This window comes from Palaemon carinicauda, chromosome 21 (genome assembly GCF_036898095.1).
Source record: "Palaemon carinicauda isolate YSFRI2023 chromosome 21, ASM3689809v2, whole genome shotgun sequence".
NCBI lineage: Eukaryota > Metazoa > Arthropoda > Malacostraca > Decapoda > Palaemonidae > Palaemon > Palaemon carinicauda.
Genome location: NC_090745.1, coordinates 100117923 through 100190011, shown reverse-complemented (window position 1 = coordinate 100190011; position 72089 = coordinate 100117923). Strand labels below are relative to the sequence as shown.

The following is a 72089-nucleotide window of genomic DNA, read 5'->3' as shown; positions in this document are numbered from 1 at the left end:
CCAGAGCGATTGCTAGATCAAGGAGAACATCCACCCTTAGAGTCTACCAATCGAAGTGGGAAATCTTCCGAAACTGGTGCAAGTCAGTATCTGTATCCTCGACCAGTACCTCTGTAACTCAAATAGCTGACTTCCTCTTATATCTGAGGAAAGAACGATCTCTTTCAGCTCCCACTATCAAGGGTTACAGAAGCATGTTGGCATCAGTCTGCCGTCACAGAGGCTTAGATCTTTCCAACAATAAAGATCTACAGGACCTCCTTAAGTCTTTTGAGACCACGAAGGAGCGTCGTTTGGTTACACCTGGTTGGAATTTAGACGTGGTACTAAGATTCCTTATGTCAGACAGGTTCGAGCCGCTACAATCAGCCTCCCTGAAAGATCTCACCTTAAAGACACTTTTCCTGGTATGCTTAGCCACAGCTAAAAGAGTCAGTGAGATTCATGCCTTCAGCAAGAACATCGGATTCTCATCTGAAACGGCTACATGTTCTCTAAAACTTGGTTTTCTAGCCAAAAACGAGCTGCCTTCTCGACCTTGGCCAAAATCGTTCGATATTCCAAGCTTATCGAATATGGTTGGAAATGAACTAGAAAGAGTCTTATGCCCTGTAAGAGCTCTTAAGTTCTATTTAAAACGAACTAAACCTTTACGAGGCCCGTCTGAAGCTTTATGGTGTTCAGTTAAGAAACCATCTTTGCCTATGTCAAAGAATGCTTTATCCTATTTTATCAGACTGTTAATACGAGAAGCTCATTCCCATCTGAGTGAGGAAGACCAAGCTTTGCTGAAGGTAAGGACACACAAAGTTAGAGCTGTCGCAACTTCCGTGGCCTTTAAACAAAATAGATCTCTGCGAAGTATAATGGACGCAACCTATTGGAGAAGCAAGTCAGTGTTCGCGTCTTTTTATCTTAAGGATGTCCAGTCTCTTTACGAGGACTGCTACACTCTGGGACCATTCGTAGCAGCGAGTGCAGTAGTGGGTGAGGGCTCAACCACTACAATTCCCTAATTCCATAACCTTTTTAATCTTTCTCTTGAAATGTTTTTATTGTTGTTTTTGGGTTGTCCGGAAGGCTAAGAAGCCTTTCGCATCCTGGTTGATTTGGCGGGTGGTCAGAGTCATTTCTTGAGAAGCGCCTAGATTAGAGGTTTTGATGAGGTCCTGTTGTATGGGTTGCAACCCTTGATACTTCAGATCCTAGGGGTCGATCAGCATCCTGAGAGGATCGCGAGGCTCCGTAAGGAAGACGTACTTAAAAAGGCAGAGTAATTGTTCAAGTCGACTTCCTTACCAGGTACCTATTTATTTTGTTTTTGTTATTTTGATAACTTCTAAAATGAAATAAAAATTCTTAGCTCATAATAATGTAAACATATAGTGCTGGTCTCTACCCACCCCCCTGGGTGTGAATCAGCTATTATAATCACCGGCTAAGTTAAATATTGAAAAATGTTATTTTGATAATAAAATAAATTTTTTAATATACTTACCCGGTGATTATAAATTAAAGGACCCTCCCTTCCTCCCCAATAGAGACGCAGTGGAGCGAGGAGAAAATTGAGTTCTTTGTTTACATTGAGTACTGGGTATCTGGACGACAGATGGCGCTGTTAGGCACACCCGCAACCTGTGTAGCGATCGCTGGCGAATTTTACCTTTGAGTTTTCTGTCGAGCAACAGAGTTGCAGCTATTATAATCACCGGGTAAGTATATTCAAAAATTTATTTTATTATCAAAATAACATTTTCTAGAACAAAGATTGTTTATGATGTTAGGGTGAGAAAACTGTCCTAGGTTTTAGATTAATTTTTCTAATAAGGAACCAGGTTGATTTAAAATTATTTCCATAGAAATCTTGATAAAACTGTAATAAGTTAAAGGCTATGGGAAATGCTAGCTATAATTATTTTATACAGAAGTAACATACCATTAAGACAAGTTTCAAAATTTTTTGGGTAGTTTACAAAGGCAAATTGCTTTTAGGAGTCAGTGTGTGTTTTTGTAATTAGCATAATGTTGGCTTTTGGAGGAGAATTTGTCCCTTAAGAATTGGTATTACTCAGGATTTTGTGCTTTTATGAGCAATTTTGTTGTTTGATGTGCAAAATTTCTCCTCCTCTTAGTTAAGATGTAGAAATCGTGTTGCTTTTTCACTATACAAAGTTGTCTTGGTGTGCATTATTGTGACAGCAATGAAGTGATTATAGATTTAATAGGTGGTGCTGTATATCTGATCTATACTGACGTGTTTTAAGGCAGTGGTAATGAATGTTATTGGTTTTGGTAATGGATGTTATTGGTTTAGTTGAGTAACTTTCCTTTTATGGAAAATTTGAAAGTTTCAATAGAATTTTATAAAGTTTTTTTTTTGGTGTTTTCTGAATTTTTTTTTCAGAAAGATTGATACACCATGTTGACTTCCTGCTTAAGTTATATGGTTTATGATTCTTGGCGCTTTCTGGATGGTGTATTAACCCTATGCTAAGGACTTTCACTTATTCTTTTCTATATTAGTAGATAGTAAAACATAGATTTGTCATTTATAAGACATTGTAAGTGGTAGTTTATTTCTTTTTGAAATATTGGTGAGATTGTAGTTGAAGCATTGTGGTTATTTTACTATGTCTTGATAATGTCTTAAGTTTTGGGTTCTAAAAGTGTAGGTTAAGATGTTTTTTTTTACTTGTACTGTATGGTGTTCATTCTAGTTTTCAGACTCGTTTTCATTCTAGTTTTCAGACTCGCTTTGTGTTTGTTCTCAGTGGTATTGTTTTTGCACTCAGTTTGTGATGGTACATAGAATTAAAAGTTAGTCTGTTGTATTGGTGTTTGACATCCAAAAAGTGCTAATGATAGTTTAGTAATCATATATTTGTTAATATGTTTACTTTGGTATTCAAATATCAATTTAGTGGTGATGGACTTCAGTTTTCACAAACTAAATTCAGACAATTTAGTAAGGCATATGTTTTTTAAAACCAATGTCTTTGAATAGGAGTATAGTTTGTTTGGTTTGGTTTGGAAAAAAAAATTTTTTTAAAGAACTGGGATTTTGATATTGAAAAGTAATAGTTTGTTACATAGTTCCAGATTCAATCTGAACAACTATTCTGGGCTGTTATGTTCAGTTGCTGATTATGTACCGTGTGAGGGCCTTGTTAATACAAAGCCTATCTTTTGGTAGTGGTTTTAGGTTGGTATAGTCTTTTAGTCAATGAAATACCTGAAAATCTTTTTATGGTTGGTTAGGATGTTGCTCGGTAAAACTTGCCTTAAAATTTTGTTGGTTTGTGATTGTTTTTAGGTTGTCTGTTAGCTTCCGGCATACCATTTTCGCCTTACGGTGTGTTTTGTCGGGAATTTTGTTCTGTTAGTTTGCAGCGTTTATGCCCTAAGGTGGTCTGTCTATTAATGATGGTCTTTGTTTTGTAGACTTGTTAGTCTGAAAACGTAAAGCCTTTTATTTTTTAGTTTTCCCTTGTTCTTGGTCGTTTAGTCTGATATTTGGAAGAGTATGCGAGGGAAAGTAGTTGCGAGTTTATGAGTAAGAGTAAGGTTATGAGATGCACAAAAAGGGAAGGTGGTTGTAGATTGAATACCATGTTGAATAGAGAGTTACTTACTTGAGGAAGTAGACAAGCTGAAGTACTTGGGTTATGTTGTTGCAAATGGTGGAGTGGAAGCAGATGTATGTGAGAGAGTGAATAAAGGTTGTAAAGTGTTGAAGCAGTGAAGGGAATAGTAAAGAATAGAAGGTTATGAATTAATGTAGAGAGTTCTGTATGAGAAAGTGATTGTACCAGCTGTGATGTATGGATCGGAGTTGTGGGGAATGAAAGTGACGGTGAGACAAATTTAATGTATTCGTGATGAAATGTCTGTGGAGTATGGCTGGTTTATCTTGATTGGACAGAGTTAGGAATGAAATAGCAACTAGTGTGGATATGAATGGGTTCAGGTTGTTTGTGCTTGTATGGAGGATGGTGAAATGGTTGTCTGCTGAAGGTGGTGATGAATGCAGGAGTTGATGGGAAAATTGCAAGAGGAAAGCCAAGGTTTAGGTGGATGGATGGAGTAAGGAAAGCTCTAGGTGACAGGAAGATAGATGTGAGAGGCAAAAGTGTGTGCTAGGAATAGAAATGAATGGCAAGCGATTATGATATAGTTCAGATAGGTCCTGCTGCTACTAGGTGACTGCTGAGGTAGCGGCAGTAGGGGAGTCGGCATACGAAGCTTCATTTGTGGTGGAAGACGGGAGGGTTGAGTGTGGCACCCTAGCAGTACCAACCAAATTCTGCCGAGTCCATTGTCAAGTAAAGAGGAACTGTGAAGAAGAAATCATCTTGTTTCTTTTTGGATGTCGGGGGAAGTGCCATGGTATATAGATAGATTGATTTTTGAAAGTCTGTTCTGTGATCTGATTGCCATGATAAAGTTTGTTTGTTGCTTTTTCAAAGGATTTGTTCCTATATTTTTACCTTGAGAAGGTTTAGCTGGTTTGGTTGTGGACATGTTCCTCTGCAATATATGCTTTAAGATGGTTGGTTATTTGTGTTTTTATTTTTAAAGCTTATAGAATTTCAGGTTTTTTCTTTAGAAGGTTTATAAGTGTTTTTTTAAAGTTTTCTTCATCCTTTTCTCAGTCTATTTTCTTGTGTTAGTAATATTGCTTTCAGAAAGTTCTTTTAACCTTTAAAGATTTTGCACATAGGAAGTGGTTTTTGTTTGCAACAAGGTTATGTACACAAATTACAAAGTCTTGGTCCATTTGTTAAGCTAAGCTTTTGTTTACAAGGTTTATTTAGAATTTTGTTATTCACCAATGTGTTTTGCCTTGATTTTTTCAATTCACAAGAATATAGCTTATCGTGGGTTGTTTGTGTTAGTCTAGTGATGAGGTCCGAGTGTTTTAAGTTTATGACATTACTACCCTTTAAATGGTTGTAACCTGTTTAGTTAATTCTGCTGGGAGTGTCTGTCTTCAAAGGTTATGTTTGTTTTTTTTTAGAATTCAATTGTTTTAAAGAATTCCTTATTTAGAAAGTGCATTTTCAAAAACTAGTAATTTAGGCTCAGCATTTGAGGGGCAATTAAATGAAAGTGGGGGTAATGTAAAAGTGCCAATTACATTAGGGTCGTAATTAAAGAAATCATCATTCTAAGAGGTGTTACAATGCTTGGTAACTTACAGTGATCCGTTCATTCATTCATTCATTCATCACCATTCACGAGCTTGGTAACTGCAGAGGTTCTTAATTACTGGTTGTTACTCAGACTGGAGTAGCATTTGTCTTTTGATGAACGTAACACAAAACCAATTTAAATGTTACCCCCTTTAATTATGTCAAAATTTCTATAAAGAAATTGAGGATCATACTATTTTAATTACTTGAAGCTTATCTTCAGTTTATATTAACTCCTTGTAGGATTATGAAAAAAAGTAAAATAAAAAATTAAAGATGCAAAAACAAGCAAAGGTTGCTCCCTGGCAGCACTAAATGCCTATCCCCTTGAAATAATTCAACATTTCATTGATGGGCTGCTAATGAGAAAGAACTTGTCTGGCTGTCCTTGCTAGACAACAAATAGCATCTTTTTATAATAATTTTAAGGTCAAGTCGATATGCACAATATGGATATTGTATATACTGTAGGAAACAAACTAATTTTTAACTTTCCTCCCGGACCAGTACTCGCATTATGAAGGTAGAAGTGGTATCCCTGTTCTAATGATCATTATGATTATATAGGTATGTTTAGTGCTGTAGCCCTGTTTAGCTAATAAAATCAATAGTTTGTCTTGCTTTTTCCAGCAGATATTAAAGAGATATTGATGAGCTATATAAAATAGCAATCTTTATAGACTATATCTTTGATTATAGGAAAATACAAAATCCACTTTTGGTAAGTGTTAACTGTAGATTAGGGGGAAATGGCTTGACTTATTTAGAATACCTGAAGTAATGTCTGAAATAGGCATTGGACATCTCTCTTAATTACCTGGCAATGTAATAAATTTTGTAAGACTTAGTCTCACAGAAACTAAAGTGGCCTGGTGGTTCACGTGCAAAGTGAAGGCTGACGTTAGTCCGACCTGCTACCCTGCTGGGGGAGGAAGAATGGGGTAGTAGGATAGTAGCTTTGCCCGTTTCCAACCATTTACCCGTCTCAATCATTTACATGAGATGGTGTTGGGCCTTAAGGAGATTTAGGTGTTTGGGTCACTTGTCTGCTTTTGGGGGAACTGTGTGTGTTGTAATGTAAATTAATTGTTGTAAGAGACTGGAGGATGGTTTGCAAGTTTAATTAAATACAATAAAGTTCATTGAAATATCTGAAGGTTATTGTGGAATTCCTGTAATTCTGGTTTTCAAAAGGCATCTGATGATTTAAATTTATATTCAATGTTTGTCATTTAAATATTTTTATTGAAACTTAGTTGATTTATAAAAATAGTACACATTTTTTTTTATCTGAATAGGCTAAGCCTGTGAGTGATACTTTAGTTATTAAGCTTAAGAAGTTGTGTAATTATCTAGTTGTTTGTTGTAGAATATGCCCAAAATCGGCTTTGTCATGATTGCACAAGTTCAAGTAACAAGTTTTTAATCAAATTTGGTATCGGTGTAATACCGGTGAAAAGTAAAATTTAGTCAAATGTGCGGAAACAAGAATGCACCATATCAAATAATAAAGATGAATATAGAATTGTCGAAAATTGGTCATGATAAAGAAATTAAAACTAATTTTAAGGGGAAGCTATTACTCTCGATTGAACTAAGTTTATAGTTAAAAAAAAAAAAATTGGCCATTGCTCTTCATTCAATAAAGTAGCTCTGCTGGTGAGTCATACTGATATTAGTATTAACCAGTTATTTTAGACTGCTCTTATAGGTATTATAGTAAATTTTGTGTAAGAATATTAAGTGGAAAAAATAGATTAATTTTATGTAGGCCAGAAGAATGTTACTGTGAAGCTGTAAGTCTTGAATTTGGTTATAAATGAAGCCTGTAAAAATCACTATGGCTAATTTGTTTCGGATAACAAATAGAAAAAACCTGTTGTGAGGGTACACTAGCCATTTTCATTTTGAGAAAAATCAAATAACCATATTACTTATGTATGAACCCAGTAGATTTGTGGAATTTAGTTTTCCCCTTTTTTTTTTTTCCTAACATGGTCTGACAATGGCACAAATTTTTGGTGGTAAAATTATGTTTCATGCCATATGCACAAAATTTCGAAGAAAAATTGCCTAAGAACTATTAGTTGCAACCTTGAGAGAATGTAAGCTAATCACCTGGTAACCCCCTCCTTACCCAATACCGAGTTACTTTGTATTTGGCTCGTTTTCTATGAATGTACTTAGTCTTTACATGTATCAGAGAAAACGGTAATGAATGGTAAACTATGAGGTATGTAATGACACTCCCGTACTATGAATTCAGCTAAGAAAACCAAAGTTGGTTTGAAATAATGCACCTTACTGGGTACTTTCTACCAAGAACAAGCCTCTCCAAATGCTGCAATGCCCGGGGACAAAATATTAGGTAGGGAGTTTTGAATAAAAATAAATGGATACTTAAATTTTATTTTTCCCAAAATAGTTACATTTTCTTTAGTTTTGTAATGAGCAATACCAAAGGCTTTCAGCTGTATGTGTGAAACATTGTATTTCTTTTTCTCTGCATATTTCTATATGCAGATGAGATACGACAAAAAGGTTACTTGCATAAGAACCATTTGCTATATAACTTCCTGCATGCACGATATTAAGATTTAAATGGTACTATCACAAAAAACCTATGCAATTTAATAACAATAATGACTTGGAAGGAAATAAAATATTGTATTGCTTTTGAGTGAATGGTAAAGGTATCCAATTAAAACGAGACTTTTTCTCGGTACAATAGCGTATGGTCAAGTTGACAATTATATATAAAAAGTTTTTATTGGTATTTATATTAAGTAGACTAAATACAATTAGACCAATTTAACTTAATATAATAGCCTACTTCTACATAAGCTATTGTACTAAGAAACTATCTCATTTAACTGGATACTTTACCCTTTGAAATTTTATTTCAGATGGTTTATTATGCAACATACATTCAAATAATTCATCTTACAAACAGAAATATGCAGGGATAGATAGTTCAGCTGTTGAAACAGAGGGGGTCAATAATGGTGAAATATCATGGGAATGAGTCTTAGTGCAATGGTGGGACAAAGAGGAAAGGGGTGGGTTAGTTGTGGTGAGAAAGAGCGCATTGGGGTGGGTTAGTTGTGGTGAGAAAGAGCGCAGAGGGGTGGGTTAGTTGTGGTGAGAAAGAGCGCAGAGGGGTGGGTTAGTTGTGGTGAGAGAGAGAGCAGAGGGGTGGGTTAGTTGTGGTGAGAGAGAGAGCAGAGGGGTGGGTTAGTTGTGGTGAGAGAGAGAGCAGAGGGGTGGGTTAGTTGTGGTGAGAGAGAGAGCAGAGGGGTGGGTTAGTTGTGGTGAGAGAGAGCAGAGGGGTGGGTTAGTTGTGGTGAGAGAGCGCAGAGGGGTGGGTTAGTTGTGGCGAGAGAAAGAGCAGAGGGGTGGGTTAGTTGTGGCGAGAGAAAGAGCAGAGGGGTGGGTTACTTGTGGCGAGAGAAAGAGCAGAGGTAGGTCACTTGTGGTGAGGAAGAGAGCAGAGGTAGGTCACTTGTGGTGAGGAAGAGAGCAGAGGTAGGTCACTTGTGGTGAGGAAGAGAGCAGAGGTAGGTCACTTGTGGTGAGGAAGAGAGCAGAGGTAGGTCACTTGTGGTGAGGAAGAGAGCAGAGGTAGGTCACTTGTGGTGAGGAAGAGAGCAGAGGTAGGTCACTTGTGGTGAGGAAGAGAGCAGAGGTAGGTCACTTGTGGTGAGAGAGAGAGCAGAGGTAGGTCACTTGTGGCGAGAGAAAGAGAGCAGAGGTAGGTCACTTGTGGCGAGAGAAAGAGAGCAGAGGTAGGTCACTTGTGGCGAGAGAAAGAGAGCAGAGGTAGGTCACTTGTGGCGAGAGAAAGAGAGCAGAGGTAGGTCACTTGTGGCGAGAGAAAGAGAGCAGAGGTAGGTCACTTGTGGCGAGAGAAAGAGAGCAGAGGGTTGGGTTAGTTGTGATGAGGAGGAGAGCAGAGGGGTGGGTTAGTTGTGATGAGGAGGAGAGCAGAGGGGTGGGTTAGTTGTGATGAGGAGGAGAGCAGAGGGGTGGGTTAGTTGTGATGAGGAGGAGAGCAGAGGGGTGGGTTAGTTGTGATGAGGAGGAGAGCAGAGGGGTGGGTTAGTTGTGATGAGGAGGAGAGCAGAGGGGTGGGTTAGTTGTGATGAGGAGGAGAGCAGAGGGGTGGGTTAGTTGTGATGAGGAGAGCAGAGGGGTGGGTTAGTTGTGATGAGGAGGAGAGCAGAGGGGTGGGTTAGTTGTGATGAGGAGGAGAGCAGAGGGGTGGGTTAGTTGTGATGAGGAGGAGAGCAGAGGGGTGGGTTAGTTGTGATGAGGAGGAGAGCAGAGGGGTGGGTTAGTTGTGATGAGGAGGAGAGCAGAGGGGTGGGTTAGTTGTGATGAGGAGGAGAGCAGAGGGGTGGGTTAGTTGTGATGAGGAGGAGAGCAGAGGGGTGGGTTACTTGTGGTGAGAGAAAGAGCAGAGGGGTGGGTTACTTGTGGTGAGAGAAAGAGCAGAGGGGTGGGTTACTTGTGGTGAGAGAAAGAGCAGAGGGGTGGGTTACTTGTGGTGAGAGAAAGAGCAGAGGGTGAGTCACTTGTGGTGAGAGAAAGAGCAGAGGGTGGGTTACTTGTGGTGAGAGAAAGAGCAGAGGGTGGGTTACTTGTGGTGAGAGAAAGAGCAGAGGGTGGGTTACTTGTGGTGAGAGAAAGAGCAGAGGGTGGGTTACTTGTGGTGAGAGAAAGAGCAGAGGGTGGGTTACTTGTGGTGAGAGAAAGAGCAGAGGGTGGGTTACTTGTGGTGAGAGAAAGAGCAGAGGGTGGGTTACTTGTGGTGAGAGAAAGAGCAGAGGGTGGGTTACTTGTGGTGAGAGAAAGAGCAGAGGGTGGGTTACTTGTGGTGAGAGAAAGAGCAGAGGGTGGGTTACTTGTGGTGAGAGAAAGAGCAGAGGTAGGTCACTTGTGGTGAGAGAAAGAGCAGAGGCAGAGAGGTGGGTCAGCTGTGGCGAGAGAAAGAGCAGAGGGGTGGGTCAGCTGTGGCGAGAGAAAGAGCAGAGGGGTGGGTCAGCTGTGGCGAGAGAAAGAGCAGAGGGGTGGGTCAGCTGTGGCGAGAGAAAGAGCAGAGGGGTGGGTCAGCTGTGGCGAGAGAAAGAGCAGAGGGGTGGGTCAGCTGTGGCGAGAGAAAGAGCAGAGGGGTGGGTCAGCTGTGGCGAGAGAAAGAGCAGAGGGGTGGGTCAGCTGTGGCGAGAGAAAGAGCAGAGGGGTGGGTCAGCTGTGGCGAGAGAAAGAGCAGAGGGGTGGGTCAGCTGTGGCGAGAGAAAGAGCAGAGGGGTGGGTCAGCTGTGGCGAGAGAAAGAGCAGAGGGGTGGGTCAGCTGTGGCGAGAGAAAGAGCAGAGGGGTGGGTCAGCTGTGGCGAGAGAAAGAGCAGAGGGGTGGGTCAGCTGTGGCGAGAGAAAGAGCAGAGGGGTGGGTCAGCTGTGGCGAGAGAAAGAGCAGAGGGGTGGGTCAGCTGTGGCGAGAGAAAGAGCAGAGGGGTGGGTCAGCTGTGGCGAGAGAAAGAGCAGAGGGGTGGGTCAGCTGTGGCGAGAGAAAGAGCAGAGGGGTGGGTCAGCTGTGGCGAGAGAAAGAGCAGAGGGGTGGGTCAGCTGTGGCGAGAGAAAGAGCAGAGGGGTGGGTCAGTTGTGGCGAGAGAAAGAGCAGAGGGGTGGTTCAGTTGTGGCGAGAGAAAGAGCAGAGGGGTGGTTCAGTTGTGGCGAGAGAAAGAGCAGAAGGGTGGTTCAGTTGTGGCGAGAGAAAGAGCAGAAGGGTGGTTCAGTTGTGGTGAGAGAAAGAGCAGAAGGGTGGTTCAGTTGTGGTGAGAGAAAGAGCAGAAGGGTGGTTCAGTTGTGGTGAGAGAAAGAGCAGAGAGGTTGGTTCAGTTGTGGTGAGAGAAAGAGCAGAGAGGTTGGTTCAGTTGTGGTGCGACAAAGAGTAGAGAGGTGGGTCAGTTGTGGTGCGAGAAAGAGTAGAGAGGTGGGTCAGTTGTGGTGAGAGAAAGAGTAGAGAGGTGGGTCAGTTGTGGTGAGAGAAAGAGTAGAGAGGTGGGTCAGTTGTGGTGAGAGAAAGAGTAGAGAGGTGGGTCAGTTGTGGTGAGAGAAAGAGTAGAGAGGTGGGTCAGTTGTGGTGAGAGAAAGTAGAGAGGTGGGTCAGTTGTGGTGAGAGAAAGAGAGGTGGGTCAGTTGTGGTGAGAGAAAGAGAGAGGCGGGTCAGTTGTGGTGAGAGAAAGAGTAGAGAGCTGAAGCAGTTGTGGTGAGAGAAAGAGTAGAGAGGTGGGTCAGTTGTGGTGAGAGAAAGAGTAGAGAGGTGGGCCAGTTGTGGTGAGAGAAAGAGTAGAGAGGTGGGCCAGTTGTGATGAGAGAAAGAGTAGAGAGGTGGGCCAGTTGTGATGAGAGAAAGAGTAGAGAGGTGGGCCAGTTGTGATGAGAGAGAGTAGAGAGGTGGGTCAGTTGTAGTGAGAGAAAGAGTAGAGAGGTGGGTCAGTTGTGGTGAGAGAAAGAGTAGAGAGGTGGGTCAGTTGTGGTGAGAGAAAGAGCAGAGGAACATCAGTTTTGGTAAGAGGAAGAGCAAAGAGGAACAACAGTTTTGGTGAGAGGAAGAGCAAAGAGGAACTTCAGTTGTGTGAGAGGAAGAGCAAAGAGTAACGTCAGTTGTGCGAGAGGAAGAGCAAAGAGTTAACGTCAGTTGTGGTGAGAGAGCAGAGGGGTGGGTCAGTTGTGGTGCGAGTAAGAGCAGAGAGGTTAGTTAGTTGTGGTGAGAGAAAGAGCAGAGAGGTGGGTCAGTTGTGGTGAGAGAAAGAGCAGAGAGGTGGGTCAGTTGTGGTGAGAGAAAGAGCAGAGAGGTGGGTCAGTTGTGGTGAGAGAAAGAGCAGAGAGGTGGGTCAGTTGTGGTGAGAGAAATAGCAGATGTATGTCAGTTGTGGCTAAAAAAAAAAAAAAAAAAAAAAAAAAAAAAAAAAAAAAAAAGAGAGAGAGAGAGGGGGGGGGGTGATAATGTTCAATCAGGCTGCAACTAAGGTGGACACGTTGGCGCGCTACGATGAAATCATGGCAAGGTCATATACACAGGACATAAGATGACCTGAAGCTCTTCAAGAACACTCAATGACGACCATGGGAAGGAAGTAGAAGCTAAAGCCTGTCGAAACCTGGTCATGGATAAACCTAGTCTGTTTCTTATTGGCAGCTCTACTCCGGACAGAGTCCAGTTAAGATCTGTGGGGAGAGTGAGAGATTAGGTGGTGAAATACAAAGGAATACAAACAGAAATAAGTATCACTCTTTAGCCTTTATTGATCTAGACAAGCTAGCAATGTTCTTGATCCTATTAAGTGGCAAATATATAGAACATTACCTTTCCACAATTATTTAAAATGATAAAAAATTGTCTCATTGCAATTAAATACTGTACTAATATTTCAGCATGAAAAGTTCTGTTATGCACTTGCGCCCCAAACATACTGTATATGCAACCATTCAAGATGCACTATCACACTGTGAACCACAAGACATTGAGATACAAAAACACTTCTTTGAAAGCGATGGAAGAGGTTTATATTTCTTTACATTACCAGTGATAATAACTAAGATTTACTACTAATTCAGATATACCCTGAACTTCAATCCTCCTAAGTTCTCAAACTAACTTATGAACCTCTCTAGCTAAAAAAAATTACATATTGTCATTATAAACACCTTACGAGATGAAAAAGAAAAGATGAGCAGATAAAAACAATAACTATACATAAAGGCTAAAGATATCAGATTTGAAGAGATCAAGTGCTGCTGTAACAGCAAAAAGCTCTTACTTTACATCAAGCACAGCATATGTAAAAAATGACAAATTAGTAGGTAATTTGTATTTTTCCTAACTATACAAACCTTAGCTATTTAATACGGGTAATTACTTAAGGCGTAACTGAAATGACGAGCCATTAGAATTTTAACGAGGGTTTACTACCCCACCGCTAGTTAGCGGGGGGGTAGGGAGGGTAGCTTGCTACCCCCCCCCCCACACACACACCTGTGCTTGAGCTCACTTTGCTTAGAGGTAGGACTTCAAGGGGGATAGGGCTGGCGAGCAAGTTTGATTAAATAGCTAAGGTTTGTATAGTTAGGAAAAATACAAATTACCAACGAATTTGTCATTTGTTCCATAACTGAAATACAAACCACGCTATTTAATATGGGTGACTCCCCCCTTAGGAAGGGTGGCAAGTCCCAGCCAGCACTGGCTTTTGGCTTTGCCCGGGGACTCAGTATCTGAGTGTGTCAGCACTCAACAATAAGGAGACCCTGTACCTCGCTAGAACCTTGCTGTGCAAGGGCTGCGGCCTACGTAAGCTGTGTGTGAAGGTCTGAAGTGTGACTCGTCCTAGGAAGTTGACCTGTAGTCCTTTAGATGGAAACTTTAGGCTAGGACTCTCCCAATACCACCTCGTCAGGGTATGGGGACGTGACAGTATTAGCTTAATACTAGGAACACAAGGAAAAATGGTTTACTTGCAGTGGTTTGAGGTCAGCTGTGCAGAGAACCCAGGATGCTGCTTTCCCCAAGAGAGGGGAGGATGAAGAAAAGAATAAGGGCCAGACAAACCTTTTCATTCATGCAGACTAAGACTGGGTAACAATGCCCTCAACCTTCTGCTACTTGTCCATTAAGGAGCCTAAGGTTTTAAACCAGCTGTTGTACAGCCACCACAGGCCAATAGAGAACGTATCGAGCCTCCTGTGGGTCACGTCTTGCAGGTAGTGGGCTGTTAAGGTCGTCTGACGCTTCCAAACCCCCCCTTGTAGAACCTGCGTCACTGAACAGTTCTTCTTGAAGGCCAGGGACGTAGCTACGCCCCTGACATCATGTGCTCTAGGGCGACGTGACGGAGGAGGATCAGGATTCAGGGACAGATGGATCACCCTACGAATCCATGCAGAGATGGTATTCTTGGTAACCCTCTTCTTAGTTCTCCCAGTGCTCACAAACAATGCCTGCACTTGGGGACAAACTGCAGCTGTTCTTTTGAGATACAGCCTCGGACTCCTTACTGGACACAGTAGGAGATGGTCTGGGTCATCTGTTATAGAACGAAGACTCGAAATCTCGAAAGAGTCTAACTGATGGTCCGGCACTCCTGGATTCTGAGTCTTGGCAATAAACTCAGGGACGAATCTGAACGTTACCTCCCCCCATCCTCTTGAATGGGCGATGTCATACGAGAGACCATGAAGTTCACTGACTCGCTTGGCCGAGGCCAAAGCTAGTAGAGTAGGAACACCATCTTCCAAGTTAGGTGGCATTGTTACCTGAAGTTCATCCTGAAGTTTACGAAGCATTCATGGAAGGCTTATTTGTTATTCAGTGGAGCTCCATCAAATTTTCTCTAATGGGGCTTGACCAAAGCCAGGAGCACAGTGTCCAGCTTGTAAAATCAGATGAGAACTCTAACCACATTCCATGGAGGTGGTCTCACTTCCAACTGAGGGTAGGTAAGTTCATAACTTCGTATGAGTAGGGAAAGTTCCAGCGAGGAAGAAATGTCCACTCCTTTGAGCTTGAAGGCTAGACTTAAGGCTGAGCGATAGCCTTTCACTGCTGAGACTGAATGGCGCATTTCTTCCTGCAAATACACGAAGAACTCCGCTATTGCTGGAATAGTGGCATCAAGTGGAGAGATGCCCCTTCCACGACACCAACCACAGAAAACTCCCCACTTTGCCTGGTAGACTGCTGCGGATGACCTTCGCAGGTGTCCAGACATCCTGTTTGCAACTTGCTGCGAAAATCCTCTCTCAGCGAGGAGATGCTGGATAGTCTCCAGGCGTGAAGTCGAAGCAAAGCTACGGCTTTGTGAAAGATGTTGGCGTGTGGTTGTTTGAGTAGCTCGTGTCGTGGAGGGAGTTCTCTCAGAAGTTCTGTTAGGAGTTGCAGAAGGTCTGGAAACCATTCCGCGTGATGCCATAGCGGAGCTATAAGGGTAACCGAGAGATTGACCGATATTCTGGTCCTGTTGAGCACCCTCCTCATCAGACAGAACGGGGGAAAGGCATATACGTCCATGTTGTCCCACCGTTGTTGGAAGGCATCTTGCCAGAGTGCCTTGGGATCCAGGACTGGGGAGCAGTACAGCGGGAGCTGTAGCAAACAGATCCACAGTCAGGGAACCCCACTAAGTCAGGACTTTGTTGGCTACTAGATGATCCAAAGACCACCCGGTACAGTACTCACTATCCGAGACGCTCTGCTCAGACTGTCGGCGAGCACATTTCCCTTGCCTGGAATGAAGCGAGCCGATAGTGGAATCGAGTGGACTTCGGTCCACCTCAGTATCTCTACTGCGAGATGGGATAGCTGCTTTGAAAAGGTACCTCCTTGCTTGTTGATGTAAGCCACTACTGTGGTGTTGTCGCTCATCACCACCACAGAGTAACCAGCCAAGTATTGTTGGAACTGTTGAAGGGCCAGGAATACAGCCTTCATTTCTAGCAGATTTATATGGACGCGCTTTTCTGATTCTGACCACAGGCCTGAGGTCCTGTGATGTAGATCGTGGCCCCCCACCCTTTCTTTGAGGCGTCCGAAAACAGCATCAAATCCGGGGGGAGGACGAGAAGATCCACTCCCCTTCGTAGGTTCTCGTCTGTCACCCACCACTGAAGGTTTGTCTGTTCCGCAGAACCCATAGGGATCATGACGTCCGGGGAATCCTGACCCTGATTCCACCGGGACTTGAGTCGCCATTGGAGAGATCTCATTCTGAGGCGACCGTTGGGAACTAGACGAGCCAAGGATGAGAGGTGACCGAGGAGACGTAACCACGATTGGGCTGGAAGCTCTTCTCGTCTGAGGAAAGGACTCGCAACTCTCCTCAGCCTTGCTTTCCTGTCGTCTGATGGGAAGGCTTTGTGGAGATTGGTGTCTATGATCATGCCTAGATATACCAGTCTTTGAGTGGGAAGCAGAGAAGACTTCTCGAGATTTACCATGATCCCCAGATCTTGGCAAAGTCCCAGAAGTTTGTCTCGGTGTCGAAGAAGGGATGACTCCGAGTCTTCTAGGATCAGCCAGTCGTCCAGATAACGGAGGAGACGGATGCCGATCCTGTGTGTCCACGATGATATTAGGGTGAACACTAGTGAAAACCTGTGGTGCTGTGGAGAGACCGAAACACATCACCTTGAACTGAATCTTAAGTACTTCCTTGAAGACGGATGGACTGGGATCTGGAAGTACGCGTCCTTCAGGTCCAGTGTACACATGAAGTCTTGCGGTCTCACTGAAAGTCTGACCGTGTCTGCGGTCTCCATGCTGAACGGGGTCTGCTTGACAAACATGTTCAGACCTGAGAAGTTGAAGACTGGTCTCCAGTCTCCAGACGCCTTCTTTACAAGAAAGAGTCTACCGAAGAAGCCTGGGGACCCGTCGGCGACATCTTGGGGAGCGCCCTTCTTCAACATGGTCTCGACTTCTGCCCGAAGAGCTTGCCCACTTGCCGATCCCATGGCAAGGGAGCTCAACAACACTGGATTTGCTGACAGGTGAGGTAGAGATGTGAACAGGACGCGATATCCTTGCCTGATTACGGAAATCGTCCAGGAATCGGCCCCGAGTTGCTGCCACCTGTTTGCGCAACTTTGTAGGCATCCCCCCACTGGTGGACATGCAGGGGGACTGCCAATCCTAGCGTTTGCGGCCTCGGCCACTCCCTCTAGGATTCTTTCCTCCCTTGGACGACTTTTTGCCTTTCTTGTCCTTGACAGGAAAGGGCTTAGACACCGTTGTCTTCGCTGTAGCTGCCGATTTCGTGGTCTTGGTAGGACGTGATTGCTGGGTTGCTGGAGGTTTATAGGGCTTCGATGTTAAAGCTCTATGTAGGAGAGAGTCCTGGTTGGACTTCCTCCACCTCTCAGCCGCCTGCTCCACGTCCTTAGGCTCGAACAAGTTCTTCCCCATGATGGAAGAATGTTTGAGCCTGCTGATCTCGGTACTGGGGACCTTTTAGTGGAATCTCTCAGACACCGCATCTCGACGTTTCAAGATGGTATTAGCCCACAAGTTCGAGACTTGGTGGGCTAGAAACTCGATTGTACGAGTGCCTGAGAGTAAAAAGGTCTCCATGGCCTTCCTGGTACTCTCTTTGGACAAGTCCTCTGATCGTAACAGGATGCTCAGAGACCCTAGCCAGATGTCCAGCCACAAACTTGCCTGCATGGCACACTTCGCCACCTTCTCCTGGCTAAGGATCTCCGTTGCCGAGAACGAGAAATTGCCGGTTGGAGAGTCCCTCTAAAGGGACTCCCCTGGTAAGCTCTTCCAAAGAGTGGTGTGGGGGAAGAGCTAAACAAGTCTCCTCCATGATGTCAAAGTACCTCCTCTGATGGACACGAGGAGGAGGGAGGAGTTTGTTGCCGGCGCTGGATTGGCTGGAGGAGGCAAGCTCGGAGAGCTGGCCTTCGACCTTGTCTCTGGCACTCTCAACCCCTGGAGACCAGGGCAAAGCCGCGCTGACCTATGAGGGTTTTTGAGTACCAAAGACTCGGTCCAAGACCGTGTCCTTGCCCTCACGAGGGGGAATCTCTGGATCCGCAAACCCATTGAGATTCCTCATAAGGGTCAGAACCTGCCAGAACGCATGCTCTGATTCCTGCAGCTCCCCTCCTGAAGGGCTAGCAGCAAAGTCTCCTGTCCCCAAAGGCTCTTCTTGGGGGGACTCGTGGACATTCTCTGAGGGCTTGGCTGGCTCCAGTCTAATCCTTGAGGATGACTTAGGCAAAGTCTTAAGAGTCCTTCGACTCCCTCCTGGGAGGGATGCAGGACTCCAACAGTGATAGTTGGAGGCTCTTTTCCACCCCTACCCAAAAAGGCTTCCCGGCGCGAGGTGGGGTTTCCCTCATTGGTGCGATGGGGTAACGCCTCACCTCGCGTGACTCCATTGAGGACGGGAAATCTTCGTCCAAAGGGGAGGGAGTGAGTCTGGGGGGGGTGAATAAGCGCTCGTGCACGCGAAGGCCATTATTTGCGCACGCGAAGGCGTTTATTTGCGCGCGCGCGGGCGCGCAGGGTCTGGCCGAAGAGCCCGTGCGGGCGATAACGTTGGGCGCGCGCTGGAGATATATCCCTACGAGAGCGCACATCTGGCTGTGGTGATGGCCGTGGGCGCGAGTGTGCAACCTCGTGGCGCGCAGGCGGGGTCCGATGGCGTGTCGGCGATCGATGGCGCGTTGGTGAGCGCTGGCGAGCAGGGGAAGAGGTTACCTTCCCCATTGCGCCCAGATCAGAAGATCGTGGGCGCACAGTAGATCGTTGGCACGTAGGTGAGCAGGAGAACGGGGGCGCGCATGGCGGGCAGCAGGATGAGGGCGCGCTAGCGATCAGGAGAGTGATGACGCGGAGGTGAGGGCTGGTGCGCTATAACAGGAACATCTGCAGGCGAGCGCTTGTGCGCGAGATCGTTGGCGCGCAAGGGAGACCTGGCACGTAAAGGATTTGTGCACAAATTTGTGCGAAAGTCCTTGATGCCCCGAAGGGACTGTTGCCCATTTTACAACGGGATGAGTTGACGCCCACAGCGCGTCAGCAGCCAGAAACGGCGATGGCAGGTTAGCAGGTCTGGCGGGTGGAAGGTCGGCGTGCCCTTTGTAAGGACGACCTTCCACCGAAGGAGATCGCAAATGATCCGCAGAAAGGTCCAGGGATGTAGCTTCTAGAGTCTGAGAACGACGGCGAGGTTCCTCTGCGGAGGACTGCGGAGATGATGAACCGAAGAGACGCCTCCTACCACCCTTGTGAGGTGAAGGAAGGCCTCTACGGCGAAGAGGAAGGCGGGCTTTACGCCTTATACGCCCTCTGGGGGCCGTGGGGTTAGCGGGCTGACCATCAGCAGTCCTCCGAAGAGGAGTCTCTGTAAGTGAACTCCCCCGAGGGGGAGAATCACCAGAAGGAGAGACCGTTGGACTTAGTTCCTCCCTCGAAGGATGTTCGGAGCGGGGAACTAAGCCTTCAGCTACATCGGGAACATCAGGAGCAGAGGTTTGATACAACTCATCGGAAGCCTTTGCCACAACAACGTCAACGATAGACAGAGGATCAACCTCTGCTAAAGTCGGCGATTGTTTGACAGCTGCCCCCAACTTGATCATGTAAAACAAGGCTTCCTTGGAGGGCAAACCCTCAAGCCCCAAGGAAGCCCAAAGCTGAAACAAATCATTATTAGATACAGGTACATTAAAATCCTCCCCCGGGGGAGGAGGAGGAGCTGCCTCGCTATGGGAGGCAACTCCCTCTCCCAAACCCCGAGATTGGTCAACAGAACTACGGCCAAAGCTACCACTCGACAGTTTCTCGGAAGAAACCGATCGAGTGGGAGCTTCGGAGGAGGTTTGGGCCATGGAAGAAGAGCCCTTGGGATTTTCTCCTTTCAAAGAAACCTTCAAAGGAGAAATATCCCACCTGGACTTCTTCTTCCGGCGCCGAGAAAACCTCTCCCAATGGGAGGTAGACCACTCCCTACACTCACCACACACATTATTCCTATCACACCGCTGGCCCCTACAATAAGGACACAAGGTGTGGGGGTCCATTTCGACCGCCGACATATGCGTGCCACAAGGGCGGTCAGGTAATCCAGGACACTTACGCATCACAGAGGCCAACTTCACACACACTTTGTCAAAGGAAAAGCAAAAAGATTAGCAATGGCTGTCAAAGAAGGCGAGGGTGACAGTGGACACGTCCGACTACCACCCAAGCCGAGAGCAAAGTGAGCTCAGCACAGGTGTGTGCGAGGGGGGGGGGGGGTGGGGGGGGGTTAGCAAGCTACCCTCCCTACCCCCACTAACTAGCGGTAGGGTAATAAACCCTCGTTAAAATTCTAATGGCTCGTCATTTCAGCTACGCCGAAAGTAATTACCCACATTAAATAGCGTGGTTTGTATTTCAGTTACGGCACAACATTTTAAGACCTTTTACGTGATGGCAGGTAATACAGATCTTCGAGTGAAATAAGTTAGTGTAGACTTTAAAAAAAGGTACACAAACTTATTGGATAAGGTACAACAAGGAACTCCCATCAATAAAACTATACCTTACATGCACAAGACCTTGTGCTATACATAAGGAAATATACTACTACTACTACTACTACTACTAAAAAAAAAAGAAGAGCGGACAGACCATGTGAAAAAGACTTCAATAGGAAAACTCCAATTTTATTCCATGAAATTAACTTTTTCTTTGTAAGGAAACAAGTTGCTGGGTCCGATAGAACTCTAGAGAACGCTGCATTCGATTGTAAAAGGAGCTGTTGAATGCGGTGGATACATATAGCCTTAATGTAATCGTCATCATAAGCCGAGATTTTGGAGTGTTCAAAAACACGATCAAGTACAAGTGATTATGCTAAGTCTGACCACAGATTACTCTCAGAAGATGGGGAAGCTGAATGGGTTTATGTGGGTACACAAAAAGGAACATGGACAGAGAAGCGAGTGATAATTGCTGAGGGAGAGACAGTAATATTCATGGAGAGAAGGCACTGATGTTACGTTAGTAATTCATGCTGTAACATTATTAAATATAAGCATAACCACTGTATAAAAAGAATGAGGCAAGAACTTTATTCTCTTAAAAAAGGGCATTTGGGCATACTTCAAAATTTAGAGAAACTAATGTGGCGAGAAGTTATAGAGGAATATCAACGAAAGTTAGAAGGAAAGAACATGTATTTGCTTGCATGATACTTGGCATTATGAGTGGATGGCTAAAATGAATCAAGTAACCATGATAAAAGCCCAATAAAACTTAAAAAATGGTCTAGACTAAAGCAACACAATAGCTGTAACTTATATTTCAAAATTAGCCAAGAGACACCACCTTAAAATAGTGAGCCTTACAGGAAGAATTAAGATGCAACAGGCTGTCTGTCTATTAAGATTGCCTTGCCTTATGCAAGAAATGGGCTCTTGCCTTGGCAGCCCGTAAGCAATTGTAACTAATTTACTTAATTTACTTTGAAAGAGGGAAAGCAACAGGAATAACACATACGAAAAAAAGAATAAAAAAAAAAGAGAGAGAGAGAGAGAGAGAGAGAGAGAGAGAGAGAGAGAGAGAGAGAGAGAGAGAGAGAGAGAGAGAGAGAGAGAGAGAGATATTCTGTGGTAGGCTAAATACCTTGAGATCTATATTGATAATACAGTACTGTATAAGTAATACAACAAAGTTGAACAGAAAAAAATGATAGGAGAATGCTTATACAATTTCTTGCTCTAAAAGAAATATCAAAACCACACACAATACAAATTCGGTTGCACATCCTAAACTGAGACCTATTCTTGGTAGGTAATAAAGTACTAATTACTTAAAGACCATAACCATTGACAAGAACATTTCACATTGCTATAATCAAACATTTGCTCTTAAATGCCATTACTGGCAACCCATCTAAAGGTGACAAAAAATAGTTTGTGATATTTTCCTAAAGGATACAAATTCAATCATGCTATTAATTTGCTCTTAATGATAGTTTCTAATTATTATTTTCATGTTATAATAGGGATCCTTTATATTTTTCAAGATGATAAAACATACATCTAAAACTTATAACTTCATTTAGACAAACTACTGAATTAAATATGAATACAGTAAGCCCTCTACTTCCATTACCTTTAGTTTCATTATTTTGGAAGTTAGCCTATTTGTTGTCATACAGTTTTAAACATTTATTGTACGTCTCTCGATAAAATGATGGATGTAAAGGTTAATTATGTTCTAGCAATAAACATTCTTAAAAGAAATAAAATTATTCACCATCACTGAATAATAATGATAAATGTCAATCTTTACTTATCGATATAAAGTTTAAGGAATTTGTTACATAAAATTTATGATGAATTCTTAATATATTTTCATTATTTCCTCTTATATATAACATGGACTTCTAAGTTGTCCATTATTTAAACTAATAAAAGTTCACTATCAACCCCACTTTTATCACACCAATTCTTTTGCTTACTCACTCTGCATATAAAAAGCTTGTATGTTGGGGTGAAAAAGTTTACAAAAAAAAAAAAAAAGAAAAAAAAAAAAAAAAAAAAAAAAAAGGTAATAAGTTAATGTCCACTATCAACAGGTATTTTTATCATACTGTCATTCTTTTCCTTACTCACTCCACATGTAAAAGGTTTGTATGTTGGGGCGAGTATGTTTACACAAAAGGTTAAATACTTGGTGAAAACAATTTTCTATCTGGTACAGCTTCAGGTCTGCATGCACTGTAATTTTCTTGATGTTCCTACTGCATATCACAAAATTTTAAAATGTATTTGTATTTTTCCTAATTACAAACTAGTGTCTCTTAATAGGAGTATGCTTTAAGTAAAATTGGATACAACTGTTAAAACTTAACAACATGGTGGTAGTTAGTAGGAGGGTAAAAGTCCCTATAACTAAAGTGGCTGGTTTACTTCCCCAGAAGTCGAAGCCCTTTGGTCCTGTACTGAAGCAAAAGTGATGACTCCTGTCAGGTTTTAGGCTAGGTAACTACCAGGGACTGGTAGACAGTCAAGGAAGACCCTATATCCATGTGAAGAATATGTTACAGGCGTTTGGTTTCAGTTCGTTTCATCAGAATAGATGTTTACCAGAATGTCAGACGGGCAAGCCCAAAGGCCCCTCTGGTACCCAAGCACAGCAGTAGACTCCCCATAAAACAACTAAAATCATGGCCTGTAACTGGGATCGATCTGCCACCATGCAAATGCTAAGCAAAATGTTGTCATTGTACTAGCGAGGAGGCTAAATGTATGGTTATTATGACAAATGCGTTTGCATACATTGCATCACCCTCACCCTCGTCTGGTATGATGGGAGCGAGACTCGATGGTATGATGGGAGCGAGACTCGACGTAAAACTTAAGAAAATTTGCTAGATCAAGCAGGAAGAAAGAAGTAGATGGAACAGTAAATCTTACCTCTCATTCTAGATTTATGTTCTGATCACAATCAAGAGATTTTTCTTGTCTTGTGAAGGAGCTAAATATGATCTGTTGAGCAACTAACTGGTATCCAGGGACCTGTGGGTATACTCCCATAATTATAGAGAAGAGAAAGTTCTGTCATTACTAGACTTGTCTTTAAAAATTGAGCACCCGACACATTATTCCCGATTCCTTTCATCTCCTCCCCTGCAGGAAAAAGTCTTATTCCAGAAAGAAACTCGTTCTCAGCCCTTTTCTTGTTCTTTTTGTTGCTCTAGTAAGTCTTAATGTTCTCCCGAGACAGGAACATAAGCCATCCTGGTCCCCACTGGTTGCTTATTGTAAGGAAAAAGTGGAGGAGGACTAAGTCATCAACAGTTGGGGGGTAAGTTGTAGCTACAAACATCTGAACCAAGGTGATAGAGATCTTCTATACTTCAGAATAACAAACTCGGGTAAAATCAAGCAGTTTCCTACTTGCTTCATCAGAGCTAGGCTAGTAAAGGACAGTCTTGTGAATCAAAGTTTTATCAGCTGTCCACAAGGGCTCAAGAAGAATTGCTTTACTGACCTGCAAAATCATGATACATTGCATGTGACTATAGTTCTTCAGAACTCCTCACGAGTCTTGTCAATTCACACAAAGAAGAGTCTAGACCAAAGTCCTAATATCAAACTTTTATCAGGGGCAGAGTGGTATATTTCAATATGAAGATTGAGGAGCTTCTCAAATGATGAAAGATAAGAACAGCAGATCTGAATACCATTTGGAGTGTGGCTGTTTACGAACAATCAGGGTTATGCCAAGCCTCCATGTCGTCAACAGACCGTTGAGTAATTGGTGAAATGGGAAAATGGGAAAAGAAAAGAAAAAGTCTAACATTCCCAAGGATGTTTGAAGGGGTACTCGAATACTGCAGACGGATTGAGACTGGAGAGCATACTACCTAAGAATAAGAATCTTAATCGACCCCTACATTGACACTGTTGACAGAGCTTCTGCTCAAATAGTTCTCCTGCCCAGATGAACCTTGCAAACAACTTTACTGTGTTGTTAACTTCACAAAAGGGCACCTGCTAACTAAGGGTCTGTGAAACAAGCTTTTTGTTTGACATAAGTCACAAACTGAAACATTATCTTTCATCCATGCTAATGGGTGCTTTACAAAACTCTCTCGAAAGCTTGCCAAGTTGCTACACTGCATGCATTACCAGATGGTCGAAAAGCAGGTGCGTTTTATCTAGGGATCATGTGACCAAGATGAATAGAATATTTAGCTGGGTGTCCCATCACTCTCCAAATATGTTTGTAGATAACAAATTCCCCTAATGTGAATATTTCCTGCGATGAGGCTCATCACGCAGCAATCAGGGGAGATCATACCGTAATTGTTCAAACAAAACCAGAAGGTAAGGCAAGTGCTGCTACCAACTCGTATCGCTTCAGAAATACATTTGCCAACAACTCACGAATGAGTGCCAAAATTTTGGTAACCATAAACTAAGCCTTGAAAATCTCTGCCTTCGTTGGCAATGGGTGCTGTAGGTTCAATGAATCTTCCAACACTCTTTGAAGAAACTTTCCCTCCAGTAACACAGTCGGCAAATGGAGTAGGGCAGTCCCCTGTTGGTTAGGGATGCAGAAGCATTGGCTGGTCTCCACATGGCTCTCATGGTCTCCAAGGTTAAGGGGGACTCTTAGCCTTTGGAGAGTGGACGGGGGAGTGGCACCATGTAACGCATAGCAGCATAACTCGAGTACCAATCCTTGGTTGAAGGAGACCTTTTGCTGACAACCATGCAAGCACGACGTGGCATCTCAGTGCTTGTACTAGTGCTGAGATTGGACCTGTGAAATCACGTTTCAATCCCTATCGCACTAACAAGTTAAAAGATCTTGGCGTCTGGTAAAATCTCTTGGGCCAGTCACTGTCTTGAGTGTGGGATGATCTAGGTCATGGAACAGTCCTGGCACGTGAAAATGTCTCTAGCATTGAATGATTCCAGCATGTTGGAAGATTCAGTGCAGGGACAGAAGACAGGAGACAAGTATACTAGTTACTTGGTGACTCTAAAGTAATGATCACCCAAAGAATGAGAATACGTTTAGATCGTGTAGTACTATACTGATGTTTATCTCAGTCAAGGGAAATTTCTCGTCACACTACTTCCCTCTCCCACATAAAAGAGAAATTGTCCATGAAAGGAGAAAGCAGGGTGGTGCCCTTTATCCCCACTGGCAATGTTAACGCTCAGCTTCGTACAAGAGCTGTGCATACCAATGTTTCTGCTATGGGGCAACTCTCAGCACTTTCTTCTCTTGGTACACACCAAGCACACACAAAAGCTGTGTGAACACCCTTAATGAGTATCCAGATGCCTCCCTAATGTTCTGTACCGATGTTTTTTCTCGCTATGGGAGAACACTCGGCAATCGCTCAAAAACAGACGATCTAGGTACCACACTTTTCTTACAGAAGTTACGGGTTCGAGTGCCTGAACCCCATAGATCTGTCTTCTCTGACGACTACTATTACTTGTTGTTCTTTAGAAGTAGCAGCAAAGCTATTCACAAAAATGAGGCAGAGGAGGAACCTGGGTTGTAAAAGCCTATAACAACACATTAACAAGGGAAATAACCACAGGTACTCTAAAGACAGCATAACCAGGTGATACATCTTTAGTGTCTTTTCCAGGATCAGGAAAACTGAAGGTCACTCCTTTTCACACATTGCACTGTGGCACCAAAAGCTTCATCCTACAATGAAGCACATCAATATTTAAGGAATCCTAACCTCCTTAGAGTTACATTATTGTTGTCAACAAAGGGCCACGCTAGTGAGAGAGTAAACAGCAAATAGAAAAGCTATCAAACAGAAACAATAATACAGATATCAGCAGGTTTACACAGAAATGTGTCATGCAGCATCGATTATAAGGGAAATTACTGCAAATCATCTTTCCTTCAAAATATTCTTTACACACTACATCTGCCAACATATTTAACAAAGGAAAGAGCAAATGATTAAAACAGGACACTGGAAGTATGTCAATACTATCCAGCAGCTGAAAACAAAGTGGGAGCTCAGTGGCCTGTCAGGTGAGCACGGCTTACCTGCCACCCTCCAGCTAACTACCGCCACCTCGTTGATTTAAAATCTGTATCCAAGTTCGCTGAAAGGATGAAGGTGCGTATTCTTGTAGAAAAAAGTATATCTTTCTACATTTAATTTCATTTTCCACTTCATGTTATCAACAATGCAGAAATTCTATGGACAAACATTTACTTTGTAATTAAATATATAAAATACACAGAAATTTGCTTGAATGTACTGTATGTATCGTATAAAAATCCTTATTGGAACCATACATTAGTTTAATATCCATTGATGAAGAGATCGCGAAGAATCTTGCTTTAAGAATATTCAACTGTAGAACACCTGAAAGAGAAAAAAATTGAAATGAAAAATTCCTTAAACAAATTTTCTGAAATGTAATGCTTTACTTTTTTGAAAATAAAATAAAAGGAAATCCCAACATGAACTGAGTTTGAGAGAATGTCATTATTAACAATTACAAGTTTGGGTTCATGCCATAAAAGCAGATACATTTCACATATATGTAATCTTTGTAATGAATTAACAACAGAAGGAGCACTAGGAAAATGTGAAGAGGTTACTGCATATGTTAGTATATCTTATCAAATAAAATGACTAGCAATGACATTATAACTGTAAGTAAGCAGAGCCAGAACCCCAAAGATTAATTTTACAACTGCTGGTACAGCATCATTACACAAGGTCTAGAGTGAAGAATATTTTGAGATAAATGTTAATGTCAAAAGATCAACACTGAACCCTTCATTGTTTAATATAGCAATGGATGAAGCTACATAAGGATCACCAAGAGCTGCTGTTCCCAAATGATCTGGCATCCATCTGGCTATGCTATTATTATTATTACTAGCTAAGCTATAACCACAGCTGAAAGAGCAGGATGCTGTAAGCCTGAGGGCTCCAACAGGGAAAAATACCCCACTGACAAAAGGAAATTAACAAAGAATAATTAGAATACTTTTCAAGATTATTTTGTACAATGTGGCGTGAACAGGCAAAACCTGTTGAGTGGAAGCTATGATTGTTGGTGAAAATGCCCAAAAAGTGATCTGACTGAATGGGCACCAAATGTGAAAAACAAAACATATAGATAGGAAAAATATAACAAATTTGGAAATAATTTGTATTTTTCCTAACATACAAACCTGGAGCTATTTATAGAGTATTACTTTCGGCAACGCTGAAAACCAGCCAAGACAATTTTAGTGAGGGATAATTACCCCATCCGCTAGTTAGCGGGAGGGGGTTGGGGTAGACTAGCTACCCCGCTCACTCACACCTGTCAGTTGAGTAACCACCTTTGCTTCCTGGCAGGACTTCTAGGGGGACAGGGTGGCGGCCCAATTTGTATAAATAGCTCCAGGTTTGTATGCTAGGAAAAATACAAATTATTTCCAAATTTGTTATGTTCCAACACAGATACAAACCTTCGCTATTTATAGGGCGACTTACTCTTAGAAGGGAGGAAGTTCTACCAACTAGCTTTGGTCATGACCCAGGGTTCCTTCTAATTGATCTTTGATCTAATTAGTAGGAACCCAACCCTCGCTAAAATCAAAGTAGTTACAAGGTAACTCATTGATAGCGGCCTGCAGAAGCTTGTGTGAGAGAGACTCATGGCTTGTCTTTACGTAGGAACTCGAGGATAAGCATGAGTTCTAAGACATATCCAATACCCTCCCTCATGAGGTATTGGTGACGTAAAAAAGTATTTACTCATACTCAGGATGCAAAAGGGAAATGAATCTTACCTGCAGAGGGGTGAGGTCAGCTATGCTTTGGTCTTGCAGAGCTGTTTCCCCAGGGGGGTAGAAGGAGAAAGAAAGAAGGGAGCCAGACATTCTTTTCATTCACCCCAGACTAACCCAGGTTACCTCAGCCCTCAACCCTCTGCTACTTGTCCATCAAGGAGCCTGAGGCATTAGATCACTTGTTGTGCAGTCACCACAGGACCAATGGAGAAGGTTTCCATGCTCCTGTGGGTTACGTCTTTCAGGTAGTGGGATGTGAAGGTCGTCTGACGCTTCCACACGCCCGCTTGCAATACCTGTACCACACAAAAATTCTTCTTGAACGCCAGAGACGTTGCAATGCCTCTGAAGTCATGAGCTCTGGGTCGGTTGGACAGAGGAGGATCTGGGTATAGAGCGTATTCAATTACTTTCCTTATCCAGGAGGATATAGTATTCCTCGTGACCCTCCTCTTGACCTTCCCCGTGCTGACAAAAAGTGTTCGTACACGGGGGCGAGCTTTTGCTGTTCTTCTTAAATAACACCTCAGACTCCTTACTGGACATAGTAACAGTTGGTCTGGATCTTCGCTTACAGAACGAAGACTCTCAATCCAAAATGGGCCGAACCTGGAGTCCGGCACACCCAGATTTTGAGTCTTAGCTACACACTCAGGGACGTAGTTGAAGATTACTTCCCCCCATCTCCTAGAGTGGGAGACATCAGCAGATAGACCATGATGTTCGCTGACTCTCTTGGCCGAAGCCAGAGCGAGCAGGATCACAGGCTTCCACGTGAGGTGGCGATCGGAGGCCTGGCGTAGTGGTTCATAGGGGAAGCCCTTCAGAGACCTGAGGACCCGAACCACGTTCCAAGGGGGAGGTCTTAGCTCTGCCTGGGGACAAGTAAGCTCGTAACTGCGTATGAGCATAGAAAGTTCCGAGGAGGAAATATAGACTCCTTTCAGTCTAAAGGCGAGACTCAAGGCTGAGCGGTAGCCTTTGACTACCGAGACCGAGAGAAGCATTTTTTCCCGAAGGTATACAAGAAACTCCGCTATAGATGGAACAGAGGCATCGAGGGGAGAGATACCCCTTCCACGACACCAACCACAGAAAACTGACCACTTTGCCTGGTAGACTGCCTCTGTGGATCTCCTCAGGTGTCCAACCATTCTTTTCGCAACCGGTTGCGAAAAGCCTCTGTGTGAGGAGGTGCCGGATAGTCTCCAGGCGTGAAGTCGAAGCGAAGCTACGGCTTTGTGGAAGATGTTGGCATGTGGTTGTTTGAGGAGGTCGTGCGATGGAGGAAGCTCCCTCGGGATCTCCATGAGGAGATGCAGAAGATCCGGGAACCATTCTACGTGATGCCATAGCGGAGCTATGATGGTCATTTGAAAGTTGTTGCTTGCTCATACCTGTTGAGGACTTTTCTCTCATCAGACAGAAAGAGGGAAATGCATAAGCGTCCAGGTTTATCCACCGTTGTTGGAAAGCATCTTGCCAAAGAGCTTGGGGATCCGGGACTGGGGAGCAGTACAACGGGAGCCTGAAATTCTGGGCTGTTGCGAACAGATCCACAGTCGGGGAACCCCACAAAGTCAGGATTTTGTTGGCTATCAGAGGATTCAAAGACCACTCGGTGCCAACAATCTGAGTCGCTCTGCTCAGCTTGTCTGCTAGCACATTCTGCTTGCCCGGAATGAAGCGAGCTGATCGAGTCGCAGAGTTGCCCTCTGCCCATCTACTGCAAGATGGCACAGCTGCTGCGAAAATGGTACCGCCCTGTTTGCTTAGATAAGCTCCTAACGTGGTGTTGTCGCTCATCAACACCATGGAGTGCCCCGCCAGGACCTGGTGGAACTTTCTGAGGGCCAGAAAGGCTGCCCTCATCTCCAAGAGATTTATGGGTTAGTACCTTTCTGATTCGGACCATTGGCCAGAGATGTAATGGTGCAGCACGTGATGCATCCGAAAAAAAGCACCAATTCCGGGGGAGAGACGAGAGGATCGACCCCTTTACAGAGGTTCGACTCCGCCAGCCACCACCTGAGGTCCGACTGTTCCTCTAGCCCTATGCGGACTAGGTGATCCCGGGAATCGGAGTGTTGGTTCCTCTGGGATTTAAGTCGCCACTGGAGGGATCTCATCCTGAGGCGACTGTTGGGGACCAGTCGGGTCACGGAAGAGAGGTGACCGAGAAGGCGAAGCCAATACTGCGCCAGGAGCTCTTCCCGACTGAGGAAAACCTGTGCTATCTCCCTCAGTTTCTGGATCCTTTCATCTGATGGAAACGCTTTGTGCCTTAGGGTGTTTAATTGCATGTCAATGTATACCAGTTCTTGAGAGGGGAACAGTTGAGATCCCCAGATCCTGGCAAAACCTTAGAAGCTCGTCTCGGTGGCGGAGAAGGGCCGTCTCCGAGTCTGCCAGAATCAGCCAGTCGTCCAAGTATCTTAGGAGAAGGATGCCGACTCTGTGAGCCCAAGATGATACTAGGGCGAATACTCTCGTGAATACCTGGGGTGCTGTGGAAAGACCGAAACAGTACCCTGAACTGGTAATGCTTACGACTGAACATGAATCTAGGATACTTCCTGGAAGATGGGTGAATTGGGATCCGGAAGTATGCGTCCTTCAGATCTAGAGTGCACATAAAGTCCTGGGGTCTTATCGCTTGTCTGACTGTGTCGGCCGTCTCCATCCTGAAAGGTGTCTGTTCGACAGACCTGTTCAGGGCCGAGAGGTCGATGACTGGTCTCCAGCCTCCAGACACCTTTTTCAAAAGAAAGTCGACTGAAGAAGCCTGGGGACCCGTCGAGGACCTCCTGTGCGGATTCCTTCGCACAGGAGTTCGATGGAATCGGCACTCGAGTCAGTGGAGGGAGAGAGAGTGTGAACGGGATAAGATACCCTGAACGAATCATTTCGACCGTACAGGGTTCGGCCCCGTGGTGAAGCCACCTCTGCCACCGGCTTTGCAGGCATTCCGCCACAGGTGGGCAAATGGGAGGATTGCCTGTCTTATTGGAACTGGCCTCGGCCAGATCCCTTCTTACCCTTTCCTCCACAAAAGGACTTTTTGCTGTGAAAGGCCTGCTTTGCACCCTTTTTACCCTGCTGTTTTGGGTCTCTAGCCTTTTTCAGCTGCGGGTTTTGCTGTGCTTTCCGTTGTGGCTGAGAGGGGTAAGGTCTAGCCGTTAAGACCTTTTGGATGAGGGAGTCCTGACTGGACTTCCTCCACCTCTCTGCCACCCACTCAATCCTCGAGATGAAACAAAGAATTGCCCTCGAAAGGAGCATTTCTCTGTCTCGCTACTTCGGCCTGAGGGAGATGTCTATGGAACTTGCCTATGACGGCATCTTTCCTCTTTAGGATAGTGTTGGCCCAAAGGTTCACTACCTGATGGGAGAGGAACTCGATGGCCCGAGTGCCAGACAATAGGAAAGTCTCCAGAGACTTCCTGGAGGACTCCCAAGACAGGTCCTTAGACTGCATCATTTGTCTTAAGGATCCTAACCAGAAATCCAGCCACGAAGTACCCTGCATGGCGTACTTCGCCGCCTTCTCCTGGTTTAGGATTTCAGAGGCCGAAAAGGAGACTGGAAGTCCCGTAATTTCTTGAAGGGGGTGGCCTTCGAGAGTGCCTCTATAGAGTGGTCGAGAGGCAACGTTGTTAGAGATTCCCCGAGGATCTCGTAGTACCTCCTCTGAAACACATACGGAGGAGGTAGGAGCTTGGAGGGCGAGTTGGAGCGGAGAGATGAGGTGGACCCAGTTGCCTGGGACACTGCCTTCTGTTTGGCACTCTTCAACCCCTTTGACCAGGGCAAAGCTGCACTGGTCCTATTAGGCTTCCGAGTGCCGTAGAACTCGTTGAGGACCGTTTCTTTTCCATCTAGAGGGGCTGCCAATGGATCTGGAATTCCACTGATGGAACGGATGCAGGCTAGGACCTGCCAGAAGGCGTGTTCTGACTCCTTCCTCTCATCCTCCGTAAGCTTAGGGCTAGCGGCTGCTGGCAGAGCATCGTCCTCGAGATCGCTCTGCCCTTCCACGTCCGAGCTCTCGTCCATAGGAGATCGGAGTGGGTCGAAGTCGTCAACTTGATAGACTGGGGATAGGGAGACTGCCGAGGTTGTGCTCGCTTCCAGCTGCCTGGGAGGCAGTGAGGAAGGAAGCCTGGCCCAGGATCTGGGGATGGTGAACAAATCCTTCGGTTCTCTCCCACGAGGCCGGAGGTCCTCTGTCCCCAAGGGCCTAGAGGACTCCGTCGGCTTACAGGTGGAATGTAAGTCCGTTGCCGTATGGGGTGAGTCCCGTCCGGTCGCAGGTCGTGCCTCCTTAGACACTATCTCGACCGATAAAGGACGGAAGGAGTGTCCATAGGAAGTACAGTAACCCTATCCTCCTTGGGAGGCAAAGGACGAATCCTTTTCCTTTTCCCCTTTGGCCTGGCCTGTGGTGTCTTGAACTGCAGGGGGCTACCCTGAGGTTCATGCCTAATCTCCTCCAGAGGTCTTTTGCCAGGGGATGACCGTCTCCCCTTGCCACAAGGACCCTCATGTGCGGGATCTCCCGAACTCCTCCTAGGATCGGAGGGAGGAGAGGACCCTGGGAAGAGAGGCGGCAATAAGGGGATCCTAGGTGGGTCACCTAAGGACAGGGAGCGGGGAAAGACTCCTTTTATGGCTTGGCGCATTACATTAAATAAGTTGCTAAGCCACAGGGGGTCACGGGCTCCTGAGGAACTAAGGGGGAGGTCCTTAGGATGAACTATTCCCTGGGTTTAGGAACTTGGGAAGGTTTCCTAACCCTCTTGTCTGATGGAGGCTTCTCTACAGGCAAGATCGCCACAGGCCTACCATTAGGGATAGGGTCTGGGCTCGGTCGCGCAGGCGACTGTTCTCTCTCGAGGCCTAAGGGGCTTGAGAAACTGACTGTGAGCGCCAAGATGGTCCCGCGCTCGAGCCGAACTGTTGGTAGGCGGAAGGGTGCTCGTGCGCGCGCCCTTTCCAAATCCGCGCACCTTTTTCGCGCTCGTGGCGTGCATGAGGTTGTTCGCGCACCTGGCGCGCAGTGTGTTGTTCACGCGCATGGCAAGCAACAGGATGTTCACGCATATGGCGCGCCATGTTCGCCATTTTGTTTGCGCACGCCAAGACGGTCGTGCGCGGCAAGTCAGTCGTGCACACAGATTTGGTCGTGCGCGCCGATTTGGCCATGCACGCCAACTTGGTCGTGCGCGCAAGAGCTCTCAGGTTGGTGAGAGAACTCACTGCTACGCTCACCCGAAGGTTCACGATAGCTTGTATTGTGTGAGCGCGAACGATCAACACAACGAGCGTTCGAAAACTCTGTCATAAAAAGAATGACTCGGGTCACGAGAACCCGAAAGTTCAGCGTGAACTGTGTTGTGCGAACCCGAAGGATCAACGCAACGAAAAATCGAAGTTTCTCTGTCACGATACACCGAAGTGTTAGCACGACTAAAGTTACGAGAGCCCAAGGGTTCAGCGTAACTCAGGTTACGAGACCCCGAAGGGTCAACGTAACGAGGAACCGAGGTTCCTCTGTCATGAGATCCCGAAGGATCAACGTGACCGATGGTACGAGAACTCGCTTACGCGCAAACCTCTCCCACTGGGAGGCAGGCCACTCCCTACACTTGGAACAGATGTTGTCCCGCAAACACAGAGTTCCCCGGCAAGCCGGACATAAAGGGTGTGGGTCCGTCTCCACGGACGACATGAAGGTGTCGCAGCGGTGGCCTTCAATCCCTGGACATATCCGCATAGCGGGACAATAACCAAACACATACCGACACACACAAAAGAAAAAGGAAAAGTAATAAAGTCAAGGCAGTTTGTTTAACGGGAGGAGAGATGGCACGTCCGCACTCTACCAAGCCAAAAGCAGAAGTGGTTACTCAACCGACAGGTGTGAGTGAGCGAGGTAGTCAGTCTACCCCAACCCCCTCCTGCTAACTAGCGGATGGGGTAATAATTCCTCACTAAAATTGTCTTGGCTGGTTTTCAGCGTTATCGAAAGTCATACCCTATAAATAGCGAAGGTTTGTATGTGTCGGAACAAACAAATTTTACATTACTGTATATCTTTAATTCGTATGTTAAATTTTTATACTTTGGTCCCTGAATATTGTCCCAATACTCCCTTCTTTGCAGCACGCCCTACTCCCTGTAAGGCTTGGAGATGGTGTCTAGGATTACAATCACACAGTTTAACATTTCCTGATTTGTGCGTATCTTCAACCTGTGAGGCATGTGGAATACTGGACTGACACAAGAAAATCCAAACCGTGAAAAAAAAGGTGTTTGTTAATTCCAAGTACACTAGACAGAGTACAGTAAGTGAAACTTGTGGGGAAATTTATTACACAATGATGCTTATCACTAAGACATTTTCCCATCATAGTGTATTTTTTAATGCAACTCTTAGATTCTCTAAAACTTCTTATTGGATATATAGCACTACTCCAGTTCCTGTGATTGTGTTGGGTTTTGAGTGCATAATAATTCATTAAATAGCAAAGGTACACTTCCTTCAGAACCATCCATCTTTACATAAAAAATTGTATGGCACTGACAGCTATTGAAAAAAATAGCACTAATAGGAAAGGGTAATTGTAATAATTTTAGTAAACGTCTTTCAGGCATTAACAGTTTTTAGGTTAACAAATGCTCATTGTTCTTTTGCCCGCAGCCCCGTTAAAAGCTGCATTCAGAATCATCCGCGTTGTTTATTCTTTTATAGGATAAATGGTTGTAACTTTAATACTGTCCAGTGGCTTCCATTTGCATATAGATAATCATCTTTAAATTATTTCTAATTGTGAGTACAGTGTGTTATATTGTTGTGTGTCCAATGTGTGGGCATTTTTTTGGGGGGGTTCCTATCTTTTTTTACCCTAGTTAGTGTAGGACTGAAGTGAAGAGAGATACTATCTTTTTTCTTGCCATAGAAATTTTCTTATTGAAGTCGTTCATTTTTTTTTCGTAAACATTTTTCTTTTTGTTAATCTATTTTTTCATTACACCACATCCATGAGGGTGTTTATGTTCCAGCCTTTCATTAGGCAGTATCATTAATTTTCCTCTCCTAATGTTCAACTACCTTTAAATAAAAAAGTATCCTACCTTGAAAGCATGCTGCTGCCATTTATATAGAACTCCGTGCATGCTAGTATAAGTGAGACGGTATAACTCTAGAATAACATTAGGCAACTACAGTTCTAGCTGGGTCCCCTTGCCCAGTATAAAATCAAGGGGTGGTGCCTAGTGCCACGTTTATTTTTGAATGCTTACTTTTTACACAGATCTCTGTACTCCCCAAGAGAGATTAGTTCACCAAACCTTTAACTGGGCTCCACAAGGCACTAGAAGAGTTGGAAAACCCACGCCTACATGGCTGAGGACATGAAGCATGAAGTAGATGATGAATGGAGAAGTATTGATTTAAAAGTTCAAGATAGAGACTGGCGAAATATAACCGAGGCCCTTTGCATCAATAGGCGTAGGGAGAGATGATGAATTAGTATAAAATATTTAAAGATCAGTTACAATAAACTAGATCTGTCATATATAAACTATGAAGAGACTCATGTCAGACTATTCAGCATAAAAACATTTGTTGCAAAATTGAACTTCTGAAGTTCCACTAATTCAATTCGCCTGATTAGCAAAATCATTCGTTCCAAAATGTGGTCAAAGCACTATTAAATCTTCTAAAATATTGTGCAGTGTTAAGCCTTGTGATGAAGAAGGCTTGACTGTTAGAATTAACCATATACTTAGTACTACAGTACGTAGTACATGACGGTACAGTCTGGGAAGAACTAAATACAAAGGATAGTCAGACTTTTGAAAAATCTTTTGCAACATGCATAAAGAACTAACTGAACAATGGTGCAAAGAGGTTAATATCAAGATCAGAGATTATGAATTTAATAAACCTTAACAGTTTGTCCAACAAATTACTAAATGTGTCAATAGCTGAAGACTAGAAAGGAGAAAAATGCTCACAACATGGTAAAATGAAAGAATTAAAACAATGACCAGAAAAAAATCTTAAAAAATAAAGACTTTATATGCCAATATTAGATGCTATTGAAGAAATTAGATGGCTGAGCTTCTGAAATACAAATTTGCATTAAATAAAGAAAACACCTATAACTTTAAATGAATTGTGTATTAATGGTTAAGAGCGATATTGACATAGCATAGATCTGGGTGTTGAGGAGCCACTGTCCTTGACTTACAATTCATAATATGAGTTTTGTTAAAGAGTTCAACTTGATCGATGAACTCCATAATTTGCACTATGAGCTAAGTTTAGCTTTATCTCTATTAAGAGATTCAGCAACCAAAGTTCCACATTTAGGAGATGAAATTGATGCAGAGTGTGTAGCATTATCGGTATATACAGCGATCTTGTTTTCCCGACCAAACCACATTTCAAGCATGTATAATATGAAAAGTACTACGCCAAGTACACTACCAAGAGGAACAACATATTAATTCCAATAGTAACCAACACGGTGACCATCAAAAACTACCGTCATATATTACAGTACTTGAATATTATTCAACATTGACGCAAGTCCTTTAAAACAAGGGCTTCACAATTAACTGTCAAAAGCAGAACCAAAATCAAGGTCAATCATTCAAACTTAATCACTATCATGGGCAGCGAAAGTTGTAAAAGGGCTAGGGAATAGTTGATTCTGAAATGTTAAATTTTAAGAAACTTTTACTTAGTAATGGCAAAAGCTGAGTTAAGGGAGACAAAGCTTTGGACAGCAAGACTCAGTAATTTGAGGAGGAAAGTTACCGACTACTCGTTAAATTGTAAAGCAAAGCGATTATGGTAGCAAACCATTGCTTAAACTGTAAAGTAAAACTATAATGGTGATACTTAATTTCTTAGCAAAAACTGTATAGGAATCTTTAATTCTTCAAACTGGTTACCTTGTATTTTAAGCATTCTAACCCCTATTGTGAGAAGAAACATCTTCGTTCTATAACTCCCCTCTTTCCCGTATATAAAACAATATTGGGAGGATACCAATTAGAAACTGGAGTTTTAATATACAGGAAGGCATCACTCTCCCCCCAAAAAAGAGAAAAGTACAGTAAAGCAGTGTATTACACCATGCAATAATGGTTGATATTCATAAATCACACCAAGAGGAGTTTGTGAAAATAGCTACTGTGGCTTTATGGGTAACAAGGTTATAGGATTAGGGAAACCTGGGATATATCGTATTCTAGCCACACCCACCTACCATAAACTAAGGGAGCAAGTCCTCTCTATTTTGCAAAGGACTTTACTCCCTACGAAATGACTTACACCATTGCATTACAGTAACTCACAATCCTTAAAACATTTTCTAGTTCCCACATACTGTACCTTAATTATCTTATATTCTGATTCTATTCTGCTAAGAAATATTTAGCTACATTGATATACTGTACCTGTAATGAAGTAAATTTTATAATTTATAAATTACATAACCATGCTTATTCAGTTACCCTTACACTCAAGGCAGTTACCGAGTAACTAAAGAGGATGTCATAAAAAATGGCTATGTATGAAAACATTTAAGATTCAAAATATTTATGTAATAATTGTTTGGAAAAAGCTCCCACAAGTAATGGCAAATAGCACAAATCTAATTAGTAACCATCACCTTTTCTGCCACCATAAATGAACTTGGAGGACTGCAATGCTGTTCATATTTTTGTTGATTTATACCCAGTATACACTAGGCCCTTTTTCTCTCGGTGAAACACGGCAAAAGAGCCAGTACTCATTATATGACGGAAGTTCCTATTTGACATCAAGTTATTAAGTATCATGTTATTACCAGCAATTTTTCCCAATGTGCCATAACTAGTAGACATTAATCCCTCCCGTTTTTAAGTAACCCAACCTACGATGTCAAGTACATAATCACTGGGGTAGACTTGGGACAACATTCTTATTCATAGAAAACTGACAACTACATTAATATCAGTACAATTCATGCGAAGCTATGGAGACAACTGAAACCTGTAGCCTACCATTGTAGTAGGTAACGATGTATTTAGCAAAAGAGAAACTTGGCAATGCTGCCTGTAAAACAAAGTCGCTGAGCTTGTGAAAACATGATCTAAAGTAGCCTACTTTTACTATATTAATTTTACAAAGTGCTGTATAGAAAATATTGATATTTGCCTAAAAGCACTTCGTAAAATGAATAAAAATGCTTGGCAAATTTGTTTTACAGGCAGCATTACCAACAGTTTCTCTTTTGCTACAATGTACAGTTGTCAGTCACCTTAAGTTTGCTGTTAAGTGTACCAGAATTAATGAAGGCAACTGTACCATAAAGTTACACCAATAATATGTTATTTTCATTAGTAAAATAAATTTTTGAATATACTTACCCGATAATCATGTAGCTGTCAACTCCGTTGCCCGACAGAATTCTACGGAAGGGATACGCCAGCGATCACTATACTAGAAGGGGGTGTACTCACCAGCGCCACCTGTGGCCAGGTACTGCAGTACTTCTTGTTGACAGCACCTCAATTTTTCCTCGGTCCACTGGTTCTCTATGGGGAGGAAGGGTGGGTCAATTAAATCATGATTATCGGGTAAGTATATTCAAAAATTTATTTTACTAATGAAAATAACATTTTTCAATATTAAACTTACCCGATAATCATGTAGCTGATTCACACCCAGGGAGGTGGGTGAAAACCAGTGTACATGACTATAAGATAGCTAAGTATCCCGTATTTCATATCAGTTATTCAAAATAACAATGAAATTATAAGTACCTGGTAAGGAAGTCGACTTGAACCATTACTCTGCCTTTAATAAGTTCGTCTTCCTTACTGAGCGCAGCGTTCCTCTTAGGAGGCTGAACAACCCTAAGGTGCTGAAGTATACAGGGCTGCAACCCATACTAAAGGACCTCTACACAACCTCTAACCTAGGCGCTTCTCAAGAACGAATTGACCACCCGCCAAATCAAAAAGGATGCGGAAGGCTTCTTAGCCTACCGTAACAACCCAAAAAACAACAATAAAAGCATTCAAGAGAAAGGTTAAAAAAGGTTATGGGATTAAGGGAATGTAGTGGCTGAGCCCTCACCTACTACTGCACTCGCTGCTACGAATGGTCCCAGGGTGTAGCAGTTCTCGTAAAGAGACTGGACATCTTTAAGATAAAATGATGCAAACACTGACTTGCTCCTCCAATAAGTTGCATCCATAATGCTCTGCAGAGAACGGTTCTGTTTAAAGGCCATCGAAGTGGCTACAGCTCTCACTTCGTGGGTCCTTACCTTCAGCAAAGCAAGGTCTTCATCCTTCATGTGAGAATGGGCTTCTCTAATCAGAAGCCTTATATAATACGAAACTGCGTTTTTGGACATAGGCATCGAAGGTTTCTTGATTGCACACCATAAGGCTTCTGACTGTCCTCGTATAGGTTTTGACCTATTAAGATAGTATTTCAGAGCTCTGACAGGGCAAAGAACTCTTTCTAGCTCGTTACCCACCATGTTGGAAAGGCTAGGAATTTCGAACGATCTAGGCCAAGGACGTGAAGGAAGTTCATTCTTAGCTAAAAATCCGAGCTGTAAAGAACATGTTGCTGATTCGGATGTGAACCCAATGTTCTTGCTGAAGGCGTGAACCTCACTAACTCTTTTAGCTGTTGCAAGGCAGACGAGGAAAAGAGTTTTGAGAGTAAGGTCTTTGAAGGAAGCTGACTGGAGAGGTTCGAACCTAGGAGACATAAGGAACCTTAAGACTACGTCTAGATTCCAGCCTGGAGTGGATAAACGACGTTCTTTAGAAGTCTCGAAAGATTTAAGGATGTCTTGAAGGTCCTTGTTGAAGGAAAGGTCCAAACCTCTGTGGCGGAGAACTGAAGCCAACATACTTCTGTACCCTTTAATCGTAGGAGCCGAAAGGGATCTCATATTCCTTAGATGTAATAGGAAGTCAGCTACTTGGGTTACAGAGGTATTGGTAGAGGAAACTGCATTGGCTCTGCACCAGCTTCGGAAGACTTCCCACTTGGATTGGTAGACTCTACGAGTGGATACCCTCCTTGCTCTGGCAATCGCTCTGGCTGCCTCCTTCGAAAAGCCTCTAGCTCTAGCGAATCTTTCGACAGTCTGAAGGCAGTCAGACGAAGAGCGTGGAGGTTTGGGTGTACCTTGTTTACGTGAGGTTGACGTAGAAGGTCCACTCTTAGAGGGAGAGTCCTGGGAACGTCGACCAGCCATTGTAGTACCTCTGTGAACCATTCTCTTGCAGGCCAAAGGGGAGCAACAAGCGTCAGCCGTGTCCCTTCGTGCGAGACGAACTTCTGAATGACTCTGTTGATGATCTTGAACGGCGGGAATGCATATAGGTCGAGATGGGACCAATTCAGCAGAAAAGCATCCACGTGAACTGCTGCTGGGTCTGGAACTGGGGAACAGTACAAAGGAAGCCTCTTGGTCATGGAGGTGGCGAACAGATCTATCGTAGGCTGACCCCACAAGGTCCAAAGTCTGTTGCACACGCTCTTGTGAAGGGTCCATTCCGTGGGGATGACTTGATCTTTCCTGCTGAGGCGATCTGCTGAGACGTTCATGTTGCCCTGAATGAACCTCGTTACCAGAGTGAGATTTAGACTTCTTGACCAAATGAGGAGGTCCCTTGCTATCTCGTACAGCTTCCTCGAATGGGTCCCTCCCTGCTTGGAGATGTAAGCCAAGGCTGTGGTGTTGTCGGAGTTCACCTCCACCACCTTGTCTAACAGGAGGGACTTGAAGTTCATTAAGGCCAGATGAACTGCCAGCAGCTCCTTGCAGTTTATGTGGAGCGTTTCCTGTTCCTTGTTCCATGTTCCCGAGCATTCCTGTCCGTTCAAGGTCGCGCCCCAGCCCGAGTCTGATGCATTCGAAAAGAGATGAAGATTGGGGGTCTGAATCGCTAACGATAGACCCTCCTTGAGAAGGATGTTGGTCTTCCACCACAAGAGAGTAGTCTTCATCTCTTTGGTGACAGGAATAGAGACTGCTTCGAGCGTCAAATCCTTGTCCCAGTGAGCTGCTAGATGGAATTGGAGAGGGCGGAGGTGGAGTCTCCCTAACTCGACGAACAGGGCTAACGATGACAGGGTCCCTGTTAGACTCATCCACTGTCTCACCGAGCAACTGTTCCTCTTCAGCATGCTCAGGATGCATTCTAGGGCTTGGCTTATCCTTGGGGCCGATGGAAAAGCCCGAAAAGCCTGACTCCGAATCTCCATTCCCAGGTAAACGATGGATTGAGAGGGAATGAGCTGGGACTTTTCTAAGTTGACCAATAGACCCAGTTCCTTGATCAAGTCCAAAGTCCAGTTGAGACTCTCCAGACAGCGACGACTTGTGGGGGCTCTTAACAGCCAGTCGTCTAAATAAAGGGAGGCTCTGATGTCCGATAAGTGGAGGAATTTTGCAATATTCCTCATCAGATGTGTAAACACCATAGGAGCTGTGCTTAGGCCAAAACACAGGGCTTGGAATTGGTACACAACCTTTCCAAAAACGAATCTCAGGAAAGGTTGGGAGTCTGGATGAATAGGAACGTGAAAGTAAGCGTCTTTCAGATCCAACGAGACCATCCAGTCTTCCTGCCTGACCGCTGCTAGGACCGACTTCGTCGTCTCCATAGTGAACGTCTGCTTGGTGACATAAGCATTGAGCGCGCTGACGTCCAGCACCGGTCTCCAACCTCCTGTCTTCTTGGCCACCAGAAAGAGACGGTTGTAGAAGCCCGGGGATTGATGGTCCCGGACTATCACCACTGCCTTCTTCTGTAACAGGAGCGACACCTCCTGGTGTAACGCTAGCCTCTTGTCCTTTTCCTTGTAGTTGGGAGAGAGGTTGATGGGAGAAGTGGTCAGAGGGGGATTGCGGCAGAATGGTATCCTGTAACCCTCCCTTAGCCACTTGACAGACTGGGCGTCTGCACCTCTTCTTTCCCAAGCTTGCCAGAAGGTCTTGAGTCTGGCTCCTACTGCTGTCTGGAGAGGAGGAGAGTCAGTGTTTGCCTTTTGAAGTCTTGGGACCTTTCTTAGACCTGCCCCTGGAAGAGTCTGGACGGGTACTTCCTCGGCTGGGGGCTCTGCCACGAAAGGGCGGAATAAATCTTGTAGCAGGAGTATCGGCCACTGGGGTGCGGTAAGTTCTGGGAACTGAAGGAGCAACCTTAGCCTTACGAGCTGAAGAGGCCACAAGGTCATGAGTATCCTTCTGAATAAGGGCCGCAGACAAATCCTTGATAAGCTCTTCGGGGAACAGGAACTTAGAAAGCGGAGCAAAAAGTAACTGAGACCTTTGACAAGAGGTGATGCCAGTAGAAAGAAAAGTGCAAAGTTGTTCCCTTTTCTTGAGTACTCCTGAAACAAACATTGAGGCAAGTTCGCCGGACCCATCCCGAATTGCTTTATCCATACAGGACATTATAAGCATGGCTGAGTCCTTGTCAGCAGGGGCAGTCTTCTTGCTCAAGGCCCCCAGGCACCAGTCGAGAAAATTGAAAATCTCAAAGGCACGAAATATACCCTTTAAGAAGTGGTCTAAGTCGGAAAAGGTCCAGCAGACCTTAGAGCGCCTCATAGCCGATCTACGTGGAGAGTCGACCAAACTTGAGAAGTCAGCCTGGGCAGAGGCAGGGATTCCCAAGCCTGGTTCCTCTCCTGTGGCATACCATACGCCCGCCTTAGAAGTCAGCTTAGTAGGAGGGAACATAAAAGAAGTCTTCCCTAGTTGCTGTTTGGACTGCAACCAATCCCCTAACATTCTTAAAGCTCTCTTAGAGGATCTAGCAAAGACGAGCTTAGTATAGGCCGACTTAACAGGTTGCATGCCTAGCGAAAACTCAGATGGAGGAGAGCGAGGGGTAGCAGAAACAAAATGATCCGGGTAAACCTCTCTGAAAAGAGCCAGGACCTTGCGAAAGTCAATGGAGGGAGGAGAAGACTTGGGTTCCTCCACGTCCGAAGAGGGATCATCTAGGTGCGCAGCTTCCTCCTCAGAAACCTCATCACCTGAGTGGTGCGAAGCGAGAGGTAAAGTTACAGCGGTGTGCTGAACAGCAGAATCCTGACAAGCGGGTGCATAAACACTTGCGGTTTCATCCTCAAGTCTCTGTTGAAGAGGATGAGGGCTGGTAACAACAAAGTCAAGAGGTTGGGATGAAGGAGGTTCTGCGGCGGTTTGAGGAGCAAGTGTGGAGAGAGGCGACTGTATTAAAACCTGAGGTTCAGGCTGCAAAGACTGGTCAAGTAGAGTAGAAGAAGGTAGGTGCATGCGTTGAGGTGGCTGACTCCTAGCATGAGTTTCCTGTCTCAAGAGTTGCGCTTGCTTCAAGGGTTGAGGTGGATGCGCAGTAGCAGGTTCCTGTCTCACGAGTTGAGGTTCTTGAGGTGTGAGCTGCGAGAGTTGAGGTAGCGGCTGCGCAGAACGCAGTTCCTGTCTCACGAGTTGAGGTTCTTGAGGTGCTAGCCTCAAGAGTTGAGGTTCTTGAGGTGCTAGCCTCAAGAGTTGAGGCTCTCGCCTTGAGGAAAGTTGAGGTAGCAGCTGCGAGAGCTGAGGTGGCTGCCTCAAGGATGGTAGAGGTTGTCGTACCTCAAGAGGTTGTTGCCTCGAAGATGGTCTAACTGCAAGAAACTCTTGCCTCAAAGGAAGAGGAGGATGTAAGGCATAAGACTCCTGTTCCCATTGTTGAGGTTGCCTTAAGGAAGGTGGAGGTTGCTGCACAACGCTGGTAACTGGCAACTCCCAACGCGGTAGCTCACGCATGGAGGAAGCTTGAGGAACCTCAACTTCGTACGTCTGGCAGACTGGACTGCGGTGAGGAGGAGCGCTCGCAGGAGGAGGTGTAACCTTCTCTGCCTGAAACTCACGCATTAAGACCGCAAGCTGCGACTGCATGGACTGCAGCAAAGTCATCTTGGGATCAACAGACGATAAGGTCTGTTGAGGCAAAGCCTTAACAGAAGATGAGGTCTGTTGAGGCATCGCCTTACCTCTCTTAGGAGGTGTGCAGTCACCTGATGACTGCGGAGAGTCAGAGCTAACCCAATGACTGCATCCGGGTTGTTGAACTCGTGAGGTCTGGACTTTACGTTTAAGAGGTCTTGAGACCTGAGTCCAGCGTTTTCTCCCCGAAATTTCTTCTGCAGACGAGGAAAATAAGGGCTCAATCGTCTGCGGGTGGGAGTGACGGTCTCTGTAAGACACGCCCGTAACCACCGAGGATACTTCTGTGCGCCGATCAAGGCCTGCCGAACCCTTTTGCCCTTCGACATTGCTTCTCCCCTGGGCTTGGGAGCTTGCAAGAGGTCCCGGACTGGGAGGACGACTGGCACGCACAGAAGTACCCTCACGCACAACACTGACACTGACACTAGCACTCGGCACCGCACTGACACTAGCACTCGGCACAGCACTGGCACTACCACTTCCCACTGCACTTTTGACCTTAAGTTCCTTGACGTTCGCCAAGAGGAACTTGTGGTCACTCACTACCGATTCCACTTTGTCACCTAAAGCCTGAATGGCACGCAAAACATCGGACATATCAGGCTGAGCACAAATAGTAGGTTCGGGGGTAGCCACTACAGGGGGAGGAAAAGGTTGAGGATCATGAGGTGAGGAATAAAGCAAAGAGCGAGCAGAACTCCTCCTAACTCTCTCTCTCTCTAACTTAGTGGTATATTTAAGGAATCGAACAAACTCAAGTTCCGAAAGTCCGGCGCATTCCTCACATCGATCTTCCAACTGACAGGATCTTTCCCTACAGTCGGAACAAGCGGTGTGAGGATCAACCGAGGCCTTCGGAATACGCCTATTACAAGTCCTACATCGTCTATGGGGAGGGGCTTGAGAAAGGTCGGACATCTTGAATCAAAGAGCTAGTCAAGGGGGATTCCAAATAAAGCAAAAGATCGTTAACCATTAATCAAATCAATATAAAAGCTATCTAAGCTAATAGAAAGGTTTCCAGTATAGCGAAAGCTGAAATCTTAGAGCAATACTTCATCAAAAACCGTGAACAAGACTCCAAAATTATAAGCGTATCCATGAACGTCTTGCCGGAAGCACGACAGAGGAAAAATTGAGGTGGTGTCAACAAGAAGTACTGCAGTACCTGGCCACAGGTGGCGCTGGTGAGTACACCCCCTTCTAGTATAGTGATCGCTGGCGTATCCCTTCCGTAGAATTCTGTCGGGCAACGGAGTTGACAGCTACATGATTATCGGGTAAGTTTAATATTGAAAAAAGCCTTATTCATCCCTTCAAATAATCATGTTAGCTCATCACCTTTATCCAAGGCTTCCCATAACATTTCCCATTTTCTATGTCTATCACAGGTATTCTTGTGCTTCTGGTGATTAATCTAATAGTCAGTAGAATCATTAATTTTACCTTTAACAAGGATCCTTTTATATTCTATAGAACTTACTCAACCCAGGGATGAGTTTAGGTAAAAATAGACCTTAATTTCTAGCCAAATATATGAACCATATATATTTTCAATGGTTTTAGGGTATGGGAAACAACAGAAATGAGTGATTTTTAGCAATAGTAGTGGACAGAAATGCATAAAAACACAAGGTAACTATCTGGAAAAATTACATGGTTGACGTAAGTGCCGTGAAATTGAAGTATATACCATGGTTACCTGTAAATTATCCAGTACTGCATCCCACAGACAATCTTTGATCCAACACGGCTTACTTCGCTCAACACTTAAATCATGTCCTTGCTCCTCTGTTCTGGCAACTGGTACAGGTGTTGTGCTTGACAACCATGTGGGTAATTATTTCTGCAATATTTTCTACTTTCAAATAAGCAACAACAGCTATACCTTATAATGAATGGAGTGTGTTTTATGCAATTACTACACCAAAATAGAGGAAATTACACTAAATTTTGAAATAAATTGTACACCCCTCTCGGATAGGACTGTTGAGACAGTAGTCATCCTGGAACTGAAGAACAAGGGGGGGATATGTTGTATAACGACATACGGGAAATTATGCAAAAATGCTAAGACTCTGGTCAAATGAGCCTGTTAATGATTAAATACTAAAGGATAAAAAACCCTCCAAAAAGTGACATTAAATTACAAATGCACCTACTCTGCAATTGTACTTTGACAATGAAATGGTGTTCATCTTCAAGTTAAACAATACTTTTCCATTTCTTAGAACAAATTCCAGAAATTAAAGTATCATATTAGCCCGAAGAATTGACTCGACCTTCCACTTAGTAACGAAACCCAGAATCAGAGGGAAAGGTTAAGGGGCCTTTGGCCCAAGTAGAACTATACTCAACCAATTCAGATTTTCCATGCCCCATGGTCTCTAGAGGGGAGGAGGGTGGGTCTTAAACTTATATAACCAGCCGGTAAGTATATTCAAAAATTCATTTCATTATGAAAATATAATTTTTAAATATAACACTAACCCGCTGGTTATATAATGGCTGATTGGTGGCGGGGTCAGAGACAGCTGCATAATTGGAAATTCACCTAGAGTTACATAAACCACTTAAGTGGGTCTCACCTGATAAGGAAGCTGACAGCAATGCTCTGCCTCATTTTGTCTGCTATCCTTAGATCCAGCGGTCCACCCAGGGGGCTGATGATCTCTAGGAGCTGTCAAACGGTTCAATAACCTATAACATGACAGGTACTCAACTAATATCCTTGTTCCGGGCGCTCTCTAGGAACAAAATGACCACCTGACTAGATCAAAGATTACGGAAGATTGCCGACCAATCTTCACGTACAATCATAAAAATATATATAACAGTTCCAAGAGAAGAACAGGGGTACTAGGAATTTAGGGAAATGTAGTGGTGGATGTTTCACCTACTACTGCACTCGTTATGAGTGATCCCAAAACGTAGACATCCTCATAAAGAGACTGGATATGGTATAAGTAATACAAGGCAAATACAGTACAGGATTACCCCTTCACAAGGCTGTTTACGCGATGCTTTCCAGAGAACAGTGTAGTTTAAAAGTTACAGAATTTCCAACAGCTCCAACTTCATGAGTATTTACTCTTTCGACATCTTATGATCTGTCACACAACCGTGTGAAAGAACCTTTGTAATTAAAGTCTATACGAGATGATAGGGTGTTTTAGACATAGATAGCGCAGGCTTCATGACCGTGCACCAAAGAGTCATGAATAGACTTAACTTCTTTGGTCCTGGCCTGATAAAACTTAGTTTTAACCGGGCAAAAAAACTCTTCTCGGCCCTTCACAAACCAAATTCGAGAGGATAGTGATCCCGAAAGATTTAGGCAATGGATGAGAAGGACGTTTGTTAATGACCAAGAATCCAGGTTGCAAGGCGCCTATGGTTTAACCATTGTGAAGTCCATGTTCTTGCTAAAAGAGGGAACTTCACAGACTCTCAACTATGGTAGACTTACTCAGAAAGTCTCCAAAGTTAGGCCTTAAAAAAGAAACCACGTGTAAAGACACGGATCTGTCACTACCACGAAATTCCAGAACAAACCCTAAATTTCAGGCTGGCGCATCTTGCCGACGCCTCCAAGTCATCTCAAATGATCCGAGAAGATCTATAAGGTCTCTATTTGATAGATCGAATCTTCTGCATCTGAAGACAGCTGCCCGCATACTCCTGTACCCATTGATTGCCGAGGAGGAAAAATGTGTTTTCTTCTAAGGTCTAAGAAGAAATAGGCCACTTGTGTTAGAGTTACCAAATGAAGAGCCGGCTTTAGCTCTACACCACTCCAGAAAACACCCTAATTGGGTTGGAAAACCTTATGGCAAACGTCCTTTGTACAAGCGATAGCCTCAGCTGTCTCCTTCGAACAACCCTCTAGATCTTGGGGGTTTTCCGAAAAACTGGAGGCAGCTAGACCTAAAGCTTGATGGTTTAAAATAAAGCGTTCGTGATCCTGACATGGGGAAAAAGACTAATGCCATGCTTCCAGCATGCACCCAGCATGGTTCCAGCATGCTGCCTACGCTCAACATGTCGTGAGAGAATCAGGATCTAGAACAGCCTCCCAAAACGCATCCATATCGGTTGCAAGAAACCGAAATTAGGGCTAGGCTTGTTGAAAAGAGGCATCAACAACGTGAACCTCATGCTATGAGGTTAAGACCTGATAGTGTGTAACCAGCAAGTGTTCAACAAACTTAAAGCCAAAGCTTGACGCGAGGGAGCGTTAGCTGCAAGGCCAGAGAGACGCGAAGGAGAGACAATAGTCTGTTTATACTGCTGTGAGAAAAAAAGACTTGACTGTATGCGTCTAGCATGCGACCATAATGTCGCATGTGCTTGCATTTCCGTAAGGTGTCAGCGTGCTGTATGTGTTCACCTTGTCATGTGGATACAGCGCTGTGTGTGTGTCCCGCTTGTTGTAAATCTATAGCGTGCTGCGAGGAGGCGACAGCATAGCATCCGGTCATTGGCAGAAAGACGTAACTGTCTGCTGAGAGTTGTCCGCGTGTAGCATGCGTCTGCAAGAGTGATAGTCGCGCGTCCCGCAGACAACGAAGATGGGACCACTTATTGAAAGGATCAATTTTGACTGTCAACGTCCAACATACGACCAGACTGGCGTCTGCGTTTGTGACTGCGTGAGGGAGAGACCAGAACTTGCGTCTGTGTCTGTGTGATGTCTGCATTAAGAGAAAGACCAGACTGCTACAAGCCCCCGCTCTAACGCTTCTCGTAACACTAGCATATCTCTGCGAGGAAGCATTACTAAGCATAGGAGAACTATGCTTTCTGACATTAATTGGAAAACCATTTCTTTGGTCTATGGTAGTCCTTAGACTTTTAGGAGAAAATTTTCCCCAATCCGAGAATCGTAAACGCTAAACAGATGAAATTGACCTCTTTTAGCTCAAACCAAATTTACACTTGCGGGGTAGCGTGTGCGCCAACTCAAGCGTGGGCCAAGGCTGGGAGAGAACATCAACCGCAGTCCTGTGAGCGACCTGGGAGAGTCCCTATGACATTTCAAGCGCGCCTTGTGCGCGAACTGAACGTATCCAATGCTGTGAGATACAGTCAACAGTAGTCACTAGACCTCAGAAGAAAGTACTAGACATTTCCCCAAACTGGGGGAGAAGTGTGAACAGAAGCAAACTGAGCACCTTTTCTGCCGAAGAACTGTGTCTTACAAGATTCTGGTGCTGACACGTCGCCTTCTTCCGCAAAGAAAAAACTTCCGGCGAACATTAGTTACTGCAAGAAAAGTTATTAGAAAACATACAAGTCCTGAAAGGTCTTGGACATATTAATTGGTGACTACCAAGAATAGGTTTTGCGTCCTTCGACGAGGACAAAGTCTTTCCTTCCTGAAAGTGCGTCAGATTCCAGAGGAAGAGCTAGGATTGTATGTGACTTGTCTGACTTCTGCTTCTCTCGCGGAAGAAAAAACACACTCGATTGCTTCCTGTTTAAGCATCACAACACGCCTGCTGCGAGGGTAAGTTCTGTTCGCATGCATACATGACGAGTAACTTCCTAGCCTGGTAGACAGGGAAAACATAGAACGTCATTCTTGTCAGGGAACTGCGTTCTAACACGCAGAAAAACGTTACAAGATCCATGATACCATAGAGATGACGAACTGATCGTTTCAAGACATTCCAACTTCGCTCTTTTCAAGATACTATGTCACATGGTTGTGATGTCATAGCTCGACAATCGTAGGCGAAGAAAAGAGCATTACTTCATCAATCCAAAGTGGAGAGGGAACGTCTTGGACTACATCAACAGTATCACTCGGCGGAACAAACGTTTAATGCACAAGGTCCGCGAAGCACCTCAGCCTACCGACCTTCCTTCTCCCAGGGGTTGGAATGTAAGGAAGAGGTATAGGACTAGGGGCAAGGTGCACTGTGCTATGTTTACGAGTCACTAACAAGAGCGGTTTAAAAACATAATACATTAAATCATAAAAGATCTGCCCGTGGTGGGAGATATACTTTAACTTTCTATTCTCATAAAGGCCTTCATGCCCTTCCTGCTGTTGCAGCTGCAGGCGCTGCATCAATCTCTACAGTAAGGTTCGTTATTTTTCTGAGAATGATTTAATGTTAATTTATATATTTATTTTTATATCAATTTACTAAGCCATCGTTCCCTAAGGAGCCCTTTGGGTTAAAGCATCTTGCTTTCCCAACTACGGTTGTAGCCTGGCTAGTAATAAAAATAAAATAAGACACACCATCAACTCAACTAGCGAAAACTCTGAAGTCGGAACGAGGAGCAGCAGGTAAAAAATATGAGGGAAACTCTTTAGAAAAATTCTCATGAGTTTCTGAAAGTTATTCCCTTCCTTTTACAATCTCTATCCTAGGAAGAGAAGTCTTGATTCTTAGGAATCCACTCCTTATGATTCTGAATTCAGACCTCAATGCTTAGAGGTTTTAATTCTAGTTCTCCTAACCAAGAATTAGCCCAGCAGGCCTTGGTTCGAGAATATAAAATCTTTCTAGTTAAGATTTATTTCTTAATATAGCGCCTGGAGCAACAATAACTCAACACTAGACGGACATGGTCAGGTAGACATCAAAGTCTATTGTCATAGGTAGCGAAGCGTCCACACTGGCGCTGAAGCGTCCACACTGGCGCTGAAGCGTCCACACTGGCGCTGAAGCGTCCACACTGACGTGGCGCTTCGCTCCATTCCGTTGACGTTCCGTTTCCGTTGCCGCACCGTTCCGATGACGCTTCGCCGGCTCTGCTGCCTGGCGAACGTTAGCGCGTCAGGATAGACTGATACTAGGCGCTATGACCGGTCGGTTTGCGTTGAGCAAGTAATCGAAGCAATGCATCCACTTTCTCCCACCGTTGAACATTGCGGTTGGTAGGCCGCCTGTGCGACAACGAGTCCTCACCGTTAGAGACACGTCGCCTGTGCGACCCTGTCAAAGACCGGAATCGAGACACCCAACCGCACTGTTAACGGCAGGCTGAAAAGACTGCATAAACGAAGATAGATGCTGTTTCATGCCTAACCGCAACGATTAAGGATCAACCTTAGGCGAAACGTATTCAGCATTATCTTCGTCGATCCATACCGCTTGCCACTGTCGAGAGACGACACCCATCAGGTGGAGGTGGCGGCACTGCGTCCGCGCCGCATGAAACGTAACACACGCAGAACGAATCTAATTTAGTTTTCAGCTTAGCGCGTATGATGTTTGAAAACACTAATACCTCACTTTATCTATAGCGAGGGTGAGCGTTCTGGTGATCGACAGAAAACGCTCGAGGGGACTTCAATTCCGGTCTTAAAAGACTGTAACGCCTGGTTACCCTCTCGATTCCTTTCGCCGTTTGACTTAACTTCTCCCCTGGGTCCGGGAGCTCGACAGAGGTCTAAGGCTCGGATAACGACAGGTCCGAATAGAAGCACTCTCCACTGAATAAAATTTACTGCATAATTTATCGCTAAAAAATTTGCACTTAACTCTTTGGTACAAAGATAGTTTCATAATTACCTGAAAACCAAATTATACACTCTCAAACAAAATGAACTCTGTAATTCTGTCACTGGTTTGAATAGGAATTCAAAAGCACCGAATCCCAAATAAATGCAACAAAATAAAATATCACCTTAATAGATATATTTATAAATTAAAATAAACCCTTAAATTAAGGGGTTCCAATAAAAGACGAATCATCACTCGCACCATTGGAACATCTACAAATAATATACGAACAATTTTAGGATACCAAAAACCACCAAGGCAACGACGATACATAGAATCGTGAGCTACATCGATTGTCAAGAACACTGCATCGAATAAAATAAACTGAACTGTAACTTCCTTTAATCTCTAAGGAAAAAATACTGAAAGGACCAATTAATTGCAAAATAAAATGTTCCTTTTATGTAGTACAACTTAAAACTTGAGAAGTAAGAAGAATGTATGATTCATAAAATCGCTACAATATATTGTAATATCGTAACGATACTGAATACTGCGTAACAAAAATAAACTGAACGCTAGTTAATCTTTGCAAACAGATCGAAGATTATCTAAAGAAAACTGTTAAAAGGATATTTTCTCAAAATAATTCTTTTAATTTAATTTATAACTTAATACTTTAAAAGCATATTCACTTATCATTCTCTGTAAAAAAGCAAGACAGACTTTTAGCCTACGGAAGAGGCTGTGACGTCATCAATGGACGAAATGTTTACATTCTGGCCTTCTTCTTTCGTGAGGTTTAAAATAGATTGAAAAACCTTCTAATCCTCCTTTTAAGTTATAAATACGTGATCACAGATCAAATAAAACAAATATGTGAAAGCCAAACCTCAAAAACGTTAATACATCACCAAATAGCATCCAAACAGAGTAAGAAAACGAGAGAGAATTTCCAATAGAACAGCCAGTTATGGCGACAGGAAAAATCTTTATTGGTTGAGTATAGTTCTACCTGTAGTACCGCGAAGGCGCTAGGGTACACCTGGCATGTCTGCGTTAAGCCGCGCGAGATTTTGAATTTCCTGCCGAGGCGTCAGGGACTTAAGCCATTATATAACCAGCGGGTAAGTTTTATATTTAAAAACTTACCATAATCTAAACTGACTAGTATTGGTAATGAGAAACGGTCAAAACACAAGCTTTTGTTTACCAGGACTTGCAGAACACATAGGAAATGTGATTTTCCCTCCCATTTTAGATGGAGTTCTTCGTAGCTGTGTTCATCATATTACAACAAATACCTCCTTACTTAATTGAGATAATGATTTAGGTGGGTTTACTCGCAATTAAACATCTCATTACTCCTATATTCTGGCAGGCGGAACATATATCGCTGAGTAAGTTAGCCCTCCTGGGCTAGTATTTCTGCGTTAATTATCAATTATATAAATTTCGGGGGTGAGTTGTAGCTTCGCATCCCACCCTCTGTTTCAACAGGGATTTTACTTTTCTATATTAATGTTAGTATCACTATTACAAACTAGGCTATAAACCTAGTTGGAAAAGCAAGATGCTATAAGCCAATGGCTCAAACAGGGAAAAATTATATTTTCCTTATAAAATAAATTTTTGAATATACTTACCGGTGAATATATAATAGCTGATGTCTCCGACGGCCCGACAGATTCCAAAAACTCACGAGCGATCGCCATGAAGGTTGCGGGTGTGCCCACCAGCGCCGACTATCGGCCAGATACCGCATATACTTCTCAACCACTCCAGTTCTACTCAGTCCGCTGGGTCTCTATCGGGGAGGAAGGGAGGGCCTTTAATCTTATATATTCATCGGGTAAGTATATTCAAAAATTCATTTTATAAGGAAAATATAATTTTTAAATATTAAACTTAGCCGGTGAATATATAATAACTGATTCACACCCATGGTGGTGGGTAGAGACCAGTATTAATACAATAAAGGCGTATATGCTCAAGAGTTTTTTGACAAATTTTTCATAAAGTCCCAACTTAAGTATAGGTACCTGGTAAGGAAGCTGACTCTGATGATTACTCTGCCTCATTAGTCCGCTTTCCTCACGAAGCCCAGCCATCCTCTCAGGATGCTGAAAGACTCCCAGGAGCTGTTATATCCAGGGCGAACACCCCTATAACAGGACCTCATCAATACCCTTAATCTGGGCGCCCTCAAGAAACAACATTTGACCACCCGCCAAATCAAAAAGATTGCGAAAGACTTCCTAGTCTTCCGTACAACCCAAGACAAGATTAAAAAACATTTCAAGAGAAGATTAAAAGGATATTGGGATTAAGGGAATGTAGTGATAGAACCCTCACCCACTACTGCACTCGCTGCAACGAATGGACCCAGGGTGTAGCAGTCCTCATAAAGAGTCTGGACGTCTTCTAAGTAAAATGAAGCGAACACTGACTTGCTCCTCCAAAAGGTCGCGTCCATAAGACTTCGAAGAGATCAGTTTTGCTTAAAAGCCACCGAAGTTGCTATTGCTCTCACTTCGTGAGTCTTGACCTTAAGCAAACAACGATCTTTCTCATTTAAATGAGAATGTGCCTCCCGGATTAAAAGTCTAATAAAGTACGATAACGCATTTTTAGACATGGGCAATGAGGGCTTCTTAACGGAGCACCATAAGGCCTCAGAACCACCTCGTATTGGTTTAGTTCGAGCTAAGTAAAACTTAAGAGCTTTAACGGGGCACAGCACTCTTTCAACTTCATTACCTACGATTTCTGACAGACTAGGTATTTCAAAAGATTTAGGCCAAGGACGAGACGGCAGTTCGTTCTTGGCCAAAAAACCAAGCTGAAGAGAACATAGCTTTATTCGTAGAGAAGCCGATGTTCTTACTAAAAGCATGGATCTCACTGACCCTTTTAGCCGAAGCCAAGCTCACCCAAAAAAAGTGTCTTTAGGGTAAGATCCTTCAGGGAGGCTGAATGTAATGGCTCAAACCTGTCTGACATTAGGAACTGTAGGACCACGTCTAAGTTCCAAGCAGGAGTTGACATACGACACTCCTTACAGGTCTCGAAAGACTTAAGGAGGTCTTGGAGATCTTTGTTATTTGACAGATCCAAGCCTCTATGTCTGAAAATAGATGCCAACATGCTCCTGTAGCCTTTAATGGTGGGAGCAGAGAGGGAGCGAACATTTCTCAGATGCAGGAGAAAGTCCGCAATTTGCGCTACAGAGGTACTGGAAGAGGAAATAGAGGAGGACTTGCACCACTCTCTAAATACCTCCCACTTCGACTGGTAGACCTTGATAGTAGATGATCTCCTAGCCCTCGCGATCGCTCTGGCTGCCTCCTTCGAAAATCCTCGAGCTCTTGAGAGTCTTTCGATAGTCTGGAGGCAGTCAGACGAAGCGCGAGGAGGCTTTGATGAAGTCTCCTTACGTGAGGCTGCCGTAAGAGATCCATCCGCAAGGGCAGACTCCTTGGGACGTCTACCAGCCATAGAAATACCTCTGAACCACTCTCTCACGGGCCAGAGGGGAGCAACCAACGTCAACCTTGTCCCTTCGTGAGAGGCGAACTTCTGCAATACCTTGTTGATGATCTTGAACGGCGGAAATGCGTAAGCGTCCAGGTGAGACCAGTCCAACAGAAAGGCATCTATGTGGGCCGCCTCTGGATCTGGGACTGGAGAGCAATAAGTTGGGAGCCTTTTGGTCAGCGAGGTCGCAAAGAGGTCTATGGTGGGCTGACCCCAAGTCATCCAAAGACTCTTGCACACATCCTTGTGGAGGGTCCATTCTGTAGGGATCACCTGACCTCTCCGACTGAGACAGTCCACCAAGACGTTCAATCTCCCTTGGACGAACCTCGTCAACAGTGAGATGCCTCGATCTTTTGACCAGATGAGGAGGTCCCTTGCGATGACGAAAAGAGCGTGGGAGTGAGTGCATCCTTGCTTTGAGATGTACGCCAAGGCCGTGGTGTTGTCCGCATTCACTTCTACCACCTTGTTTCGAAGTAGACTCTCGAAACTTGTCAGAGCTAAGTGAACAGCCAACAGCTCCTTGCAGTTGATGTGAATGCTCCTCTGATCTGTCGTCCAAAGACCCGAACATTCCAGACTGTCCAGAGTCGCTTCCCAACCCAAATCCGACGCGTCTGAAAATAACACGTGGTTTGGGTTCTTGACTGCCAGGGACAGACCTTCTCGAATACGTATATTGCTGTCCCACCAGCTCAGGCAAGTCTTGACTGGTTCGGAGATCGGGATCGAGACCGCTTACAAAGTTTTGTCCTTGTTCCAATGGGAGTCTAAATGGAACTGGAGAGGGCGAAGGTGAAGTCTCCCTAGAGAGATAAACTGTTCCAGGGATGATAGCATCCCTAGGAGGCTCATCCAACTTCTCACAGAGCAATGGTCTTTCTCTAGCATGAGGCGGACTTTGAGCAAGGCTTGCTCTATCCTGGTGGCAGTAGGAAAAGCTCGAAAAGCTAGACTCTGTATCTCCATCCCCAAATAGAGAATCGTTTGGGAGGGAGTCAGCCGAGACTTCTCTATGTTCACCAACAGGCCCAACTCCTTTGCAAGATCCAACGTCCATTGAAGGTCCTGCAGACAGCGATGACGGGACGACGCTCTGAGCAGCCAGTCGTCCAGGTACAGGGAGGCTCGAATCCCCGACAAATGTAGAAATTTTGCTACATTTCTCATGAGCCTCGTAAAAACAAGAGGAGCAGGGCTGAGGCCGAAGCACAGTGCTCGGAATTGGTACACCACATTCCTGTATACAAACCTCAGATACGGTTGAGAATCCGGGTGTATAGGAATGTGGAAGTACGCATCTTGCAGGTCGAGAGAGACCATCCAGTCTCCCTCTCTGACTGCTGCTAGAACGGATTTGGTGGTCTCCATCGTAAATTTTGTTTTGACAACAAAAACGTTGAGAGCACTGACATCCAGCACCAGCCTCCAACCTCCTGTATGCTTTGGAACTAGGAAGAGACGGTTGTAAAACCCCGGTGATTGAAGGTCCGAGACTTTCACCACCGCTCCCTTCTCTAGCAACTGAGACACCTGCAGATGTAATGCCTGTCTCTGACTCCTCTCGATACCTGGGAGAGAGGTCTATAGGGACTTTTACGCGAGGAGGTCTCCGTACAAAAGGTATTTTGTACCCCTCCTTTAGCAACAAAACAGACTCCCGGTCTGCACCCCTCTTCTCCCAGGCCTGCCAGAAGTTGGTCAATCTGGCCCCTACCGCTGTCTGAGGACGTGGGCAGTCAGACTCTGCCACGGGAGGACTTAGATCCTCTCCTCTTACCTCTCTTACTATCGGCACGAACGCCTCCCTTACTGGGAGCTCTGCCACGAAAGGGCGGAATAAATCTCGTTGCTGGAGTATCGAACTTAGGTCTAACGACATAAGAGGATGAAGGAGCAGCCTTACGCGCTGACGTAGCCATCAAGTCATGGGTATCCTTTTGTACTAGAGACGCTGCGATATCCTTAATCAACTGCTGTGGGAACAAGGCAGACGACAACGGCGTAAAGAGTAGCTCCGATCTTTGACAGGGAGTTACTCCTGCAGACAGGAACGAACAAAGTCTCCCTCTTCTTAAGGACTCCTGCCGTAAACGTAGCAGCGAGTTCATTAGAGCCATCACGGATAGCTTTGTCCATGCAGGACATAATTTGCACAGATACATCACGGTCAGCTGAAGAGATCTTCCTGCTCAAGGCTCCAAGCTACCAATCCAAGAAGTTAAAAACTTCGAAGGCCCTATAAATCCCTTTGAGGTGATGATCAAGGTCTGAAGAGGACCAGCAAACTTTTGAGCGTCTCATGGCCAGATGACGAGGAGAGTCTACGAGGCTTGAGAAGTCTCCCTGGGCAGAGGCAGGTACTCCCAAGCCGAGAACTTCTCCCGTGTCATACCAGACGCTCGCTCGAGAAGCCAGTTTAAAAGGGGGAAAAGCAAAGGCTGTCTTCCCCAAACTCCTCCTGGTCATCAACCAGTCGCCTAGTAAACGCAAAGCTCTCTTAGAAGAGCGAGAGAGCACTAGCTTAGTAAACGACGGCGTCGAAGTAGCTAGGCCCAGCGTGAACTCTGATGGAGGCGAACAAGGAGCAGCAGTCACAAAATGGTCAGGAAAAAGTTCCTTAAAAATCAGCATGATCTTTTTAAAATCAAGAGAGGGCTGAGCAACTTTAGGCTCCTCTCCATCTGAAAAAGTCCCCAAAGGCATATCAGTTGGAAGGGGATCAGCGACTTCCTCATCCGACGGAACTTCGTCCGACAACTGCCGAGTCTCGTGATACGGAGAGACATGCCGAGGAGGCAACGCTTGACAGGCAATGTCAACAAGCGACGGGGCAGCAGCAACAGCTGAGGAAACGCCGTCACGCCGCGGCTGTAAGGAAGTCTTGTGACTGACAAACAACAACAGCTTGAGTTGATTGTCGTTCGACATCACGTCGCGACTGCATTGACTGCAGGGTCTGAGTAGGCAAAACAACTTCCAACTGCGGTGACAGACGCTCAACGTCACGTCGAGGCAACGGAGTCGGTCGGCGAACGTCAGTGCGGGGCTGCGGTGGCAGCTGCTGAACGTCAGTCCGAGACTGTAGCAAAGGGGGTTCCACGTCACATGACTGACGTGAATGACGAAGAACACGACTAGCATCGCGTTTCAAAGCACTGGAAACTTTAGCACTAACATCAAACGGACGCGAAAACACTCGTTTAGGCGGCTGAAGGCCAGAGTCACGTTCATCGCACTGGCGAACCGCAAGCAAAGGATCATCATGAACCCGTTCATGCTCATAATCTTCCATAAGGGAGGAAAGCTTAGACTGCATGTCCCGCAGGACAACCCACTTCGGGTCAACGGGAGTCGGAACGGGCCGTGACGTCGGTAACGTCTGCGCTGGCAAAACCCTTGTCTCTACCGAGACCCTCGGACTCGGTGTTACGCTTTCGCTTAACAGGCGAACAGTCATCCGATGACTGCAAGTGGTCAGAGCTGCCCCAATGGCTACAGCCAGGACGCTGGACCTGTCCTGAAGGGACTGACTTGCGCTTTAAGGGCCTAGATACCTTGCGCCAAGGTTTCTTATGCGACAAGTCGTCGGAGGACGAGGAGAACTTAGTCTCACCCGTCTTATGGTAAGGACGTTCTCGACGAGAAACGTCTGATACCAAAGAGGGAACGTCTGTACGCTGGTTTACACCTCTCGCCCCCTTAAGTCCTACGACATTACTTCTCCCTGGTGCAAGGGAGCCTGAAAGAGGTCTCGGACTAGGGGAGCGACAAGCACGAACAGACGAACCCTCGGTCGCAACACTAAACACATTTTGCGCACTTTTCACTTTACCACTTAGATTTTCTGCTTTCCCACTTTGACACTTCAACAACTTAACATCGGACATAAGTTGGTTTCTGTCCGAGGCTAAGGACTCAACCTTTTCGCCTAATGCTTGAATCGCTAAAAACATATCCCGCATAGACGGTTCATGAGTGCTAGCAGGGGGTTCAGGAACAACCACTACAGGGGAAGGATTAGGTTCAGGGGCATGGGAGGAGGAAAATTCCAAAGATCTAGATGAGCTTCTCCTCACCCTATCTCTTTCAAGCTTACGAGTATACTTTTCATACTCTAGCCATTCGAATTCCGACAAGACCACGCACTCCTCACACCGATCTCCTAATTGGCAGGATTTACCCCAGCAATTAGAACAAACAGTATGAGGGTCGATAGAGGCCTTGGGAAGACGTTTGTTACAATCTCTCGCACACTTGCGATATACAGGAGAAGGGTCAGCCATTTTGAACAACCAGAGAAAATCCAAATCAAAGCCAATTTCATCAACAAGAAACACAAGCCAAAAAAAGGGTTTCAAGAGTTTTATTGAAGAAACACACCAACACAGCAAAAGCCAATAAAACAACCAATACAAAGTACTTCACCAATTAGGTAGAAAACTCGAGGTCTAAAGCGAGCGGAACCAATGTTGTCGGCGACACCGAAAGAGAAGAACTGGAGTGGTTGAGAAGTATATGCGGTATCTGGCCGATAGTCGGCGCTGGTGGGCACACCCGCAACCTTCATGGCGATCGCTCGCGAGTTTTTGGAATCTGTCGGGCCGTCGGAGACGTCAGCTATTATATATTCACCGGCTAAGTTTAATATTTAAAAATAGCAAAGTGAGGAAAGGAAACAAGGAAATAAACTACAAAAGAATATAACATGAAAATAATATACTTTAAGAATATTAAATTTGATCTTTCACATATAACTATAAAACCTTCAAAATAACAAGAGGAATAAAAATAAGATAGAACAACATGCCCGAGTTTACCCCCATACAATGGTTTGATTTTGGTGTCCTCCTCCTAGAAGAGCTTCTTACCATAGCTAAAGGGTCTCTTCTACCTTTACCAAGAAGAAAAGTAGCCACTGAACAATTATATTGCAGTAGTTAACCCCTTGAGCAAAGAAAAATGGTTTGGTAATCTCAGTGTTGTCACGTGTATGAGGATGGAGGAGAAGGTGATAAGAATAGGCCAGACTAATTGGTGTATGTGTAGGCATAGAAAAAAATAAGCCAAAACCAGAGAGGGGGATCCAATGTAGTACTGCCAGGCTAGTCAAAGGACCCAATAACACTCTAGCAGTAGTATCTCAGCAGTTGGCTGATGCCTTGACCAACCTACTACCTAAATATATCAAATACCTTTCTGCACTACTATGATACATAAAATAAGGGTTATTCTTATAATATATACAGTTTTCCAATATTGAAAACAAATGAAGGCTTAGAATAGAAAATGAGGTATTATAAAAGTTTCAACAAAATTCGGATATCTAATATTTTAACTTATATATTTAGGTAAATATATAACACCTCAATTTCTAGACAAATACGTGAACTACATATTTTTCCTATTCACTATCTTGTGTTTTATGCATTTCTAACCATGATTGCTGGGCAAACCACATGTTCATGAGTTTTTGGACCCCCATATATAATGACAATTATGGGGGACCCCACTGGGAAACAGATATTTTGGGTGGGTTAAAGTCCAAACCGAGTGATTTGCAGCAATAATAGAGCTCAGAAATTCAAAATAAACACAAGAAAAGAAGTTGGAAAAATATATGGTTCATGTAAGTGGATGAAAATTAAAGCATCACAATTTTCTAGGATTCTCATCATGTCCTTCTAATGGTTTTGTTCCAAAGTGACTCGCTTTTGCTCACAAATAAAAAATCTCATTGCTCTTATGTTCTGGCAAGCAGTGCATGTTGAGCTGCACTAGCCCACTCCATTGGTCAGTATTTTAGGGTTAATATTTACTTCCATATAAGTAAAAATAGCTATATACTGAACGGAGAGCACTTGCATCAATCAATTGCTGACATGGATTGAAACACATTAAATTTCAAAATACTGTACTTCCCTTAAGTTCCTTCTTGAAGATGTCTTTATGTGGTGGTGGTTTAACTTAAACTGAAGGGGAGGGTTGAAAAAAAAAATGGCGGTTGCAGAACAACATCCGAGAACTTGTGCATAAATATTTGGAAGGCCCTAATTGGTTAAAAAAAAGCCAGGTAATGAATATGTCACAGAAAAGCTGGCCAAAGCGTGTGCAAGCAATGCATCCGCAATAACTCACCATCAGTCTCCCAAATGTAAACAATGGACTTAGAGAGAGAGAATTTTAATCGACCTATACATTAGTTATCATACCCCACCCACTACTGTATTCAACACATTGAGAAAAATAACAAACGAGCCAGCACTCCTTTTTCTATAGAGAATTTCAGTTTCGCTAATAATTAAAGCACCATATATTAACCTACAGTATATTTGAAAACTATAAGAGATTACTCGAGTGCCATATGTACAGTACATGAGATCATGATGAGGGTTAGATGGTGATGATTTATGGTCTTTGCACTCCCCAAGAGAGATTAGTTCACCAAACATTCAGCTGGGCTCCACAAGGCCCTAAAAGAGTTGGAAGACCCAGGCCTACATGGGTGAGGACTATGAAGCTCAAAGTAGGAGATGATGATTGGAGAAGTATTTAATTAAAAGCTCAAGATATAGACACGACTAGTGAAATCTAATCAAGGCCCTTTGCGTCAATTGGCATAAGAGGAGGAAATGAGGATGATATTTTTTAGATTCATAAGAAAAAGTTACTCGACTTCCGCAAATTAAGGGTTACGGAAATATTAGACGATGAAGTTTGTATAACTGATAATTAACACCACAATTCTAGCTACTCGACTTCCGCAAATTAAGGGTTACGGAAATATTAGACGATGAAGTTTGTATAACTGATAATTAACACCACAATTCTAGCCACTGGGAGCTATGCGTGTAGCAAAACAAAGTCCCTTCCGAGGGTATTATTATTTAAGTAGACGGGACAAACTTTACTTAAGTAATAAAAAAAAATTGGGGCTTGTATAAAAAATCTACCGTTTTCTTAAAAAATGGCCTTTATTTCCCTTGCAAATAGTTAGATATACCCTAATACATCTTACGGTAATGGGGGCCACCCAACGGGAACCGGGGATTAAGGGTGGCGAAAATTTACGAGCGAATTAATGAATAATAGTAAAACTAACCTTTTCCTCATACATTCTTAAAGGTTGCATAATAAATTCATGAAAAAAGGCACAAAACATGGGGCTCATCTTCCCCCGAAATATTCGTTTCACTCTTTTGTTTACTTTTTACAAGTGTAATGTTTTTACACCCGTTTGTGTGTTCATGCATAGTTTCTTGCGCAATTACGAGTTTATACTTACTGCGCACAAGCCCTCTACTGGCTGCGTTACTACAAGTTATTACTTCCCGTGCACAAGTCTCCTCCTTGTTGCTCCATTCCAAGTTTATACTTCCTGCGCACATACGTCATTTCCCTACCATATGATGAAGTTTACCATATTTGGGCATGAATGTATGCTGGAGTGTGATGTATACAGTTCTGTGACACACCCCGTTTTCTCTGATAACACTTCAGTTCCTTTGTAGCTATGTTGTGTCAGGTGTGCTTTATGAAGCTCAACATAAGTGTAATAGCTGCTGTTTTTTCTATTTCAATGCTTTAGCCAAGTTTCAGCGAGGTGAATAATTTTTAAAAATCTCATTGTTATCCCTCAAAGGTTAAAGTGTCCCAAGTGCAATTTTTTACTTAGCATTTAGGGAACACAAGCACATTTTCTACTGGAATGCTTCTGCAAAAAAAAAAAAAAAAAAAAAAACCGCACGACGTAAGTGTCAATCATGAGGAAGGAATTATTCAGGATCTATTTTGCCATAACACAAGGTTTTATAGGTGATTTACTTAATCATAACGTAGGGATTTATTTGTGATTTACTTCAAGTTAGTGAACTGGGAAGGGGGATCCAGGGTATTGTCCCATGGCTAGGTCTGTGACCTAGGAAGGGGGGAAGGGGGTTAGGCCCCAAGCTAGGTATGTGGCTTTGTTACTAAGAAGTTAGGTTAGGTGGGTTTGTTAGGTTCTGTGCCCTTTAACTAATCTCGAAACTTTAAATAATCACTCTTACTTTGTGACCTTGGAAGGAGGGTCCGGCTAGTGGTTGTGACCTAGGAAGGTTTGTAACCTGGGAAGGGGAGTTGTGGGGGGGGGGTGGCCTTACCCCAACCAAGGGTTGTGACCTGGGAAGGGGGGTCCGGGGGTTGCCACTGGCTAGGGGTTGTGACCTGGGAACTACTAGGTTAGGTGGTTTGGCTAGGTTCTGTACCCTTTTACAAATCTTAAAAGTTAAATAATCACGTTTGGCCAGTTATCAGCCACTTACATGAACCATATATTTTACCCACTGTTCATCTTGTGCTTATTTTGCATTTCTGACCATTATTATTGCTGCAAACATTCGTTTAAGACAATACCTCACCCATTAAAAACATAGGTTTCCCTTGGAGGTCCCCCTAATTGTCTTTATCAGGTTGTTTGCCCCAGTAGGAAAAACATATGGTTTATGTATTTGGCTAGAAATTAAAGTATCACATATTTACTTTCAAGTAATTAAATGGAATGTCAGAATGCCTCAACGTTATGATTACATAAAATTACGATTAAACTTGTTAACCTACTGGATATTAGCTAAATAAAATTGAGGCCTCGCGGCCATATTTGTCACTCATATAGTAGATTGGTAATGCTACACCAATGTCAATGACATATAGCAGGCCAAAATTTCGAATACATTCTAAAAAATCTCTAAACCTATTTATTTTGACTTACGTTCCACATGAAGAGAAACCTTCTCTTTCCACAAACAAGTAGATCGGCGTTACTTTGACGTGAACAGAATGCCAAGGAGCTACCTGCTAGAGTGCAAGTACTGTCGCGTGTCGACCAATGAATGATTAATGGCCGGCCAACCGGCAACCAACACAACGGTTCCAGTAATATTCTACCCGATTCCATATATACAAAAAAAAATTATGAAATTAATTTTGGCTTTAAAATCCCTTCTTTAAAATTATATTTGTTGCTTGAGTATATACTCAATATAATAAATTTAAGTTTCATTGGATTTCCATAGTTTTAGTAAGTTATTTTACTTTTAGAAAATCGTAATACAGACTCTACAGACATCTATTGACAGTTAACGTTAACTATTAAATGCCAGAATTGACAAAGGGAAATGTTATACCTTCATTGATTGGCCAGAAAAATATCTGCTGGCTAAAAGAATTTGAACTAGACTCTCCTATTGGTCAAAATGAAGTATATTTTCTTCGACTGCCTACATCGGATTTGACTTAGGATTAAGCTTTGTGTAAAAGCAGAAGATAGTCTGATATCTTATTCGTTTTAAGAATCTGGAACTTTCTAAAGAAACTATTTTGATATTATTGTTAACTATAAAACATACTTTCCTAATATATATTGACTAAAAATGACATACTGTACATTAAACTACACTTTCGAATAAATACAGCCTAATTCTACCCAAAATAAATAATACTTCAAGTATTTATAGCCATGTAGTAGTGACCTTGTCTACCCTGTCCTTTTCTATGCTGTGGAATGTATCGCTGAAAATACTGTGAAAGAAGAAATAAGCTTTTTAATGTCTTGTAGTCTATATCCAATTTTGTATTAATTAAAAAACGCAAATACAATGGCAAGAACGTAAATGAAACGTATTTTTTTGCGTTTTGTTTCATGTGGCACTGTGTTGTCAATTATTATTACAAGCTAAGCTACATGTTGTAGCTGTGATGGAAAAGCGGTATGCTATAAGCCCATGAGTTTTAACAGGGAAAATAGCCCAAGGAGGAAAGAAAATAGATAAACTACAAAAGAAGTAATGAATAATTAAAATAACCCATTTTAAGAACAGTAACAACATTAGATTAGATATTTCATATATAAACTAAGAGAAATAAGATAGATTGATGTGCCCAATTGTACCATCAAGCAAGAGAACGATATCCCAAAACAATGGAAGACCATGGTACTGTACAAAGGCTATGTTATTGCCCATGACTAGAGAGCAATGGTTTGATTTTAGAGTGACCTTCTAAAAAAAGCTGCTTTGCATAGCAAAAGTTTCTTTTGCAGTAGCAGTCTAACTTTTAACTTGTTTCTTTGATTGACGACCAGCAGAAAAATACTTTATCATTTTATTGTAGTTACCAGTTTTTCTTGTATGCGATTGCACACCAAAAACAATAAATAAAAGTTAGCGGCAATGAGGAAAAAAACCTTTTTTTTTTTTTAATAAACTTATATGATTAGGCTAAATAACATATATTTCTACAGAAAAAAAATATTTCCAACCACTCTTTTCTGTAAGGTAAGGAATATTGAATTATCAAATATCTTTTTTTACTTAAAGTTTTAGGAAATTTACTAACTCACAAAATATATATCATTGTCCACATGCAACAGAAAATGCATAACTAAAATCATGATGTCTATATTCTATTGTAATAAAAGGATCAGATATGGAAGTCTAAACTGGAACTAAATAGTAGAACTTTCTAATATTGATATATAATGGATATGTTCCACAACGAATGACAAAATCTTGTTACTGAAAGTAAAAAAAAAAAAATATGAATTAATCTAATTAACCAATCCTGACTTCAGCTCTTATAGTACTAAACAATTACACCACATTGCCAATACTATTGAAAGAATTCGTACATGTATTTTATCATATTCATATATCAAGACTATTTATAACACGGTAAATTCACATTAGATAGGTCTATCACGGCTGGCCTATTTTATCTGAAAATGTAATAGGTTGGTTTCTCATCATTTACAAGGGAACACACAATACCGGAGCTACTTTTGAAGCTAGGTGAAAAGCACTAAAATCTTAAACAATTATTGCAAAACGGTTGTTTCCCATGCACAAATCCGCCCCCCCCCCTCATCGGTAATATATTTGACTCTCTTCCTATTGCCTCATCGCACAAAGGAATATTTATCAATACTAAATATTTCCGACACAGCATAACACCAGCATTAGAGTTAGTAGAAATTAACATATATTAGAATTCCTACGTCTAGAAAGTTTGAGGCCCGTAGTCCATATAATTCACTGGACAAAATACAGAGATCGTAGACAAAATATAATTCCACCGTTTGAATCATAAAATTATTCCACTGACAACACTGATCTCTTGGAAATGTAGCTCTCTTTGTGAATATTCATACAGATTCGTCGAAAGACTACACTGGCAGTACTGATTTGCAGCACGAAGCAGGTTTGGCAGCTTGGCCTTTTTTCGGGCCCCAAAAACTCCTCAAATTTGGCCTTTTTAAAAAATGGTTGATCTTTAGTAATACGAATAAGACCGGCCTTGAATACTATATATTTGGCCTTTTTTTACTAATAGATTGGCCTTTCAAAGCTTTTGTTGATTAGAAGTTAGCCTTTTTTTCATTTAGAAAGCCTGGCAACCCTGCCACGAAGCTTCGTTTACATGCAAAGTACAAGCAACTACACGAAAGCCTTAGATACTTCAAGTAAGCTTTCTTTTAGTTATTGAATATGTAAACAAACAATTGACTTGCAGTCATGTTCAGTTCCCTTCCTGATGAAATCTTTCTGGGTCTCTACATAATCTAAAATAATCGGTAGTTCTAAAGAACATATTTTGTCATGTAATCACGTAATAGTCAAATTACTTTAGTTAGTAAGTTTAATGTTACAGTAACTATCCTAGGCAAATAGTTAAGTTCATCAAACTTGTCTTCTTGGGGAAGTTTATTCAACTTGCCATTTTAGACAAGGTGAATTCAGGGGCGTAGGGGCGTTTTCCTGTTTGGAGGGGGGGGGGAGGCTAAAGTTCGAAATGACTCTGAAGGCGGAGCCGCAGGCGCTAAGGCATAGGGGTCTCCCCAGAAAAAAATTATGAGGAAACACCCTCAAATGAGATTTCATGGCATCTGACAATATATTGTATCAAAAACAAAATCATATTTTTGGAAGATTTTAATGTGACCAATTCCAGTTTTTACACAATAACATTCATAAAATACCAATAGGCCTATATATATATACATATATATATATATATATATATATATATATATATATATATATATATATATATATATATATGAAGAAATTATATATATATATATATATATTATGAAGAAATTATATATATATATATATATATATATATATATATATATATATATATATATATATGTATATATATATATATATATATATATATATATATATATATATATATATATATATATAAATTCATGCATATGTTTATATGTGATATTCGTCAACTACTTGTGTTCGCGTGTGTCATGTTTTCAATTTATTACTGTGTATCAATGATGTATTTTGTTGGTATAATAGTGTTTGGTAATGATGGATAGATTAACATATGTTTGCACGGTATGCACTGGGGGTCAAACATTATAAGTGGCTTGATTCCCAATATGGGGGCTGCTCTCAGTAAAACTAAGCGGGTGACAAGTGACGAGACTGTGAAACTATGATGCTGGGTACTAATATGATACTTACGTGGTGGGGGTGGGGTGGGAGGGTGAGACTGTACAAGAGCGGTTGCCAGAGATGAAATGCATTAAAAAATGTAAATCTGAATGTTTAAAGGCATATTTTCAGCAAAAAAGTGGGGGGCTATAGCACGCCCATCTCCTACGCCCCTGGAATTGACATGCCTTTATCTTTGTAAAGTTACTGCCTAGGTATAAAAGGCTGTCTTGATTAAGATAATCCAACTTGCCTAAAAAAATAGGGTAAATTGGCATTAATGTATCTTTGTAAAGTTACCGCCTAGGCATAAACTGCTACACTATCAGAGGTAACGAAGTAGAAACTATGATATGCTTGCTCTATCAAACATATTTCTCTTATGACACAGTTAGATGATAGATACAACTATGTTAATTTGACAGGAAAAATTGTAGCTATATTTACCTATGGATGGGTTGCGTGCATATGTCTTGTCATCTTATTTGTTGCTTTTCTTGTTATAGGAGTAAATAATAGGTATAGCAAATAAGTACAGTGCCATCTGTTGTCAACTATATAGGTATTACTTGAAAAATTTTGCAGCATCATTTTCGGTATGCGGCCGCACTTGCTTTTCTGTCCTCTATCATCCCATGGTTCCCTTCTACTTTTCACACCTTGACATCATCCAACCTCTTAACATTCATAGTGTAATTTTGCAGTGTTCCCCATTACACAGGTGCAAACAACCCCACCCCTTGTCCAATCCAATTTGACCTATATCAGCATTGAATATCCGAAGATCAGTCATCTGTTCATGTAACTATGAAGGTCTTATAGCTTTCTCATGAAATTTCTAGCTTCTATCTTTATTCCTTTGTTAGTTACACCATGAAACATACACATAATCAACAGACTTTATTTGAAATTTTGGTCACAAGGACTATTCACTTACCATTCTGTATGGGTTTCCTATATCTCAAAGTACTGTATATTATGTCATCTCCAGGTTAACTACTCCACACAGTATTTGGATTAAGCATGGTGAATGGCAAAAGGGATTATAGTGCATCTTAAAAGCATTCCTAGATTACTTGTCCTACTGCCAAATATAAAGTTTTGTATTTCATGCTGTGGTCGTGAAATACCAAGAGGTAACTTGGAGAGGATATAAAATATGAATTGGCTGAAACTTACTTTAAGGTATACTGTATAGGGAAAAAATTGATGGGGCTTTTTGTTTAATATTCTACATAGCTAGAACTATAGAAATATTCTACATAGCTAGAACTATAGAAATATTCTAAAAGTATAGACCACATCCTGGCAAATTCTTCATATTTCATACACTAAGAATGCCATTAAACATACATTAGGATTGGAAAAAGTGAAAACTAATCTTGCAGCATCATTGAAGAAAATTATCATGTAGTATTATATCCTCTGCATGGAAAATTAATTAGGGTCTTTAATTTGCTGTCAAATACTATTAAAGCCTCTTAAAGATTTGATTATCTCCAATCAGATAGCCATTATAGATAAAGAGGTTTTAGTCTTCTGGAATTGTACAAAGAAGCTTTAAAATAGCAATACTGTAACCTATATGAAAACCAATATGATGGTGTATAAGATATTGATAAGATTAATTTAGAGTAGATAATAAAAGGAAATTATCGTAGATCGATTATTAGTGTGCACAGTGCCCTGCATTATTATGGAATTCTTAAATGTTGTATGTAAATTTGATTAAGTCTATTCACGAGCACAGTAAGTGCAAAGTTAATGTTAGTGGAGGCCTATCAAATGAATTTCCAGTGAACAGAAGGGTACTCCAAAGGAAGGTGTTATCACCTATATTTATCCTCGTGGATATTGTAATGCGTAGAACAGTTGGAGATGGTGAAGAAAGATTGGACTAGATTGGTAATAGGAAATTGCAAAAGTTCAAACTTGCAGCAAATGTTTTTATGTTCAACAGGCTGACATAAGTCTTTTTATAGTTTATATACGAAATATGTTATGATGTTGTTAGTTTCTTAAAATATTTTATTAATTGTTAATTATTTCTCATATAGTTTATTTTTCTTATTTCCTTTCCAAAATCACTGGGCTATTTTTTCCTGTTGAAGCCCTTCAATTTATAGCATCTTGTTTTTCCAACTTGGGTTGTAGCTTAGCTAACAACAACAACAACAACAACAACAATAATAATAATAATAATAATAATAATAATAATAATAATAATAATAATAGAAATAATAATAAATAGCTTACCTGGAGTATGCTATTGATGATCACCACAAGATTTGCAAAGCTTGCTTACCAAAATGCATAGAATATCACATGAGGTTGGGCTCAAGATAGAAGAAGGACAGAGATGATGGGAATGGAATATGCAATGGAAGATGAAATATAACAGCGATGATGGGAATGGAATAAGCAATGGAAGATGAAATATCATTGGAAGGAGAAAGCATTAATGAGGTAGAATCATTTAAGTATTTAGAAATTATGATCTCTAATACAGGGTCATTAGAATTGGTGTTTAGTGAAAGATTGATAAAAGCAAATCAGGCAATGGCTAGGATAAGTAAAATTTGAAAATCAAATAAAATGAAACTACATATAAAAATCAGGCTATATATCAGTTTAGTGAGATCTGTGTTACTGTTTGGACATGAGTCCTGGTATGACAATGAAACAATATCCAACAGATTAGCTAGATTTGAGAATAAAACCCTCAGAAGAATATTGGGAGTTAATGGTAGAGCAAGATTAGAAACGAAACTATAATAGAGATTACTCGAGTGCCATATGTGGATGAGATCATGGTGTGGGGTAGATGGAGAAGGTTTGGGCATGCTCTTCACACTTCCCAAGAGGGATTAGTTCATCAAACGTTTAATTGGACTGTGCAAAGGCTGTACAGGGCACTAGAAGAGTTGGAAGGCCCAAGTCTACATGGCTGAGGACTATGAAGTGTGAAGTAAATGATGAATGGAGAAGTATTGAATTAAAAGCACAAGATAGAGACAGCTGACGAAATCTAACCGAGGCCCTTTGCGTCAATTAGCGTAGGAGGAGATGGTGATGATGATTACAGCACACAAGAATAAACATAGGAACATCAACTTTAACCCTGAGCAAAATATTTCCACAGTTCTATGTCACTTGAAATAATATTCTAGATGGTAAATTCATTAAAAGGTTATGAAAATCCATGAAATATTGCAGGAGATAGTGTAAAAAGGCAATACAAATATCAAAATTTTTTAATGAAAATTATTTTAGGAAATGTTATAACCAAGAAATTGTGGGGGCTCATATTTGAAAAAAAAAAAAAAGGCATGACATTAATTCAAATAAAATTAACTTCATTTCATTGTGTCTCCTATAGATTATACTTTACAAGAGCCTTTCAGATTAAATTTCCTCACACAATTGTCAGTATAACTATATCTAGCAACCATGGTTCTCATATTTCAACCACTTGGCAAAATATTATCTACTACTGTACAGCATTTGAATTTAAAATCTGTTGAGTTTCTATATCAGCAATTCAGTGTTTGTGACATTAGTATAGTACCTGCACAGATAAAGTTATCCTCATCACGGATATGTTTGGCATTTTTCGTAATGACAATAGGTTTACAAGAAATTTAGTAAATATTTAAGATTTTAAGGTAAATTTGATGAAGAGTCGCTATTGTTCACACTCATCAATCATGCTGTTGGATAAGGTTAGGTTAGGGATTTGAATTTGGTGAAGGCACAGGCACTTTGAACGCACAGGGCTGGAAAACTGGGATTGAATATGCAGTGGTAAATACTGGAATAGCTGAATTACAATAGGTAAAAAAATGAAAAATGAAATCATGGAAAATAGAATTAAATGAAAAATAAAACCTGATGGCAGTTTAGGGAGAAAGGAGGAATCAATGTATACAGACAAAGTAAAAAAAGGAGACTTAAAAATTTTCATCATGAAGAGAGGGTAGATATTTCCATATTCACTTCCTTATTCCTCGGAATTAAACTTTGATTTAGTTACCTCTCAAAGCTCATAAATTCCAAGAAGTTATCCAGGAAAATATCTAAGGTAAAGCAAATCCATTAGCTCTTCAAGATATTAGGCCAATAGGGCTGCTTCTGGGAGCCTAAGGAACTAAGTTTACACACCAGTCTCAAAAGTAAGTAGGGTTCATGGGGTCTTACCTTGGAAGTCTCAAAATTATTATACTGTACTCTTGCTACCTCATTTATTATTATTAATATTACAAGCTAAGCTATAACCCTAGTTGGAAAAGCAAGATGCTATAAGCCCACAGGCTCAAACAGGGAAATAGATCCCAGTGAGGAAAGGAAACAAGGAAATGACTAAACTACCAGAGAAGTAATAAACAATCAAAACAAAATATTTCAAGAATGGTAACAACATTAATTCAGATTTTTCAAATATAAACTATGAAAACGAAAAAAAAATAAGAGAAAGATAAATAAAATAGAACAGCATCCCCAAGTGTGCCCTAAAGCAAGAGTATCTATTCCAAGACAGTGGA

General features: G+C 42.8%; 1 long non-coding RNA gene across 1 annotated transcript; it reads right to left on the bottom strand.

Moving 5' to 3' along the window:
- Positions 1 to 12152: 12152 nt before the first annotated feature.
- LOC137614722 (uncharacterized) lies at positions 12153 to 63912 on the bottom strand. Its single transcript, XR_011039135.1, has 3 exons — positions 63807 to 63912; positions 26542 to 26611; positions 12153 to 12419 (listed from the first exon to the last, which is right to left on the bottom strand). It is a non-coding gene; the product is annotated as an uncharacterized lncRNA (long non-coding RNA).
- Positions 63913 to 72089: the final 8177 nt, after the last annotated feature.